At 39.1% G+C, this 72089-nt stretch overlaps 1 protein-coding gene across 3 annotated transcripts; it reads left to right on the top strand.

The window, feature by feature from the left end:
- The first annotated feature begins 12941 nt into the window (after positions 1-12941).
- Positions 12942-69446, top strand: LOC149768006 (uncharacterized). Of its 3 annotated transcripts, XM_089929521.1 has the most exons (6): positions 12957-13253; positions 14893-16865; positions 17459-17515; positions 17976-18246; positions 18365-18445; positions 64807-69446. In XM_089929521.1, exons 3-6 carry the CDS (start codon positions 17487-17489, stop codon positions 64825-64827), a joined length of 402 nt encoding a protein of 133 aa, XP_089785647.1. In that variant the 5' UTR covers positions 12957-13253; positions 14893-16865; positions 17459-17486; the 3' UTR covers positions 64828-69446. The 3 variants fall into 3 exon arrangements, 2 of the variants coding, with proteins under 2 accessions (XP_089785646.1, XP_089785647.1); XR_016399806.1 differs by lacking the exons at positions 14893-16865; positions 64807-69446 and having other exon boundaries at positions 12942-13253; positions 17897-18075; positions 18177-18246; positions 18365-18646; XM_089929520.1 differs by lacking the exons at positions 14893-16865; positions 64807-69446 and adding an exon at positions 18554-18646 and having other exon boundaries at positions 12949-13253.
- The last annotated feature ends 2643 nt before the right edge of the window (positions 69447-72089 follow it).

Below are 72089 nucleotides of genomic sequence, written 5' to 3'. Positions count from 1 at the left end.
ATTTATTGGCCCAAAGTTTAAAGTTCAAAGGATTCAAATTGGAGGAGTAAAATCAAAAGAAAAATTCAAAAGAACAGTCTTCGAGTCGACTCCAGTGGAATTCGAGTCGACTCCGGAGAAGTATGAGTCGACTCCGGAGAAGTATGAGTCGACTCCTAGGAGTCACAGGCAGAAAAGTCAGAGAGCAGTTTTCGGGTCTGAGATTCGAGTCGACTCCAGTGGAACGCGAGTCGACTCCGATGGTTGGTAGGTCGACTCCAAAGAAAGCAAGAGTCGACTCTCAGCGGAACACAAGGAAAAAGTCAGAGAGCATTTTTGGGACTCTGAGATTCGAGTCGACTCCCGCATTGCACGAGTCGACTCCGAGACTCCGCGACCATCAACAGACAGAAAACCAAGTTACTGCCTCTGAGATTCGAGTCGACTCCCAGACAGTTCGAGTCGACTCCAAGGCAGCGCGACCCCAAAAATGCAGAGGATCAGTTTTCGGGCTCTGAGAGCCGAGTCGACTCCAAGAGAATCCGAGTCGACTCGAGGAAGAAAATCAGAAAGTATGTCCTCTGGATTCATGGGATGAGCCGACTCCGAAGATGCCAAGTCAGCTCCAGATGTTGGCGAGTCGACTCCGGGTTAAGTCGAGTCGACTCCCAGTCAAGGCATGCACTTTAATTCAAATTTGGAACAGTAGCCGAGTCGTCTCCAGTAAAGCACGAGCCGACTCCTGCAACAGGCGAGTCGACTCCTGATCGCGCGAGTCGACTCCGATCCCAACGGTAACATTGTCAGGAAATGCAGACTGTGTCCAACGGCTCTTTTTCTTGTCTCTAACGGCTATATTCTTGTTTCCACGCCATCTAAAGCTATAAAATCAAGAGAAGAGCTAGGGGAGAAGGTATGGAAGTGGGAGAGAACTTTTAGGGAAGAGATTCCAAACAGATTACAAGGGAAATCTCCCAAAAGCACAAAAGGGCCATTCAAAGTGAAATAGAGGGAAGAAGAGCATCCAAGTGAATCCCAAAGCTTCCTCTCCATCCGTGTGCTGCCTCAGTGATCCTCCACTTCGTGCCAAATCAGAAGAGGGTCAAGTAAAGAAGAAGTCGAGCTCCTTCATCTTCCAAACTCGTTTGAGGACTTCACTTTACTCTATTTGCTTATAGTGTTATATTTGCTTGTTTAAGAAGCTTTGATTTATCTTAAACTTTGTTTTAATATCTTGTAACTTGATTCAATCAAGGGATTGAATCAAGGGGTTAAAGGTTTGTTGGTGAGCCAAAGGGAAAACCAACGGTGTAAGGTTTGTTGGTGAGCCAAAGGGAAAACCAACGGAGATAGGTTTGTTGGTGAGCCAAAGGGGAAAACCAACGGAGATAGGTTTGTTGGTGAGCCGAGGGTAAAACCAACGTGTAAGGGTTTGATTGTGAGCCCGGAAAAACAATCGGGGTTGGTTCTAGTCGGTGAGCCTGTGAAAACCGACCGAGTTCGTTGTGATCTCGCAAAACAACAAGTTGGGTTGTGAGCTTGTAAAACAACCGACTGTAATCTAAGGGATTATAGTGAAATTCCCAAGAGGTCTTGGGGAGTGGATGTAGGTGCTGGGGTGCACCGAACCACTATACATCTTTGTGTTTGTGATGCCTTATCTCTTGTATTTCATGCCTTCCATTCATGCTTGATTGTGTAATATCTCTAGCTTTGTTTTCTATAGAGTTATAAGTGATTTGCTTAGCTTCCACTCCATTCTTACCATACACATAGATTAAAATTGATCATACAACTATAAGTTAGTTTTAGATCAATTGCACCCTAAAGCCATAGTATAATTGCTCTAGCTTAATCTTCCACTGCTTTACTTGTAATTGCCTAGAGCTTAAGTAATTAACATCTTATTATTCCGCTGCATTCTATTCAAAGTAAAAATTAGGGAACATAATTTTTAGAAAACCCAATTCACCCCCCCTCTTGGGTTGTCACCTTGGGCAACAAGTGGTATCAGAGCAGGTGCTCAAGATTAATTGTTGATCTCACGATCAAGAGCCAAAGATCATGACAACTCAAATAGATAGTTTTCTAGGAGAGGGACAGTTAATTGATAGGCCTCCACTGTTTAATGGCATAGACTACACATATTGGAAAGCTCGCATGCGCATTTTTATTCAATCACAAAACTATTATTTATGGAAAATCATAATAAATGACCTTCACACACTCTCTCAAACTATTAATGAAAAGGACTTAGCACAATTGAATGCTAATGCTATGAACATATTATATTGTGCTATTCATGAAACGAAGTTTAATGAAATTTCTGCATGCTTATCTGCTAAGGAGATCTGGGATACTTTAGAAAATATTTATGATAAATCTCAGATTAGCTCACATGTGCTTCAATTGCGTACTAACAATGAGATTGCAGAATCCTCCACAGTAGCCGAGTCGACTCCCAGTTTGTCCGAGTCGACTCCTAGAGAAGAACAGTCTGAAAGGCAGAGACACAGTCTTGAAGACCCTGTGAACGAGTCGACTCCAAGTAGTTCCGAGTCGACTCCCAAGTTAGCCGAGTCGACTCCGACAAGGCCCGAGTCGACTCCGAGGCAGAACAATTCAAAAGACAGAGAATCATCTTTTAGGCCTCTGAGAACGAGACGTCTCCCGAAGATCTCGAGTCGACTCTCAAGTCAGTCGAGTCGACTCCAAGTAAACTCGAGTCGACTCGAGGAAGAAATAACAGCAAAAAAATTCAAAAGCTTCCTAAAAACAAAGAAGAAGAGGAAGCAAGAAGAAAGAAAGAAAGAGATAAAAAGGAAGAAAGTTTTGACCAAGGAAGAGTCAAGCAAGGAAATAAAAGCTAGGAGCAACAATGATGATATTAGCTCCAAGGAACTACATGAGGTAACTAACTTTTGCTTTATGGCACAAGAAGATAAGGTAAAATCTGAATCTAATTTTAGACCAAATGAATTTCATAAAGAATTTTCTTATGATGAACTTTTAAATGCTTTTCATGAGTTGTATGGTGAATGTAGAAAATTAGCTATGAAAAATAAAAATCTTAAAAAGCTAAATTTGGAAATTTCAAAAGAAAGAAATTCTATTGCTGAAATACAAGACAAACTAAATTCTGAAAATAAAAGCTTAAGATCATTTTCAGAAGAATTGATTCAGAAAAATCATAGCTTAATTAAAGAAAATCAAAATTTAAGTAAAGAAATTAATCAATTAAAATCTTTTATTAACAAATTCACCGTAAGTTCAGAACGATTAAAAATGATGTTTGAAAGCCAATATGTTGCTTATGATAAATCAAAATTTGGCTTGACTCCTTTACTTAATAATAAATCTCTAGAGAAAAAGGTTATCAATTCACCAAGCAAACCATTAAATAAGATAACTTATTTCAAACATCAAAAGAATGGACATAACAACCTTACCTATAGTTCTAGTACAATTAAATCAAATGGAAAAGTTATTACTATTAAACAGATTTGGGTTCCAAAAGGAACCATATGTCCTAACTCTCAAGGACCCAAGCAAGCTTGGGTACCCAAAATGAAATTATGAGGATGTAGATATAGGTGTGCCAAGATACCCATGGAACAAATAGAACTTTCATACAAATGGGTGTTCTAGACACACGTCAAAAATGAAACTTAAAACATACTTATGAAAAGTAATTTTAAATAATAATAATAATGAAATCAGTAATCCTTGCATCTCATCATTATTTTTGCTTTAGTATGAATTGCTAGTATTGATCAATTTTGTGATATAGAAACTACTTTTGGAAATATAATCAAATCACTTCATTTTATAGGATACTTTACTCACCCTTGGATAAAGTTGCTAAATGATTAATCATTATTAAGATTAATTCTATGAATTCTCTATATGCTTGATTGAGAGTTTTTATCCATGGCATTATTGTTTATTGATCATAGATATGATAATGTGTACTTGGTATGCTTTTGAATATATGCACTATGAATACCAAGATTAAAGAAACCATCCTTGGCACATAGAATCAACTCATGCTAGTATGTACTTAATCTCAAAAGACCTTGCCATAGGCTTACTTAGATTATCTACTTAAAGGTCAAAGTTTTGCTATGCATGCTAACTAAGGAAACAAACAAAAATCATTTCTAAATCTAAAGATGTTGTTTCCATCACTAAGTTTTCAAAAGCTTACATTGGATTTGTTCTTGGAAAATAAAACTGAAGTATTTTTCTGTATTTACTGAATCTTGTAAAAGCGTTTCAAATGAAAAAGGTTTCCAAACTGTGAAGATCATGGCACAGTGTTGAAAACCAAAATCCTGATTAAGGTTATACAGAAAATAATATTAAATTCAATTATTTCAGCTCCAAGGACATCATAAGTAAAATAGGGTTAATAGAATTCTTGAAGAAATGAAAAAGACAATTATGTATGATAGTCATCTACTCAAATAATTTTTTAAAAGACTATCATCACTGCTTGTCATACATATGATTTCTATTAGATCTATTTTTGATGAAAATTTTGATCTTCTGAAAAATGGAAAATGAACCATTGCATATCTTTCATATTTTTCAGTCGTACATGTTATGCTTGATATGCTCTTATGAAAATAATGCCAAATCTGATAAAGATACTTCTATCCTTGGATATCATTCATCAAGCAATGCATATAGAACATTCATGAAAAATTCTAGTTGTAGAGGTATCAATTCATTTTATTCTTTATGAGACTAATGATTTATTATCAAAATACTAAAAACAAATTATATATGTATATGGTTAATCTTTTATATATAACAATCTGAAAAACTTGTTAATAATTAGAACCAAAATTGGATTTTTCAGATATGCACTTAATGAAGAAAAATTGATAACTACTAAAAGACTAAATCAAGAAAAGATAGATCTTGATAAGATTTTTGCATGATTAGAAGTAAAGATCACCATTATTATTTGTTTGCTTCATGAGCTTTATAATCTGTCAAATGAATGTGTAGAATTCACTCCTATGTGGTTATTTCATTAAAAAAAAAGGAGATCTATGTAAAATAACCACCATATTTAAAGATTACACATTACATATATGATAAAGCAATATGTGATTTGGAACAAGCATCAAAAGCATGATAGAATAATTATTTTATCATATACCTAATAGACCAGATTGTGTGATCATTATGTGCCCTTGTGCAAGACTTCAATCTAACTCTAATGAATCATAATTTATTGATAACAAATGAATCATAATCTGAATTGTGATAGAAACAACTGTTTAAGATAAGTTGATTAAAACTTAGCTAGCGTGCCTTATTGAATAAAATCTAAACTAAATTGATTTTGAAAATAAGAAATTGATTTGACCTTGATAAATCTACCTATTGCCTCACATGCTTGTCCTTGAACCATCTGATTTAATGAAACTATCTCTTTAGTTCAAGTGATATGTGCTTGCTTATATTTAGGGAATCTCTTGAGTAAAGTGACTCAACATGCAACTATTGTCATATCTTATATTGAGTCATCTAGTTAAAAAAAATATATATATGTTGGATGAATGCTTTGTATCTTAAAGAAACTAATGACCTTCCTTCAAGAAAGAAAAATGAGAAATTTCAACTTGAAGGATATCTTCATGTAAGATACACTAAAGATTCACATGCAAACAAGAGAGAGGATCTTCTTCAGCCAAAAGTTCACACATAAGAAATCTAGTTTGGCTTGAAGAACATATAATGAATAGGTAATTTAGATACCTTTCTCACAAATTAGTTGAGCAAAGTCAGTAACTTAAACCTTATTATGGCATGATTAAATTCTTTAATTATTAATTTTTGATATCATGTCTATATGTGTAGTGACTGACTTATACTTTTAGAAATTATTTCATGGTTTGCCCAAACTAAAATATATCTTTGCCTATATCATAACCATGAAATACACAAGTATATGCTTAAAATTTTGATGTAAAATAACTTGTGAGAAGTTATGAATCCTTGAGCACAATGAAAATGTTGTTTGCATAATATACATCTATATGATACATAAGATTATCTCTTTATTCTACTCTTTCATGTAAATTACTTGAGAATGACAAAAAGAGAGAGAGATAAAGAAAAGAAAATGGACATTGTTCAAGAGATGAAAAATCTGAGTAAAGGCAAGTACTTCAATCTTAAGGAAAAGCAAAACAAGCATAATATATTCGGCACATTTGGAAGGGATAAAATCTATAATTAATTACACTCAAACAGGGAGAGTTTGGAGTGAATATTTTAACCTTTCTATATTGCTCATCATAGGGATGGTGCCAATGGGGAGGCTAGTGGTAGTACCCGGCACTATTTGACCCAACTATTCGGTGTAGGGCATATTAGGGACGGCACAAGAGGGAGGCTAGTGGTAGTACCTCGTGCCCCTTCCCAACTCCACCGGATAGGGAGCAAATAGAGTATAGAGCATAAGAAAGTAAAAATGAAAGACAAAGTTAATAAAAGTATATAAGAAGAATCAAGTCAATTTTTTAAACACTTGAAAACATACTTTAAGGATGAACTCAGTGCAAGATTATATATAAATAGGGGGAGTTTATTTGAAAAGAATTGATTTTGATCCTTGACATTCTTGTACTTAGTATTTTAATGCATGACTTAACACATGGTATATTTTGCATATGGTATGATGTCTTGATTTATTGATTCTCAATGTTTTGTAATGCTTCATCCTTGGACAATTTGTTTGAATGTTTGAATTGCTACATAACATCTTTTGTTTGGTTCTATTGAAAAGAAATTTCAGATTTGTCATTCATAATCATCTCTAAAATCTGAAAGTCGAATAAAATTGTAGAAAGGAGAAGAGAAGAGTATCTCTATTTAGGAAAAATAAATTGATTTTGATCTATCTTTCTAATTGCCTAACTTTGATACATAATGTTCTAATACTTGTTAAAATATCCTTATTTTGTAATAATTTAAGATGAGCCACAATGTGAAAGATACATATCTCAAACTATGACTTAAAAAGCCTCTATTGAAAATCTTTATGAAATTCAGAATATGATTTTGTATAAAAGTTTAAACTCCATATGATTACTAAATAAAATGTTAATGTAAGAAAAACAGAATTTATTTTGATCGCTCCGATACACTTCCGAAACATATCATTTCTTATCTTCAAAGTGTACTCATATTGGTCTAAATGGTGTGTCTTTCAATGATCTTGATTACAAGCAAATATTTTTAAATATATGACTTTATTTTAATATTTAAAATTTTATTGAGCTTCATGTGTACATAGCTGAAAAACTGTGATTAAGAAATTGAAGTTTATAAAATATATACCTCAATGATCATCTATATGTTTTTCCCTCCTACATTATAAAAGACTTCCATTAATATAGTGAATGATCTTAAAGCCTAGAAATATTTCACCTCACTCAAATGAGTCTAAAAGAAAGAAAATGTAAATGGTTTTGAAAGAAACTGAGCTTCAAATGAATCATTTTTGATTAATATTTCAGTACATTTTCTCAAAGTTGAAGAGGAAGCATACCTTGTTCTTAAAGGATTAGAAAGAGTAATTGCTACAAATTTTGAATAATACTAGATTACTCTACATTCTCGATGTCATAGAATTTCAGTGTTATTCACGTTTATCACTATAATCTGAAATTCAACAATTTAAAATGATTAAAGAAGAATGCATCTTTTGAGGGGGAGCTTTAGATATTCAGTATCCTATCCCAAAGACACTTTATTTTGATGCATGCTTTGAACTTTATGGATTGATTTTGATGAACCTCCTTATATTGCAAGACATGCTTTAATTACCTTGAGATGAGTTCTATAAAGGTTGTCTTATCTCAAACCTTGAGTCTTATGAAAATAAGCTGAAACTTATAGAAAATATATTTTTGAGATTGACAATTTTGTTGAACATTATCTTAGGATTCTAAACTCTTAAATGGAATGATCAATTGAGGGGGAGAAAGAAAATTTCAGAAGGAGAGGTCTTATGGAACTTAATTACATGAATCTATAGGAGAGGGAAAGAATACTAAATGAAAAGTGATCCTAATACTCTCCAATATGTATCATCTGAAATTTAAATCTGAAAATCTTTATGATACACCTTGAGGCGTGTTATTTGGTTAGTATATCTTATGCATCACTCATGAACCAAATTACAAATCTTAAGAGCCTCTAATTTAATAAAACAGGGGGAGAACAATGTATTAAATTTTCTTGAGTATCTCTTAGAAAATCTATTTTGAACCTCACTAATGAGTTTTAATTGGCTTGCTCTTTAGAACTTCTATTTTGTGCCAATTCATTATTTTATGTATCAAATTGTGCTTATTTTCTAAAGGAATAAAAGAAAGTCTTTAAAAGAGCTCAAAGATGTATCAAAAATTGCATAAACTCATATTTTAGTATTTGTGCCCCCAATGCTCTTATTATCATAAAAGAACTTTGAAGTCATTAAGAATTAATGATCCAACATGATGATATGTTTTTCCAAATATATAAGTTTTGATCTTTTACTCTGAAAATTAATTAAATTGCTCTCATGTTGATAAAATACTTAATAGATTGGGCAAAAGGTCTTAAATGAACAAGCTTTCATACTTAGTGAAGAGAGGTTAGATTTCCACTCATATTTTTCCTTGACTATCATTTGTGGTACTTCTTGAATTAACCTAAGGAAGATTCCACCTACACTTGATTAGAAAACTATCTGTGGTATCAAATTAAAAAACCTCTTGAATTCACACTCGATGTGTTCTGCTCTGATCTGTGTACTTAATGTTTCACTATCTTTTTGATGTTGTCAAAAAGGGGGAGAAATATCTAAGTATATGCTTTATTACTCAGAATGCTTTATTACTTTGAATTGAATACAAATCAGCTTAAAATTTAAATATGTTGATTGTGTTAAGCTGATTAAATCTAAAGCATTATCATGAAGTATGTTTTTAAATATATATGTTTTCTACTTCATGCAACTTAGCTATGTATTACTTCTAGAAATCAATATCTTTTATATTGCATATACTCCAAGTTTTGTCATCATCAAAAAGGGGGAGATTGATGACCCAAAGATTGATTCATAAATTGATTTTGATGATCACAAAACCTTGAAGTATAGATACTAATGCTTATGTTGCAAGGAGAAAGATATTTATTTTGCAAGGAACATAGCAAGTTGGGAGAACACAAGAAGGCCTCCAAAGCTCTCAAGTTGGAAGAAAGCTACAATTTATTGGCCCAAAGTTTAAAGTTCAAAGGATTCAAATTGGAGGAGTAAAATCAAAAGAAAAATTCAAAAGAACAGTCTTCGAGTCGACTCCAGTGGAATTCGAGTCGACTCCGGAGAAGTATGAGTCGACTCCGGAGAAGTATGAGTCGACTCCTAGGAGTCACAGGCAGAAAAGTCAGAGAGCAGTTTTCGGGTCTGAGATTCGAGTCGACTCCAGTGGAACGCGAGTCGACTCCGATGGTTGGTAGGTCGACTCCAAAGAAAGCAAGAGTCGACTCTCAGCGGAACACAAGGAAAAAGTCAGAGAGCATTTTTGGGACTCTGAGATTCGAGTCGACTCCCGCATTGCACGAGTCGACTCCGAGACTCCGCGACCATCAACAGACAGAAAACCAAGTTACTGCCTCTGAGATTCGAGTCGACTCCCAGACAGTTCGAGTCGACTCCAAGGCAGCGCGACCCCAAAAATGCAGAGGATCAGTTTTCGGGCTCTGAGAGCCGAGTCGACTCCAAGAGAATCCGAGTCGACTCGAGGAAGAAAATCAGAAAGTATGTCCTCTGGATTCATGGGATGAGCCGACTCCGAAGATGCCAAGTCAGCTCCAGATGTTGGCGAGTCGACTCCGGGTTAAGTCGAGTCGACTCCCAGTCAAGGCATGCACTTTAATTCAAATTTGGAACAGTAGCCGAGTCGTCTCCAGTAAAGCACGAGCCGACTCCTGCAACAGGCGAGTCGACTCCTGATCGCGCGAGTCGACTCCGATCCCAACGGTAACATTGTCAGGAAATGCAGACTGTGTCCAACGGCTCTTTTTCTTGTCTCTAACGGCTATATTCTTGTTTCCACGCCATCTAAAGCTATAAAATCAAGAGAAGAGCTAGGGGAGAAGGTATGGAAGTGGGAGAGAACTTTTAGGGAAGAGATTCCAAACAGATTACAAGGGAAATCTCCCAAAAGCACAAAAGGGCCATTCAAAGTGAAATAGAGGGAAGAAGAGCATCCAAGTGAATCCCAAAGCTTCCTCTCCATCCGTGTGCTGCCTCAGTGATCCTCCACTTCGTGCCAAATCAGAAGAGGGTCAAGTAAAGAAGAAGTCGAGCTCCTTCATCTTCCAAACTCGTTTGAGGACTTCACTTTACTCTATTTGCTTATAGTGTTATATTTGCTTGTTTAAGAAGCTTTGATTTATCTTAAACTTTGTTTTAATATCTTGTAACTTGATTCAATCAAGGGATTGAATCAAGGGGTTAAAGGTTTGTTGGTGAGCCAAAGGGAAAACCAACGGTGTAAGGTTTGTTGGTGAGCCAAAGGGAAAACCAACGGAGATAGGTTTGTTGGTGAGCCAAAGGGGAAAACCAACGGAGATAGGTTTGTTGGTGAGCCGAGGGTAAAACCAACGTGTAAGGGTTTGATTGTGAGCCCGGAAAAACAATCGGGGTTGGTTCTAGTCGGTGAGCCTGTGAAAACCGACCGAGTTCGTTGTGATCTCGCAAAACAACAAGTTGGGTTGTGAGCTTGTAAAACAACCGACTGTAATCTAAGGGATTATAGTGAAATTCCCAAGAGGTCTTGGGGAGTGGATGTAGGTGCTGGGGTGCACCGAACCACTATACATCTTTGTGTTTGTGATGCCTTATCTCTTGTATTTCATGCCTTCCATTCATGCTTGATTGTGTAATATCTCTAGCTTTGTTTTCTATAGAGTTATAAGTGATTTGCTTAGCTTCCACTCCATTCTTACCATACACATAGATTAAAATTGATCATACAACTATAAGTTAGTTTTAGATCAATTGCACCCTAAAGCCATAGTATAATTGCTCTAGCTTAATCTTCCACTGCTTTACTTGTAATTGCCTAGAGCTTAAGTAATTAACATCTTATTATTCCGCTGCATTCTATTCAAAGTAAAAATTAGGGAACATAATTTTTAGAAAACCCAATTCACCCCCCCTCTTGGGTTGTCACCTTGGGCAACAGCTCTCCTCCAGACGAATCATGTACTGGGCGAGCTAAAAGATAGGAAAAATGAGAGCGTCAGACGGGGATTAATAGAACTTATAAGTGGCGGAAGCGACCAAAAGAACACTCACCGACATAAGACAGACGCAGCTGGCAGCCCCGACGTCAGGGATCCTTATCTGCCGGACCTGCCTACGGTCCTTCTCCAGCAGCACCGTCTCGATGAGGTTTCGGGCGCCGGCGAAAGTGAAGGCCGACCCCGACTTCGCCCCGGAGCCGGACGGTGGTTCTACAGCCTTACCCTTACCCATCGCTTGGGGAAGAGTCGTGCTGACCGTGCTCGGGGCGGGGGCCGCTCCAGGAATCGACAGGGTCCCGCTTGGCCGGGGCCTCGGCGCGCCCCTCCTTCTCGTGTCATCCGAAGCCGACCGAGTCGAAGGCCGGGTTGGGGACCGATCGCGTCCAACCCGGCCGTCTCGGGTGCGCTCGGATGACACCTCCGGAATAACGGTAGTCTCATCACCGGAGGGCTGATACAGCGCCAACTGTCGGTCCGAGCCCGCGGCGTCCCCGGTTAAATAGGCGGAAAGGCGGATGACGCCTCGGTGACGCCAGAGGACGCCTGGCTGCCGAAGGATCGCTCGCGCCCCAAAGGCGAATCGACGCCATTAAAGAAGGATGTCCGCCGAAATCCGCAGACTGCCAGTTCGGCGACAACCGCTATACGCCATAAAGGAGGCGGGGAGCTCGAAGCGCGCGCGCCTTTCCGAGGGATGGCGGCAATCTCGAAGCATCACTCCCTTCACCCGTTCCCCTCCTGGTTCTAGGCTCGGAAGTGGGGGGCTACTGTTACGGGGGAATTTAGCCACCATGCCCCACGTGACCGGCACGCGCGCCCAGGAAGACTACGGCAGTCCCTTGATCCAGCAATCCGACCCCGAGTCGGATATCTTCGGCTCCGCAGCCCGACCCCGAGTCGGCTGCCCCTTGATCCAGCAATCCGACCCCGAGTCGGATATCTTCGGCTCCACAGCCCGACCCCGAGTCGGCTGCCCCCTGATCCAGCCATCCGACCCCGAGTCGGCAATCTCCCGACAACGACAGGCTGTTCCCCTGAGGCACGCCGCGGCCCCCTGCTCCACTACTCCCTGCAACGGTCGCATCCGGCGCTGCTCCACGATCCCCTGTAACAGCCGTACAAAGTGGAGCCCCACTACGCCCTGTCATGGCCGTACCCAGCGCTGCCCCACGACGCCCTGTAACGGCCATGCCAGTGGCAACTCCATCGTGCCACACGATGACCAACCCCCCAGAAAGACCCCCCAGCCTGGTATATATGCGGCTGGGGGGGAGAAGGGGGAGGGTAAGCAAAGGTTTTCCAGAGTATTCTCTTATCCGCTACTACTATCTCTCCTTCTCCTTCAATCTCCTCTGACTTGATCGTCGGAGGGCCCCCACTACCCCAGTGGTGGTGCGAGGCTTGCCTGCAGGTTTCCCGGTGGAAGGTGGAGCGCAATCAACCCAACTCCAAGGGAACCCCGTTCACACCGCTGTGCCAATCGTTCTCGGTTTGGACCACCAGCAACAGATGGATTCAGTGGTTGCGGTCTCCGCTCCTTCTTACCCATATCCGTCTCTTCCTCGTTGTGGTGCAGCGCCTTGGACAAGTCTTCATTTCTAGGAATTTTGGGAGAAAAAAAATCACGGCCAAGTGACAACCGCACAACTCGAATGAGCCAAAAGAGATAAAATTATGAAGTCAAGAGCCAACGGCAGCACATGCACCACTAAAAGAAGCTTCTTTCTGTGGATGCTCTTATTCCACTTTAGTTATCACATTGCCCGTGTGCTATAAGTAGGAGATGGGTGGAAGGATCATCGCATCTCGGAAGAACAAGGAAGTGGGGATTACCAAAAACTAGAAAAAAAATATGATGCCATTTAAGGCGTTTTTCATCCTTTTGGCTCTCCTCTGCAGTTTAATCATCCAACCAAGTATGGCTACCAGGGATCATGCCCATGATACACAAACAAGTGAGCGTCATCTTATGTCGGCTTTCCTCAAGCCTTATTTATCTGTGTTTCTTATGTCTTTCTTTTCCTCCATTTTTCTGCCCAACCAATTTATTTTGTTTCATTTTTAGAGGCTCACTAGTTTAACACTAACATGTGAAAACAAATTCATCGCAGCAGACATGGTATGGTTTTTCTAACCGGCATATGACAAGCTATGACCCCAAAAAATGATACTTCACATACCAGAAGGGACAAAAATATAACTTTGAGCGGTGTTGGCATAGTAATAAAGACTTACACAATAACTGTTGCATAGATGAAGTTGAAATTTTCTATTGATTTATTGTGGGAGATGTACGGTTATTGATTGCAGCATGTGGCCTTGCTCAGTGTAATCAGAACCCCCTCTTAATCTTAAAAGTTTCTTTTCTTCAATTGCAATAGCCTCACTGATTTCGACATGCGGCCTTGCTTAAAGAAATCAGAACACCTTTAATATCTCCCAATTTACTTCTTTTATTAAAAATATATTGCTTTCTTTTAATTAATATCGCATAAGTTGTAGCTAGAATATGGAGTAAAACATAAGTTACAGCCAAGCCATTCTTTTTTGTTCTCTTTTTTTTTCCAGATTTCCCACTTTATTACAAGAAATTTATCTCATATTTGAAGCAAAAAAGATAGGGACATCTGTAGGCACATAATGTTCTCTGGCTACATGATATGAAGGGACAAGTTTGCTCTTTGAAAATTAATGTGATAGGTAGGGGTGGTTTAATATTGAGTTACCACAAGTGGTATTATCATGCACGTATTAGAACTTCTTACGCACAAAATAGATGTCTTCTATCTGAAAGTGGAAGAGGCCTGACATGAATTAGACTGGTTGCCCACGTGCTGCCATCAAGGCCTAGGGGTCTAAGAGAGCTAAGCTTGATCAAGCTTGGACCTGATTAAGCTTAATTTGAAACTAATTTTAAGCTGGAAACTCAAAGATCAAGTTCGATTTTTCTTATCAATACTTCAAGCTTAATTTCGAACCAACTCGAAGACGAGTGCACTTGATCAGCTCAATAATCTTAAATTGAGTTGAAATCAATTCAAGCTTGATCAAGCCTGGTTCAAGTTTGAATTTTATAGCTTGATTTTAAGCTTGACTCAAGTGTGAATTAATATTTAATTGATTAAAAGAATTATATTAATCAAAGTCCTAATTCAAAAATCCATTATCTATCTACCTGTGTACCTCTCTATACAAACGTACTCACGTACACAGTAAAAGCTTGTTTTATTGATTTAGATTTAATTTATTTATCTGCAATTTGCGCTTTCCTCAATCTAAAGCTTGATCTGAGTTTGACACAATTGGTTTGACATCCCTATCTGCAACACATCATACTGCTAGGTTAAAATAGTTGAATGTGAATTTAACTTCCTCTTGTCCTTCATAACCTAGTATAATCTACTACAACTAGTTTAGAATGGAGGTAAGAAACTTCCTTCAAATATTTTTCTTTTTAAAAAATGAATGGCAAAGGTAGGTCTTGGTGAATGCCGTTGGAATGTTATAAATTTTGAGCTTTTATCTTAAAAAGAAAATTAAATACATCTTTCCCTCTAAGATAATACAAATAATAATTTACAATTGGTTGCGCAGAAGTAGGTGGCCAGAAGCCGGTAGATGCTAAGCCTATTACTCCTGGTGCGTTAAATCCGCGTAGGCCAGTTTATGGAGTGCCCAGCGGTAGGCCTTACCAACCTGGCTGCAGAAAGATCTACGGATGCCGTGCTAATCCTCCCACCCCATAACTGCCACTAAAATTATATCTATACTAGTATCCGGGGCCATTGACCAATCCCGGGTCGAACGTATATTATGTTCACTTTGTATCAATCCATGCATGCACTAAATAAGCAGCCCAACGCAGATGTCAGATCTGGGCTTGTTCAACTTACAACGGAGAGCTATATAATATATACCTCTATATTTTGAGTGCTCTTCTACTGTTATTGTCATTGTTCTAAGACTTGGGGCTCATGTCCATATTATGAAAATCATCATCATTATTGCTGAGTAAAAGAATATGGACTCCTACCCTTGAAAATTATGTTTTATGCTTATACTTTTCTGTTCTGCACTTTTTTATTTTTATTTTTTATTATTTTTTGACAAGCCGGATAGAAGTATGGCAGATCAAAAATAATTCATCAAAAGAAATCAGATAATGCAAATAAACAAGAGTAATAGCAACTGCAATAAATGGCGATAATCTTAGGAACTAAGACCCTATACAAGCAAGTCCATATATGGCTATATTAAAATTATTTTCGTTTGCTTTATAAACTATTTCCATGTTATTAAAGCAGTAGCAATTTGAAAGACAAATCTCGCATGAAATGCAATCCTGATTGAAGACATTGCAGCTGAATCTAAGAAGTTGGGACCACAGGCCTTACGAATTAGAACACTAATTAGTTGTTTCTTCACATGGCGAGCCAACATCATAGTCTGAGGCATACGAGATCCCACAACTGGATGAAGTGAAATCTTGGTTCTTGGTATTTTTTTCTTCCTCATAGTGCTTTCACGCATTCTTCATAACCTTAAATGGTTGGTCTTTGAAGAAGCGCCGCCCCCGTTCTCCGATCCTTCACAAGAAAGTGAAACGAGTGAAATTCCAAGAAGACATCATTGTCTTTAGTGAAGTTATGAATTGAATTCAGGTTTGTGTTAATTGACGGAACACAGAGAGTATTAGAGAGTTTGAAGGAGTGAGGAGAGGAGGGAATGGATGTAGAGCCGACATGGGTTACACGCAAACCTGAACCATCACCGATGACGACCTCGTCAGTGCTATCATATTCGGAGTGGATGGAGAGATTGGCAAGATCGGAAGTGACGTTGTGGGACGTCGCCGAATAAACGAGCTATTTCTTGTTCCAAGAGGAAGATGAAGGAGATGCACAGTTGGCAGAGACGCCAGGCCGCGGCTTCACACAACAAGTTTTAGCTGAATGACCTGGAATGTCGCAAAGTTGGCAAGTGAGGGTGGCCGTATCAGGACGACGATGAGGCCTGGACTTGCCAGAGTGTGGGCGAGAGGTCTTCTTGTTGGAATACTTGTGGTGGTTGGACGCCCGGCATTGGGTGGAGTTCGCAGTGGCAACAAGAGTAGCCGTGGACGTCTCGAGACGACGGATACACTACAACAATAAAGGGTTCTGGCGACTCTATATTGCCGACGCTACAAAAAAGCGTCGGCAAATTTTTTTCTTGCAACGGTAAATGCCGACGCTTGGGAAAAGCGTGGGTAAAAAACGTTCCGCCGACGCTTTTAAGCGTCGGCGTAGGAAAAAAATACGACGACGCTTATAAGCGTCGTCGGACTTCACTTCTCCCCCCCACAAAACCCCATCGACCCCCTCCCTCCATAGCCCACAGCCCTAAATCCCTAACTCACGGCGACCGACCCTCTCCGTCCTCAGCCCTTTTCACCGATCTCAGCCAATCTCCTCCGACGAACGATCCCAAATCGTGTTCCTCCGCCGCATCTCCTTCCCCTCCTCCCCCTCTCCGTTGGCCAGGTTTGGGATCTTCTTCTCTTGCTTCGATCATAGGATTGGGATCAGGTATGTCGTCAATCTTGGTTTCATTTTTTTAGAGCTTGCAGGAATTTGTTCATGTTCTCTTGGGTATGAACCCTTGAATTTTATCTATATACGAGGGTTTTCCGGCCGATTTCAGTTTTTTTTTCAAGAAGATGATTAATCTTCCGCACTAGCGAACGATATCCTCTCTTCTTGGATCATCAGCGGTAGATGCTTATCTGAGAAAATTTTGTTTCGTTTAGTTTGGTTTGGCGATTGTTCTCTCCTTCTGGATCATTTTGGATTTCGAAAAGGAATGAGGTTTTGTGGATCTGATTCGGGCAATCTCCGCGTTTTCGGACTTTTAATGGAGCAATAGCCTTCTTTCTTTTCTTTTTTTGTTCGGTTAACGCCTTTTTTGCTTTTCTTTGTTTCTTCAGAATTTTAATGTTGTGATTTCTTCTTGATGAGGTTCTCTTGATCTTTTCTTGGTTCTCTTGGAATTTTTATGTGGTAGTACTTCTGTTTGAGACCCTTTTCTTGATCGCGCAGTTATTGCTTCTTTCCTGATGTACCCATATTTTTTTGGAATTCTACAAGGTGATTCCTTTTTTTCGGTTTTCTTGATTGTTCAGGTGGAGGATATAACGATGGCTGCTAAAAATGGCTCAACGACTATTGAGAAAGAGCAGGTATTCCGGCATTCTTGACAGACTCATAATCTTTTTTATTAGGCATTTTCAAGAAAACAAAGAAATGATTGAAAGAGCAAAAAATAAAAAATTCCCATTTGTAGTTGGATGTGCACCATCGTTTGCTCGACTTCATTTCTTGTCACCTGTATTCTGCCTCTAAAGTGTTTGCCGAGGTCTCTACAAGAGGCTGCATGCATGATAATGCATAGGCATCAATTATCCTGTCTTATCAATTTGTGGGTGGATGTGTAGATCCTGCTCAACCGTTTTTATTAGGCATTTTCAAGAAAACAAAGAAATGATTGAAAGAGCAAAAAATAAAAAATTCCCATTTGTAGTTGGATGTGCACCATCGTTTGCTCTGACCTTGTTTCTTAGTATGGATGGCATGTAGGGTGGTTATCCCTCTGGATCTGCTCATTTGGTTCGGTGGTTGATGAGATAAGTAAATTTGCAGGATTGAAGAGAACAACTGCAGGATCCGCTTCTCCCCCGGCTCTCGCCTACTCCTCCTCCGAGGAGATCCCGTCCGAGTCCCCTGTGTCATCTTGAAGGATGTAAATCTGTTTTCAAACATAATCTTGGAACTACTTTGCTTGAATTTGTCGTTTCTTTTTTTTTTCTTGAGTCACCATATTTTCTTGAATGCTTTTCTTAGTGGAATATTGGAAAGCTCTGCTACGAATTCGACAGAGCCATACTCGCTCGCCCGGGATAAACAAGTCAAAGTGAGTTATTCATATTGGATTTGCCTCGCTTTTTTTTTCAGGCAAAAAAAAGCAAGAAAGATTTGGCCTTTTCCTGGCTTTTCTTCTCATTAATGATATCTTGCAATTGTACTTGTAGGATTTTGCCTCTCTATCTGGAATCGAGGTGTTCTCCCCTGTGAGCCATACTCTCTTCAATCCTGCAGTTGTTATAGGAAAGGTAGTCCCTAGCTCTTGTACTATCAATTATTATTAGCAGACTCATCAAAAAAAAGGAGTATTACTTGAGGTAAGACTGAAGTTGTGGTATTGGTTGCATTTGTTTTAGAAGGTAATATGGCAATCGATAGGGGGTGGTATTGACAACCAACAATGAAAGTATTGGGTGGTAGTGGTCAGTATTACCTTATTGACAACTTCATTCTTCCTAGTCTCATTGCATGCCCACTCTAACATCCTCATCTCCCCATACTTCAAAAAACAGCTATGGGAATGCGAAATGTACACCATTTAACTAAATGGTGTGTGAGATTTGATTTTAATCACAGAAACAATTTTTAGATGCTCCAGCTCTTTTATATCTTTGCTTTTCCCATTGTTGGATCTGAACTATTGGTCCAGCCACTCTGTGTCAAGCTTCATGGTACTGCAGGGAAGCTCTTAAATAAATTAGAAAGGTTGGGCTAGTGCAGCAATTTGTGAATCATTAGAGTTACCTAATCCTAAATTGAGGTACCAAACTCTGTGAACAATTCTTTGTATACAGTTTAACAATTTTGATGGCTTTTCTTATGTCACCTTTCATCTCTGTAGTGAGGAAGATATACTTATGAACATCTAGATGCTCAATACTTTTGATTTTGAAAACAAAGTTTAAAAATTTTTTAAATTTTTTTTAAAAAAAAATAATATTCTAACGACGCTTTAAAGCATCGTTAAAATCACGAAATTTTTTTTTAAAAAAATAATATTATAACGACGCTTTAAAGCGTCGTTAAAATCACAAAATTTTTTTTAAAAAAATTATATTCTAACGACGCTTTAAAGCGTCGTTAAAATCACGAAATTTTGTTAAGAAAATAATATTATAACGACGCTTTAAAGCGTCGTTAAAATCACATTTAACGACGCTTTAAAGCGTCGCTACAAAGCGTCGCTAATTTCCGACGCTTTTGAAAGCGTCGGAAAATATTTTCCCCACTGTAGCATAGGCGACGCTTTACCGACGCTTAGGAAAGCGTCGGGATGGTTTTTACCGACGCTTAAAAGCGTCGCTAAAGACCAAAAAAAGCGTCGCTAATGCCCAATTTTCTTGTAGTGATATAGCTCTCATGGCCGAGCAATAGATCATGCAGTTCTTCAAAGGTGAGAGGATTCTCACGAGCACGAATGGGTGCAGCAATATCTCGATACTCTGGTCCGAGTCCATTAAGGACATGGAGAGTGATGTCGTCCGCCGAGAGAGGCGAATCAATGACGGCTAACTCATCAGCAATGATCTTCACAGCGTGCAAGAAGTCAGTGACAGATCGGGAACCACGTTGGATATGGGTGAGATCCTCCTTGAGCTGCATAACTCGGGTACAAGAACAATTGGCATAGAGCCGGGATAGTTTCGACCAAGCAGCATGAGACGTCTCCAACGTAGCAATCAGTGGGATGACAGCTTCGAAAACGGAAGCCAAGATTGCATGGAGCAGGAGCTTGTCCTGCCGAAACTAGAGAAGATACACTAGAGAAGGAGACGCAGAGGCGGAGGAGGAGAAGTTTTCCTTCGGCGGATATGGGTTTGTGCCGTCAACATAACCCAAGAGATCATAGCCGATGAGGAGGGAGACAAACTGGGCACGCCAGGAGGTGAAGTTAGATGACGTAAGCTTCAACGGAAGCTGGGTTGCTGCATTGATCGAGATCAGTTGTATAGTAATGGTGGTGGGGTTATTACCGACAGCGATCGTAGCATTGGATGAGACGCTGGAGGCCATGGAAGAGGGGAAAAGGATCGCTTTCTTCTCGTTGGAGGAAGGAGCGCTCTGATACCATAAAGAAATAGAAGTCTCAATATTTCACGATAGGAGGATAAGGTACATATAGAAGAGAGAGAGAGAGAAGAGAGTGGTTAACAGAATAACCAACTGGGATGATCATATCCTAAGAGATATACACAAATCCTTTAGTCGGTGCTGAAGTATCGGAGGAATGGGTTAAGCGAAGGATTATTCGATGTTCCTGTTAAAAGCTGCTTGATGGGGGATGTTTTCTGATTCCTGTTTACCTAAAAATACGCTAAACAGATCGTTGTTAGAACCGACAAACAATGTTTAATTTAATTATACTCTTACCTTTTCTACTCGAAGAATAGTGGTCATAAGAGGTCGATCCACAGGGAGGCGATTGGAGTTGCTTAAAAATTAAAACGTTCACTTGGATTAAAAACCGATTTTTGAATGATAATAAAAAAAAACATTACCTCAAGAAGGTTGAATGATTCTCTGGTCTACCAGAGAATATTTTCTATTTGAAATTAATGAAAAGACAGGTACTTAGATTCAAAAAGCATTTATATATTTAACTAATTAAAGAAGAGCTTTGGCATAGAAGATTGATGGAAGCTAAGAAGATTGAAGCCTGAAACATAAATTGCATAAAAGAAAAATTAAATATATTGCATAAAAAAAATTTAAAAGATTGCATAAAAAAAGAAATTAACTTGAACCTAGAACAAGGATTGCATGAAAGAAAAATTTAATAGATTTCATAAAAAGAAATGATTACAAGAAGTAAAAAAAATTGAAGATGAAGCCAATGCTTCTTTTCTTCTGCAAATAAAAAGGGAACAAGAAATAAAGGAAAATCAAATAGAAAACTCCCCTTTCTTCTCTCCCCTATTTTTTTATTCTTCTTTTCAAACAAAATAGAGCCATGCTCTGTTTCTTTTTCTTCCTCCTTCTCGGGTCACCCCCTCTCCCTTTTTGAACCAGCCGACCCCCCCCCCCCCCTCCTCCTTCTTCTCCTCTCCTTAAATAGGTCGCCCACCTCTTTGGCCCGCCAATGGATCCCTTGATGGAGGAGTAACAGAAGCTTGATCGCAGGGAGAAATGAGCTAGCCACGAGATGCTGGGATCACGGAGAGGTGGGATTCCAGGAGGTGGATCCGATGAGGGGGCGCTGCGGGATCGCTGGGAGGAGGCGATCGTCCGGGTCGCGTGATCGATGGGAGGGAGTTGATCACGGATGTGGTGCTTGGGGGATCCGATTGCTGATTTGGGAAGGAAGCTGGGATGCAGAATGGCACGGGATGAGATGCTGGAACTCGGAAGAGGAGGACGCGGCATCTTGGATCAGCCTTGCAATCGGACGGAAGAAACTGGGGCTCGTGGAATCGCTGGGAGAAGAAATGGATGCTAGGATCATGGCTTGAAATCGGACGTGGGAGGCTGAAACGGAAGGGAGGAGATGCGGAAGAGGCGGACGGGCGTGGGATCCTTTCTTCTCCCCTGTTTCCGCACGGGATGAAGCTGGAGATCTTTGAAACGGGTGGCCGGAAGCTTTGGACGCTGGGATCTGTGGCTGGAATCACGCTTCATGGATTTCCTCTTTGGACCATGGGAGGATGGGAGCGCCGGCTGTGAATCTTGGCTGCTGGGAGGCAGGCGTGGATCGGGGAGGAAAGATGCAGACATGGATGCTTCATGGGGACCGTTGCTCCTCCTTCGTTTTCGCACAGGCTGAGACGGGAAGAAGGCTAATCTGGAAGAGGGCTGTGCGATGCAGGGAGATTGCAGAGTCTTAGGATGCGGGGCTGATTTGGAAGGTGATCCGATGGACGGCGCGGATGCTGGGACATCGCAACGTGTTGAAGACGTGATTCTGATGATAAACCGTGGGATGGGTAGTATAATGTGAAAAATCACTCGGGGGCAAATGTGCTCGACTAGGTCATGGTAGGATTGGGCCTGCGCAATCTGTACCAAATGCGCATTTAAACTTTAATTTGTAATAATCTGTACCAAACGAAAATATAATATTAAACCGGTGAATTTATCATTATCAGTTAGCAATAACACTAATTTAGGTGATATGTAGATCGCACTTTTGTGCTCTCATCACACCCCCCAACTAGCTTATTGCTAGTCTCTAGCAATTAACGAGCAAACAATAAAATAAGGGTACAAAAAATGTAGTCTAACCTATGACTTTTTTTTTAATTGAAGCTAAATACACAAAACTAAGATATGTACCCATTTTCGTAAGGAATCACGATTGCACTTAGCATGTGCAACAAGCCTTTAAATTCCTAGGTTACCCTAGTGGACGAGTGTTGTCTCGTGAGGGTTTGCAGTGAAGTTACCCACAAACTTCATCAGTTAGGAATTTTCAATGTTTAACTTGAATTTTGAACAAGTATTATTGTTTGAACCTAGAATTGCAAGGACAATAGAGACTTATTGCTATCATCTTTAAACAGATTCTAACTCAAGTTTCATTATACCCCATCTATTTGCTAACAAGTCAAGAATGTAGTGAGGTGCAAGATAGTATCATATAAATGAGTGGCTTTCACTTACTTCCAACATGATCACTCCAATTTTCAAGACTTTCTATAGTTAAATGGTAATAAACATCCCAAATTTATTTATTATTATTATTTTTTTATTTTATTTTTTTAATCAGATTGAATGCTAAGAAGAATGACTTGTACAATATCTAGCCTTAATAAGCTTTCTAGCTAACCCATATAGCGAGTGTTAGGCCAATGACTCCCCATCCAGATGGCTCAGGGCACTAGGTGTAAAGACACCCTAACAGGCTTAATAACTCAAGTCAACCAGGCTCCAAGGCCGAATTAGTCACTCAGAGTTTAATCTAAGTCATTTTCACCTTTTCATGCGAACACTCGCTGCTTGCCAGGCAAGAGGCCCGGTTACTCAGTGAGAAGACTTAAAATAAACTCCTTTCTTTTTTCTTTTTTTTTTTAGTGTGTTCATCACATATCTAACTTTAAATTATCCAGAAGATTAAAAGTATTCATATTAGTTGCAAGTTTACATACCCCACTATTCATGTGCTTACGTGTAGGTGCTAAATCATCTTCTATCATGTTAGCAGAAGATAGGTGGAACGAAAACTCAAGCTAGAACTGCTATCATATTTCTTAACTCAAAGCTATTGTCAAAGCAATTCCTAGTTTATACAGCCAAAAAGATTAGATTTTGAGTTAAAAATTTGAAATCCCCTTTTTTTTATCTTTTTAGGCAGAAAAATCAAAAATATTTTCACCCCCATACCTAAATCTAACATTGTCCTCAATGTTAAAGAAAATTTAAAGTAGTAATAGGACAGAGGAGAAGTTACCTGATATGGATAGGTAAATTGACAATTGAGGCAAAAACCTACAAACCTGTATGTTAGTAATTTATTGAAATATATTTTTTTTATAATATTTACATATTGGGTTGCCTCCCAAGAGCGCTAAGTTTTATGTCTTCAGCCAGACAAAATGTAGATTCATTTTTTTTCAACCATTATCTAAGAATGATTTTGGAAGAGTCCGAGGAAGAACAGTCGGCTGATGACGATCTATGCTCATAAGGGGAACAGAATTAGGGAGCGCATGCTTGACCCCTTCCTTGGAATGGGCAAGGTAAGCCTCTAAAGGGTCCGTACTATAAGTTTGTAAGAAAGTCTTCTGAACCAGACTTTCAATCATGTCAACTTCATTGATTTCTTCATCGTCTGGTGGTTGTTTACTTATGTTGAAGACATTAAGCTCGACTTTCATTTTGCCAAAAGATAACTTCAGCATGCTATTTCGACAATTTATCACAGCATTTGCTATGGCTAAGAAAGGTCTACCTAAAATTATAGGTGTGTGATTATCTGGATGTATTACAGGTTTGGTTTCAAGGATAACGAAGTCTACAGAATAGTAAAACTCGTTTACCTTCACTATTACATCCTCTACAATCCCCTTGGGGTACTTCACCGTCTTATCTGCTAAGAAAAGGATAATATTTTTGGGCTTTAATTTCTCCAAACCTAACTTTTGGTACACATAGTAGGGAAGTAGGTTCACACTGGCTCCTAAATCTAATAGGGCTCTCTGAATGATCGTCTCTCCTATTTTTATTTCAATGGTGGGGCAACTAGGGTCTTTGAATTTCGGGGCAATCTGTTGTTGAATGAGAGATGAGGCTTGTGCAGCCATAACAGCTTGCCTAGGAATGCTGGTTTTTCTTTTGACCGTGGTGAGGTCTTTCAAGAATTTTGTATAGGAGGAAATTTGTCGTATGGCATCGAGAAAAAGTATATTTATTTGAACAGTTTTAAAGACTTCCATTATTTCATCAAAGTTAGATTGTTTCTTGGAGTCCTAAAGTCTACTGGGAAAGGGAACCTTAGGTTTGTATGTTTCTATGGGTTCTTCCTTTTTGTCCTGTTCTTGACCCCTCTTTTGAATAGAGTTCTTATTGGATTCATTCTTATTTTCTTTTACGTGTTCAGGAAGTTGGACTTTATTGTCCACTTGCTTGCCAGACCTTAAAGTGGTAATTGCCTGGACTTCATAGGTCGGATTTTTATTAGAATCGATTTGATACTGACCTCTCTGACCTTGATTTTGTTGTCTACTAGGGTTAGGCACTGGTTGACTAGGTAGTTCACCTTTCTTCCTATCCCTTAGAGAGTTTGCTATTTGGCTTAGACTAACCTCAAGTTTTGCAATTGCTTGCGTATGGAATTGGTTAGTCTGGGCTTAGGCTGTATTAGTCTGTTGTTGTTGCTTGATAAAATCTTGTTGTTGTTTCATCATATTAGCCATCATGGTTTCTAATGGTGAAGGTTGCTGTCGGATAGGGACATTATAAGGAGGTACAGATGGAACCAAAGGTTGGTTCTGTGATGGACCTATTTTGGAAAAGTTGTTCTGAAAACCTGATAGACCACCTTGATGCTGAATAGGTTCATTTTGCTTGTATGAGAAATTTGGATGGAACCTATTGTTGGGAACCCGCCCATGCTGCAGAAAATTTAAAAAATTCAGATGGCAGCGGAAGTGGCATGCGTGGGATCAACGTTCATCTCATGAACGTTATTCAAAATCGTTCGTAGATAAATTAGGATTAAAAACTTTTAAAACAATTAGGAAGATCAGATCTTCACCTTGTGCGAATAGATGATCACCGCAAACTGAAGTTCGTAGTTTAGGATGAAGGTTTGCTTGAAGCCGCACACGCGTCCGGCCTCTACGAATATCCACATGAAGTAGAGAACCGATCAAAGCTTCCTAGTCTCCCCGAGGTGCTAGCTCCCTTGCAAAGACTACTTTAGATGGCTGATTTCCTTCCTTTGAATCAACCCTTGATTGTGCTTGGGAGGAGGAAGAAGAAGGAGGAATCTTGAAGAAGAATCAAAGGCAAGACCCAGCCTTTTTCTTTTCCCTGCGTTGGAAGAAGGAAGGGAGGAGGAGGAGGCTGCCAAGACCTTCTTTTCTTCTCCTTGCTTGCGGCTGAACCAAGGAAAGGGAAGAGGGAGGCGTACGGCTGAAAGGGGGAGGGCTTCAATGCCCTAGAGTGCTGCCCATGGTCCCCTTAAAAAGCATGAGGAGCTCCTACAAATTAGGAGCTCCTTGATTACTTTCCAAGAGGGGTGCCGGCCCCTCTTGTTTGCCGTACCAAGGGAGAATAAGGGGAGGGGCGTACACCCCTCCCTCTTGGCTAGCCCTAGTCCTCCTCTAAGGAGGATTAGGATATGCCCCTCCCTCTTGGTTAGCCCTAGTCCTCCTCTAAGGAGGATTTGGAGGCCTTCATGTGGCTAAGTCCTAATCTAATTAGGCTTAGTCCAAGGGTGAACCAATTTTGGGTTTAATCCATGCAAGTCCTAATCCAATTAGAACTCAAATGAATTATGACTCAATTGAACTCTTCAATCCTAATCCAATTAGGAGTCATTGTAATTCATTAGATTAATAATTAATTAGGACTTAAGAAATCCTAATCCAATTAGGACTTATTTAATTTTAGTCCTAATCTAATTAGGACTCTAATTTGAATCCGAAGTCCTAATCTAATTAGGACTTCTAGGAATCCTACACTAAGTAGGAATCCAAGTTGAATTCAAAAATCCTAATTCAATTCCCAGTCCCAATCCAATTAGGACTCCAAGAATCCTACACCAAGTAGGATTCATGTTTAAGTTCAATTAATCAATTTTCATTGTTCCTTCTTCAACTGATTATCAATCGAATTAATTACTCGTGATTCATAATCATATTTCAACCATCGGATCGGTCAATACCTCTAGTGTGTGTAACCCCATAGGTTCTATTCTGTCTGGTAGTGAGATATATTGCGATCTCTATCACAATATCATTGAAAACTTCTTTCAATGGGTTGGAACAGTTCCAACTCAACTCATCGAGATTTATCGATCATCAAGATATTCCCTGTGAGTCTTACCATCCACCAGTGACACCTAGCAGCATGTAGTGGCTACCCAACAGAATGGAATGATGAATCTCTAGGTGCAGTTATCGTATGATACAGTCCTTCTATCATGGATCCCTACAGGACGGAGGTCATGGACAACTCGTCAAACCCCATCATCTGTCATATGTCAAGATTTATTTGACTTAAGTTTGAGAGTGGAAAACTCTTTCTCCACTGTGTATACTGCCCCGGCCGAGGTCTTACGAACTCAGTCTTATAAATCACATAGGATCTCTCCTTATCTATCAAGATCGATAGATTCCATATAGGTGCATACCCTACTCCTACAGTGAACCTACTGCAGCCAATCTACACTGCATGGACCCGTATGTCTAGAGACAATGTATACGTGTAGTCAAACTACAATAACCTCACTGTGAGTAGCCGAAGCACCGCAGGTCAAAGGACCAGTCACACTACTGCAACATCAAGCAAGTCACTGACGAGTGGATAGACATCCAAGTGACTTCTTGTCTTGGTCATGCTCAGTACCCTTGTTCTTTAACAAGCACCTGCACTATTACTTCAGTGTCCCTACACTATGGACTTGAGTCTCGTCCATCCTCAAGGAAAGTAATGTGTGCACTGATCTCATCGGATCGATCACCGTCCTCGTGATGATCCATCGATTAGGAGCATTTAGAAATTAATCACCAATGATGCATGGCTCAAATTCTCAACTCTTGAGAATATGCATCATCATCTTATTAATTCTTTGGACGATTCATAGACACATTAACAATATGAATGAAAAAGATGCCTTTTATTTATTCAATAATAAAGTCAAGTACAAAATTATGTCCCAGAATTAATAATGTGTCAGCCAGATTGGCTTGTAGGGCATACATCTAACAATCTCCCACTTGCACTAAAGCCAATCAGTCATATATCTAAGTCCCATCTTCTCAGGGTGGGCTTCAGTCTTTTACTAACTCAGCTGCTTAGTGAACGGGTCCGCTACATTGTCGGCGGAGTCTACTCTCTGCACCTCGACATATTTCTTCTCAACATAGTCGCGTATGAGGTGAAAGCGCCGCTCTATATGCTTGGACTTCTGATGAGACCTTGGCTCCTTAGCAAAAGCTATGGCGCCATTATTATCGCAGTAGAGTGTTATGGCATCTGATGACATTACATCCAATTCCGCAATGAATTTCTTGAACCAGAAGCCTTCCTTAGCAGCTTCAGAGGCGGCGATGTATTCAGCTTCCATAGTAGAATCAGCAATGATTGGTTGTTTAGAACTTTTCCAATTTACCGTACCACCATTGCACAAGAACATATATTCAGATGTAGACTTTCTATTATCAATATCAGTCATGAAGTCTGAATCTGTGTACCCTTCTACCTTTAACTCTGATGCTCCTCCAAAGACCAAGAATAAATCTTTAGTTCTTCTTAAGTACTTAAGAATATTCTTCACAGCTGTCCAGTGCTCTTCACCTGGATTCGACTGATATCTGCTAGTGACACTTACAGCAAGGGCTATATCAGGTCGTGTACACCGCATGGCATACATGAGGCTCCCTATTGCCGAAGCATAAGGGATCTTGCTCATGCACTGAATCTCTTCAGATGTGTTGGGGCACATCTTCTTAGAGAGATGAATTCCATGCCTAAGGGGTAAGAGATCCCTTTTGGAGTTTTCCATGTTGAACCTTTTCATCACTTTCTCTATGTACATCTTCTGTGATAGGCCAAGCATCCTTTTGGATCTATCTCTATAGAAATTTATCCCCAAAATATAGGATGCTTCCCCAAGATCTTTCATGGAGAACTCTTTTGACAACCAGACCTTAACTGAGGTTAGCATGGGAATATCATTTTCTATTAGGAGGATGTCGTCCACGTACAGTACGAGAAATACGACAGCACTCCCACTAACCTTCTTGTAAACATATGATTCCTCTTCGTTCTTGATGAAATCAAATATTTTGATTGCATCATTGAAATGAGTGTTCCAACTCCGAGATGCTTGCTTTAGTCCATAAATGGATCTTTGCAGCTTGCAGACCTTGTGATCTCCATCACTGGAAGTGAAACCCATAGGCTGCTCCATATAGATATCTTCATCAAGATATCCATTTAGGAAAGCAGTTTTCACATCCATCTGCCAAATTTCATAATCATAAAATGCTACAATGGCAAATAATGTTCGGATGAATTTCAGCATGGCTACAGGTGAAAAGATCTCCTGATAGTCAATGCCTTCGCGCTGACTATACCCTTTCGCTACTAGCCTTGCCTTATAGGTCTCTACCTTTCCATCCGAACCTATCTTTCTTTTGTAGATCCATTTGCATCCAATAGGTACAATACCTTCTGGTGGATCCACTAAGGTCTAGACTTGGTTAGAATGCATGGAGTCTAACTCTGACTTCATAGCTTCCAACCATTTTTCGGAATCGATATCTGATATCGCCTCGTCGTAGGTTTTGGAATCCTGTATGTGTTCCCTATCTCCCATGAGGAACATTTCCTTAGTATCCTCTATCGGGAGGATGGGAGACCCTACTAGATCTGCGAGGTGGAGAAGGGACAACGTGTACTGACTTTGTATGAATGGGTTCTATAGGATCCATGACTCGTTGCTTTTCAAAGACTTTCTCTTCAAGCTCAATTTTCCTTCCACTGCCTCTATCAAGGATAAACTATTTTTTCAAGAAGATGGCATGTCGGCTCACAAACACATTGTGATCCTCTGAGACATCAAAATTATATCATAATGACTCTTTAGGATATCCTATAAAACGAGCACTTATGGTCCTAGCCTCTTGCTTGTCCGCCTGTAGTCGCTTGACATGGGCCGGACATCCCCAAATCTTGAGATAACCAAGACTTGGTTTCTTACCATGCCATATCTCATACGGTGTGGTAGGAACGGATTTAGAGGAAACTCTATTCAGTAGATAAATTGCGGTACGTAAGGCATTTCCCCAAAGAAACATAGGTAAATCAGTGAAGCTCATCATGGACCGGACCATATCTATCCAATAGAGTCTGATTTCTCCTCTCTGACATCCCGTTGAGTTGAGATGTACCCGGAGGAGTCCATTGTGAGACTATGCCATTCTCCTTGAGATAGTTCCGGAATTTTCCACTAAGGTATTCTCCTCCTCGATCTGATTGAAGAGCCTTAAGGGGTTTTTCAGTTTGTTTTTCTACTTCATTTCTGAACTCTTTGAACTTTTCAAAAGATTCAGATTTATGTCTCATAAGATACACATACCCATACCGTGAATAATCATCGGTAAAGGTAATGAAGTACGAATAACGACCCCTGGCTAGCACATCGAATGGGCCACACACATCTGTATGTACCAGGGTAAGTATTTCAGTGGTCCTCTCCCCATGTCCTACAAAGGGCAATCTAGCCATTTTTTCTTGAAGATAGGACTCGCAAACTGGATATGACTCGAAAGTCAATGAGCCGAGAAGCCCATCTTTATCCATTTTGTTCATTCTGTCCTCTCCAATATGGCCAAGCCTGAGGTGCCACAAATACTTTTGGTTTATCTCATCCCTAGATCTCTTGGATCCTTTGGCACTCACTTCTTGCTCAGACACATTTACAGATACATCCATATGCAAATGATAGAGACTATCAATCATAAAACCACATGCGACTATTTTATTTCTGAAATAAATAGAACAGCAGTCTTTGTCAAATGTAAAAACATGACCTTCCTGTGCTAGACATGAAACCGAAATTAAATTTCTGCTAGCAGCAGGTACATAATAACAGTCTCTAAGTAATAAACTAAAATCAGACGGTAGTCGCAGAGGATAGGTGCCCACAGCCACAGCAGCAACTTTTGCCCCGTTGCCAATCCGAAGGGTTACCGCACCTTCCGCCAGCCTTTTACTTTCCTTTAGACCCTGCATAGTAGTGCATAAGTGAGCACTAGAACCAGAATCTATAACCCAACTAGAAGTAGAGGAAACCGTAAGGTTAGTTTCAATCACGAGCAAGTCTAACATACCTTTTGAAGGTGTGTCTGCCTTTTTGTTCTTCAGGCTCTTGAGGTATAAAGGACAGTTCCTCTTCCAGTGGCCATCGGCATTGCAGTGGAAATATTTTTCTTTGTCATTAGTCTTTTTCTTTTGAACTTCCTTCTTTGGCTTCTTGTCTTTCTTCTGCTTCTTCGCAGGCTTCTTTTTCTTCCAAGTAGACTTTTTCTTGGAGCCAGAAGTCAACTCAGCAGCAAGGACATTGCCCCTTGAACCTTTCAAAGCTCTCTCAGCAGTTACCAACATGTTTAATAGTTCAGTCTTAGTGCATTCAATCTTATTCATGTGGTAGTTTACTATAAACTGTCCAAATGAATCAGGAAGGGATTGTAGGATCAGATCTACTTGCAATTCCTTGTGCATGTTCATACCGAGCTTCTCAAGCTCCTCTAGGTCCTTGATCATAGTCAGACCGTGATCATGGACAGAATGCCCCTCGCACATCTTTGTCTTGAAGAGCCTCTTGGACACTTCAAAACGAACTGTGCGACTCTGCTCACCATACAACTTTTGCAGGTGTGCCAGTATTGTTGGGAATTGTATCCTAAATGTCAATCGTCAGCATGTTGATGATTAAATGAATTGACAAATCAATAAAGTATTTTTTGGCATTATTCATCATTTTACATCTTCAAATGAATTCTTATATGATGAAGTCCTTAGGACTTATTAATGATAAAGGAGAATTTATCTTCGAGTCCTTAAACTAGTTCGCGACCAAATGATATGTTGTTACAAGGACGACAGCATTATCGAGATTAGGTCGTTGTGTGACATATACGTGTTAGATGTATGCCCTAGAAGCCAATCTGGCTGACACATTATTAATTCTAGGGACATAATTTTGTACTTGACTATTTATTATTGAATAAATAAAAGGCATCTTTTCATTCATATTGTTTATGTGTCTATGAATCATCCAAGAAATTAATAAGATGATGATACATATTCTCAAGAGTTGAGAATTTGAGCCATGTATCATTGGTGATTAATTTCTAAATGCTCCTGATCAATGGATCATCACGAGGACGGTGATCGATCCGATCAGTGCACAGATCACTTTCCTTCTGGATGGACGAGACTTGAGTCCACAGTGTAGGGACACTGAAGTGATAGTGCAGGTGCTTGTTAGAGAATAAGGGTACTGAGCGTGACCAAGACAAGAAGTCACTTGGATGTCTATCCACTCGTCAGTGACTTGCTTGATGTTGCAGTAGTGTGACTGGTCCTTTGACCTGCGGTGCTTCGGCTACTCACAGTGAGGTTATTGTAGTTTGACTGCACACATACATGGTCTCTAGCCATATGGGTCCATGCAGTGTAGATTGGCTGCAGTAGGTTCACTGTAGGAGTAGGGTATGCACCTATAAGGAATCTATCGACCTTGATAGAAGAGGAGTGATCCTATGTGATTTGTTAGACTGAGTTCTAAGACCTTGGCCAGGGCAGTAATATAAAGTGGAGAAAGAGTTTTCCACTATCGAACTCGAGTCGAACAAATCTTGACATATGACAGACGATGGGGTTTGACGAGTTGTCCATGACCTCCGTCCTGTAGGGATCCACGATAGTAGGATTGTATCACACGTTAACTGCACCTAGAGGTTCATCATTCCATTCTGCTGGGTAGCCACTACATGCTGCTAGGTGTCACTGGTGGATGATGGGACTCATAGGGATTATCTTGATGATCGATAAACCCTAATGAGTTGAGTTAGAATCGTTCCAACCCATTGAAAGGAGTTTTCAATGATATTGAGATAGAGATCACAATATATCTCACTACCAGTCAGAATAGAACCTATGGGGTCACACACAATAGAAGTATTGACCGATCCGATGGTTGAAATCGTGATTAGGAATCACAAGAAATCAATTCGATTGATATTCGGTTGAAGAAGGAACAAAGGGAATTAATCAATTGGACTTAAACACAAATCCTACTTCGGGTAGGATTCCTAGAGTCCTAATTGGATTAGGACTGGGAATCCTAGTTGGAGTAGGACTGGGATTCCTACTTGGAATAGGATTCCTACAATCCTAATGAGATTAGGAATTTTGAATTAAAATAGGATTCCTACTTGGAGTAGGATTCCTAGAAATCCTAATTAGATTAGGACTTCGGATTCAAATAGAGTCCTAATTGGATTAGGACTAAAATTAAATACATCCTAATTGGATTAGGATTCCTTAAGTCTAAATTAATTATTAATCTAATGAATCAATATGACTCCTAATTGGATTAGGATTGAAGAGTTCAATTGAGTCATGGTTCATTCAAGTCCTAATTGGATTAGGACTAGCATAGATTGAACCCAATTTGGCGAATCCTAATTAGATTAGGATTAAACCATGAGAGAGGCACCTAATCCTCTTTGGAAGAGGATTAGGTTAACCAAGTAAGAGGGGCATCAGCCCCTCTCCACATGGCTAGGGCGACATGAAGAGAGGGGGCCGGCGCCCCCTCTTAGGTAAGTTGTCATGGAGCTCCTAAATGTTAGGAGCTCCACTCCCTTTAAAAGGAGGCTAGGGCCGGCACCCTAGATGAATCCATCCCTCTCCTTGCAGCCGTGGCCTCCTCCTCTTCCTCCTTGGTCTTCAACCAAAAGCAAGGGAGCAAGAAAGATCTCTTGGCGGTCCTCTTCTTCCTCCTTCGTTTGGGATTCGAAGTAAGGGAAAGCAAAGGTTGCATCTAGCCTTCTTGTTCTTCTTCAAGATCCCTTCTTCTTCCTCCTCCACTCAAGCACAATCAAGGGTTGATTGAAAGAGAGGAGATCAGCCATCAAAGCTATCTCTGCAAGGGAGCTAGCACCCCGGTGAGATAGAAAGCTTGGATCGGTTCCTGCTTCGTGTGGATACCCGTAGAGGCCGGACGTTTGAACGGCTTCAAGCGAACCCTCTTCCAAAACCACGAATTCAGATTTGCGGTGATCATCTACCCGCGCAAGGTGAAGATTTGATCTTCCTAATAGTTTTAAAAGTTTTAATTCTTACCTAATTACGAAAGGTCTCGAAACAACGTTCATGTGATGAACGTCGATCCCGCACATGCCTCTTCCGCTGCCATCTGATTTAATTTTTGAAATATCAGCGGCATGGGCGGGTTCCCAACAGTGGTATCAGAGCCTAGGCTTCGTAGATTAAGGTAAGAATTAAATATCTAAAGGCTTATTAGATCTGAAAATTGAATGATCATGCATGCTGAAAAATTCTGCATGCAGATTTTTCAGGGGTGCTGATTTTTTACATGCTGATTTTTATGTGATAAAAAGATGATTCTAAATGCATTGTTAATGGGATTACAAAGTTTAGAATCATGATTAGCATGATCAGCGACCTATGTCATGATATAATCAGTTAGTTTTCAGATCTGAAAATTATAATTGTTGCATACGGTGATGGTCATAGGATTCAACCCCTTTTGGTATCAAATGTAATGACCTGCGATGTGATCTGCGATGTCATGTAATTTTTCAGATGCTTGCATGCATCTTATTTGATGTTTTGAGAGGCTTGCGTGCCTCCTAAAAGGAGATGTAATTTATTTTTATTTTTATTTTACATCTGGTTGTATTTCTGTGATGTGATGTACATCAACGATCAAGTTGAAGCAAAGGCATGAGATGAAAGGTGATCTAAGCGGTTGATGGCGATGGGATCAAGAGTTGATCAAGGATCGAATCAAGGAGGCTTAGAACCAATTCAAGAGTTGAAGACCACTTGATCGATTGATGTGCATGTGCTTGTAATACGACCTAATTAGAATCCATGATCATCACCTATTTAAAGTTTAACTTTATTTGATGCTGCGATTATAACTGTCTGTGATGTACCGTTTGCATGAGATGTGAATGCAAGTCGGGTAGATAGGTTTACATGTGATGTAGCAAACCCAATTGAGACCTAAATCAAAACCTCCTCAATCAAGTCGAGAGTGAACCGACATGAGCAAGTCATATTAGATTAATTGATCTAATTGGTGTCTAGGAAAGCATGAAAGGTGGTTACTTAATTAGGACCTTACTCTCTGAGTAAGGGGAGCCTCCCACCTGCTTACCTGGCCAATTGTTCGATTACCTCTTATGAAGGGCTCAAGTTGCAAACACTAAGACCTGATTAACCAATATTAAGTCAATAGGTCTTCCACTGTAGTAGAGCTGCTAAGGCCTTTCTGATGTTGATTTGTCTCGGCTGGACACAGTGGTCAAGTTGCATCGGGGGGCTGGACCTCTCTATAGACATGAGATGTTGTAGGGTAAAGGTGGGGTTGGGCACCAATAACTGTTAGATGAGGACCCAATGGCGACTTTATTCCTACGGTTGTACGGTGGGTCTGACTTAACTATGAAATGGGACCAATAACTGTTAGGTGAGGTCTTCATGGCTTAGAGACCAAGTAACACTGCAACATGCTTGAGAAGCATTGTACAAGAGTTGTACACTCATCCATCTATGTGTCACCAATAACTGTTAGGTGAGGTGGCATGTAAATCGGTGGGACCGCAGTACCCACTAGAAATCCTAGTCGTGTGGGATTTTCGTTTTCCTACCAGGGGAGTGTGAGGGATTCGAGAAAATAGTGGGAGTTACATTTGTTCTAAAAGACCTTAGAACAGATTAGGATCAAGTACAAAAGTCTAACTAGAATCTTTACTCTCTGCAGATACAATGTCAGCTTCAAACCCTTTGACCCGTATTCTTGAGACCAACCGACTGACCGGAACCAATTACAAAGACTGGCTTAGAAATCTCAAAATTGTTTTGGACTGTAAGAAAATAGGCTATATACTCGATTCAGATATCCCCACACTACCAGCACGTCCTACTGATGTTCAGCGTGAGATGCATAAAAAGTGGTTGGATGATGACATTAGAGTAAAATGCTATATGATGGCATCCATGTCTAATGAACTCCAATGCCAGCATGAAAATATAAAGACTGCTAGGGAGATACTGGCACACCTGCAAGAGTTGTATGGTGAGCAGAGTCGCACAGCTCGTTTTGAAGTGTCCAAGAGGCTTTTCAAAGCGAAGATGCGCGAAGGGCAGTCTGTCCATGATCACGGTCTGACCATGATCAAGGACCTAGAGGAGCTTGAGAAGCTCGGTATGGACATGCACAAGGAATTGCAAGTGGATTTGATCCTACAGTCACTTCCTGATTCATTTGGTCAGTTTATAGTAAACTACCACATGAATAAGATTGAATGCACTAAGACTGAACTAATCAACATGTTGGTAACTGCTGAGGGAGCCTTGAAAGGTTCAAGGGGCAATGTCCTTGCTGCTGAGTTGACTTCTGGTTCCAAGAGAAAGTCTACTTGGAAGAAAAAGAAGCCTGCAAAGAAGCAGAAGAAAGACAAGAAGCAAAAGAAGGAAGTTCAAAAGAAAAAGGCTAACGACAAAGGAAAATGTTTCCACTGCAATGTCGAAGGCCACTGGAAGAGAAACTGTCCTTCATACCTCGAGAGCCTAAAGAACAAGAAAGGTGACACACCTTCAGAAGGTATAGACTTGCTCATAATTGAAACTAATCTAACGGTTTCTTCTACTTCTAGTTGGGTTATAGATTCTGGTTCTAGTGCTCATTTGTGCACTACCATGCAGGGTCTAAAGGAAAGTAGAAGGCTGGCGGAAGGTGCGGTAACCCTTCGGGTTGGCAACGGGGCAAAAGTTGCTGCTGTGGCTGTGGGCACCTACCATCTGCGACTACCGTCTGGATTTAGTTTAATACTTAGAGACTGCTATTATGTACCTGTTGCTAGCAGAAATTTGATTTCTGTTTCATGTCTAGCACAGGAAGGTCATGTTTTTACATTTGACAAAGACTGCTGTTCTATTTATTTGAGAAATAAAATAGTCGCACGTGGTTTCATGATTGACAGTCTCTATCATTTACATATGGATGTATCTGTGAATGTTACCGAGCAAGATGTGAGTGCCAAAGGATCCAAAAGATCCAGAGATGAGATAAACCAAAGATATTTGTGGCACCTCAGACTTGGCCATATTGGAGAGGATAGGATGAACAAAATGGATAAAGATGGGCTTCTCGGCTCATTGACTTCCGAGTCATATCCAGTTTGCGAGTCCTGTCTTCAAGAAAAAATGGCTAGACTGCCCTTTGTAGGACATGGGGAGAGGACCACTGAAATACTTACCCTAATACATACAGATGTATGTGGCCCATTCGATGTGCTAGCCAGGGGACGTTATTCTTACTTCATTACCTTTACCGATGATTATTCACGGTATGGGTATGTGTATCTTATGAGACACAAGTCTGAATCCTTTGAAAAGTTCAAAGAGTTCAAGAATGAAATAGAAAAACAAACTGGAAAACCTCTTAAGGCTCTTCGAGCAGATCGAGGAGGAGAATACCTTAGTGGGGAATTCCGGGACTATCTCAAAGAAAACGGCATAGTCTCACAATGGACACCTCCGGGTACACCTCAACTCAACGGGGTGTCAGAGAGGAGGAATCGGACCCTATTGGATATGGTCAGGTCCATGATGAGCTTCACTGATTTACCTATGTTCCTTTGGGGAGATGCCTTACTCACAGCGACTTATTTATTGAATAGAGTTCCCTCTAAATCCGTTCCTACCACACCGTATGAGATATGGCATGGTAAGAAACCAAGTCTGGGTCATCTCAAGATTTGGGGATGTCCGGCCCACGTCAAGAGACTACAGGCAGACAAGTTAGAGGCTAGGACCATAAGTGCTCGTTTTATAGGATATCCTAAAGAGTCATTAGGATACAATTTTTACATCTCAGAGGATCACAATGTGTTTGTGAGCCGTCATGCCATCTTCTTGGAAAATCAGTTTATCCTTGATAGAGGCAGTGGGAGGAAAATTGAGCTTGAAGAGAAAGTCTCTGAAAAGCAACGAGTCATGGATCCTATTGAACCCATTCATACAGAGCCAGTACACGATGTCCCTTGACCACCTCGTAGATCTAGTAGGGTCTCCCATCCTCCCGATAGATACTTAGGTATACTAGAAGAGGATACCGAGGAAATGTTCCTAGTGGGAGATAGGGATCACATACAGGATCCCAAAACCTACAACGAGGCGATATCTGATATCGATTCCGAGAAATGGCTGGAAGCAATGAAGTCAGAGTTAGACTCCATGCGTTCCAACCAAGTCTGGACCTTAGTAGACCCACCAGAAGGTATTGTACCTATTGGATGCAAATGGATCTACAAAAGGAAGATAGGTTCGGATGGAGAGGTAGAGACCTATAAGGCAAGGCTTGTGGCGAAAGGGTATAGTCAGCGCGAAGGCATTGACTATCAGGAGACCTTTTCACCTGTAGCCATGCTAAAATCCATCCGAACATTGTTTGCCATTGCAGCATTTCATGATTATGAAATCTGGCAGATGGATGTGAAAACTGCTTTCCTAAATGGACATCTTGATGAAGATATCTATATGGAACAGCCTTTGGGTTTCACTTCCAGTGATGGAGATCACAAGGTCTGCAAGCTGCAAAGGTCCATCTATGGACTAAAGCAAGCCTCTCGGAGTTGGAACACTCGTTTCGATGACGCAATCAAAACATTTGATTTCATCAAAAACGAAGAGGAACCATGTGTTTACAAAAAGGTTAGTGGGAGTGCTGTCGTTTTTCTCGTACTGTACGTAGATGACATTCTCCTGATTGGGAATGATATTCCCATGCTAACCTCGGTCAAGGTCTGGTTGTCAAAAGAATTCTCCATGAAAGACCTTGGGGAAGCATCCTATATTTTGGGAATAAAGGTCTATAGAGATAGATCTAAAAGGATGCTTGGCCTTTCACAGAAGATGTACATAGAGGAGGTGCTGAAGAGGTTCAGCATGGAAAACTCCAAGAGGGGTCTCTTACCCCTAAGGCATGGAATTCATCTCTCCAAAAAGATGTGCCCCAACACATCTGAAGAGATTCAACGCATGAGCAAGATTCCTTATGCATCGGCAATAGGAAGCCTCATGTATGCCATGCTATGTACACGACCTGATATAGCTCTTGCTGTGAGTGTCACAAGCAGATATCAGTCGAATCCAGGTGAAGAACACTGGACAGCTGTGAAGAATATTCTTAAGTACTTGAGAAGAACTAAAGATTTATTCTTGGTTTTTGGAGGATCATTAGAGTTAAAGGTAGAAGGGTACACAGATTCAGACTTCATGACTGATGTCGATGACAGGAAGTCAACATCTGGATACGTGTTCTTGTGCAATGGTGGTGCGGTGAATTGGAAGAGTTCTAAACAACCGATCATTGCTGATTCTACTATGGAAGCTGAATACATCGCCGCCTCTGAAGCTGCTAAGGAAGGCTTCTGGTTCAAGAAATTCATTGCAGAGTTGGATGTGATGACATCAGATGCCATAACACTCTACTGCGATAATAATGGCGCCATAGCCCTTGCTAAGGAGCCAAGGTCTCATCAGAAGTCTAAGCATAGAGAGCGGCGCTTTCACCTCATACGCGACTATGTGGAGAAGAAATATGTAGAGGTGCAGAGAGTAGACTCCGCGGATAACGTGGCAGACCCGTTCACTAAGCAGCTAAGTCAGCAAAAGACTGAAGCCCACCTTGAGAAGATGGGCCTAAGATATATGACCAATTGGCTTTAGTGCAAGTGGGAGATTGTTAGATGTATGCCCTAGAAGCCAATCTGGCTGACACATTATTAATTCTAGGGACATAATTTTGTACTTGACTATTTATTATTGAATAAATAAAAGGCATCTTTTCATTCATATTGTTTATGTGTCTATGAATCGTCCAAGAAATTAATAAGATGATGATACATATTCTCAAGAGTTGAGAATTTGAGCCATGTATCATTGGTGATTAATTTCTAAATGCTCCTGATCAATGGATCATCACGAGGACGGTGATCGATCCGATCAGTGCACAGATCACTTTCCTTCTGGATGGACGAGACTTGAGTCCACAGTGTAGGGACACTGAAGTGATAGTGCAGGTGCTTGTTAGAGAATAAGGGTACTGAGCGTGACCAAGACAAGAAGTCACTTGGATGTCTATCCACTCGTCAGTGACTTGCTTGATGTTGCAGTAGTGTGACTGGTCCTTTGACCTGCGGTGCTTCGGCTACTCACAGTGAGGTTATTGTAGTTTGACTGCATACATACATGGTCTCTAGCCATATGGGTCCATGCAGTGTAGATTGGCTGCAGTAGGTTCACTGTAGGAGTAGGGTATGCACCTATAAGGAATCTATCGACCTTGATAGAAGAGGAGTGATCCTATGTGATTTATTAGACTGAGTTCTAAGACCTTGGCCAGGGCAGTAATATAAAGTGGAGAAAGAGTTTTCCACTATCGAACTCGAGTCGAACAAATCTTGACATATGACAGACGATGGGGTTTGACGAGTTGTCCATGACCTCCGTCCTGTAGGGATCCACGATAGTAGGATTGTATCACACGTTAACTGCACCTAGAGGTTCATCATTCCATTCTGCTGGGTAGCCACTACATGCTGCTAGGTGTCACTGGTGGATGGTGGGACTCATAGGGATTATCTTGATGATCGATAAACCCTAATGAGTTGAGTTAGAATCGTTCCAACCCATTGAAAGGAGTTTTCAATGATATTGAGATAGAGATCACAATATATCTCACTACCAGTCAGAATAGAACCTATGGGGTCACACACAATAGAAGTATTGACCGATCCGATGGTTGAAATCGTGATTAGGAATCACAAGAAATCAATTCGATTGATATTCGGTTGAAGAAGGAACAAAGGGAATTAATCAATTGGACTTAAACACAAATCCTACTTCGGGTAGGATTCCTAGAGTCCTAATTGGATTAGGACTGGGAATCCTAGTTGGAGTAGGACTGGGATTCCTACTTGGAATAGGATTCCTACAATCCTAATGAGATTAGGAATTTTGAATTAAAATAGGATTCCTACTTGGAGTAGGATTCCTAGAAATCCTAATTAGATTAGGACTTCGGATTCAAATAGAGTCCTAATTGGATTAGGACTAAAATTAAATACATCCTAATTGGATTAGGATTCCTTAAGTCTAAATTAATTATTAATCTAATGAATCAATATGACTCCTAATTGGATTAGGATTGAAGAGTTCAATTGAGTCATGGTTCATTCAAGTCCTAATTGGATTAGGACTAGCATAGATTGAACCCAATTTGGCGAATCCTAATTAGATTAGGATTAAACCATGAGAGAGGCACCTAATCCTCTTTGGAAGAGGATTAGGTTAACCAAGTAAGAGGGGCATCAGCCCCTCTCCACATGGCTAGGGCGACATGAAGAGAGGGGGCCGGCGCCCCCTCTTAGGTAAGTTGTCATGGAGCTCCTAAATGTTAGGAGCTCCACTCCCTTTAAAAGGAGGCTAGGGCCGGCACCCTAGATGAATCCATCCCTCTCCTTGCAGCCGTGGCCTCCTCCTCTTCCTCCTTGGTCTTCAACCGAAAGCAAGGGAGCAAGAAAGATCTCTTGGCGGTCCTCTTCTTCCTCCTTCGTTTGGGATTCGAAGCAAGGGAAAGCAAAGGTTGCATCTAGCCTTCTTGTTCTTCTTCAAGATCCCTTCTTCTTCCTCCTCCACTCAAGCACAATCAAGGGTTGATTGAAAGAGAGGAGATCAGCCATCAAAGCTATCTCTGCAAGGGAGCTAGCACCCCGGTGAGATAGAAAGCTTGGATCGGTTCCTGCTTCGTGTGGATACCCGTAGAGGCCGGACGTTTGAACGGCTTCAAGCGAACCCTCTTCCAAAACCACGAATTCAGATTTGCGGTGATCATCTACCCGCGCAAGGTGAAGATTTGATCTTCCTAATAGTTTTAAAAGTTTTAATTCTTACCTAATTACGAAAGGTCTCGAAACAACGTTCATGTGATGAACGTCGATCCCGCACATGCCTCTTCCGCTGCCATCTGATTTAATTTTTGAAATATCAGCGGCATGGGCGGGTTCCCAACAATACGTTGGTTGTCCTCTTAACCAAGGAGTGTGGAGACACTGGTATGCCACACACGTGAAGTGTAGGAGTACATTTCACTGAACATGACCAATTCAGGAACGCTCTACTATCAAGAGATGTTCCGAGTGGATATGGGTATATGTTTGGCCCTTTAACCTGAGACCGCAACCTGTGACTAGCAAGCAACTCATTGTACTTTGGTACCGGACTACCTGGATTTCTAATTCAGTGATGGAAGGTCACTGGGTGCAGTCAAGTACTTGCATAGTCAGTTGTGAGTCGAGATGGAATTGACCCCTCATGAAAACAGGAGATAATGTCTTGTGATTAATTTAGCAAAACCTTGGCCAGGATATCTAAAGTTAATCACATAATGGATGTACTAATTATGGGGTTGACAGTGAGCTCTAAGTCATCCTGGCATTAGGAGTCAAAGGGATTAATTATACAGTAACCATAGTTCAGGATTCCAGAATATTTGCTTCGCATATATTCGGCCTATCTGGACGTCGGGTACCATTGCTAGATGGTCACATCGATTAGTGTAGGAAGTCGTTCCTATACTACCGGCTTAGGTTCGAACCTATGAGGTCACACGCATAGAAGATTCCTGATTGATCAAGAAGGCTGATGAATGATTAATAATCATTCAGGGATAATTTGGTCAATTCGATTGGCAAATCATCTTATAAAATAATTAAAGTAATTATCGGAGGATTAATTAGTAATTAGATTGCTAATGAACTCAATTGGATTGAGTAATTAGACTAAGGATGAGCCAAATTGATTAGATTCAATTCTGGGCTCAATCAGGGTTTTTGACCTGATTGGATTAAGTCTGAATCAAGAGGACTTAGGTTGACCAAATTAAATTAGATTAAATTTATGTTTAATTAGAGATTGACCTATTGGATTAGGTTCAACCTATGGTAATTGGATCATTCTAATTGTTAGGATTTAATTAAATTAAATGGGTTTGATCTGAAACTGTTCGGATCTTGAAATCCACTTATCACATATCCATGCATGGCGCCATAAATTGATTTTTAATATGATTAAAAATTAATTTAATTTATTTAATGGTACCACGGGACACTTGGCAACATCAGAGACCTCTTTCATCATTAGATGGGTCGAAATAGAGAGATAAATTCATGAAAAGAATTGGATAAGATCAAATTCTCTCTCTTCATGACATATGTCATCCTTATCTTTATCTCACTTCTAATTAAGGTTGAATTTCGAATTTAATCATCACAAAATCACCACGTGACCCTCTAATCTGTTTGGGGGCAAGGGAATTTCGAAATTGAAAGAGGAAAGTGACAACATGATGAATGGTTTAGATTAGATCAAGCTTCATCATGTAATGGCACATGAACTTGAATTTTGAATTCAAAATTCAAAACCCCACAAAATCCTCCAAAAATATGGGATGGTTGGCATGAAGTTAGGTAGGAGAGCAACATTAAAAGGACCTCCATCAGCTGGTGGTCGAATTCAAGGAAAAAAGAGAGAAAAAGAAGAAAAAAAAAGGGAAAAGAAAAGAGAGGAACCGTAGTTCATGCATGGAAAAATTTTGCATTCAATCTAGCTGACTTCTTCCTCCTCTAAGTCCATCGCGCCATTAGTGTTAGGGGTCCCTGATAAGAGTCTTTAGATCAGATCTAAGTCCTCTTCAATCCCTCCAAACCTCTTCTCCAAGTTCTTCCAAGAAGGCGGTTCAAAAGTTGATAGCGTTGGGAAGATCAAATTTCAGCCTCAAGAAATTCTGCGCAAGCTAGCACTTCCGCAGGATTGGATCTCTTCAGGAACTTCGTGTGTACTTCTCGTAGAGGCCATTCGTGTGCGTGGCTGTGAAGTCAAGGATCAGATCCACAACTTTCATCCATCATAAAAGGTATTAATCTAGCATTAATCATTTATTATGGTATCAAGATATAGGTCCGATTTTTCGAGGTTTTATCCTTTTTTGGGGCTCCTCACGGAGACATCTCCAGAATCCATTCAATGGATATTCGGAGATTAATTGGAATAGAGTTTTTAAGTTTCAGATCTGATAGTTAATCATGCATGAAAGTTTTAGCATAATTGTTTAAACAATTCCGGCATAATCCTATGTGTTCTTAAGGTGCTGATTTCTAGATTTGATCTTGTAAGCATGCATGAATTAAATTATTTGATTCGATTTTTCCGCTGCATTTTTGAAACTTAAAAAGAACTACGTATGGCTTGATCCCTCTTATGAAGGGGTACGTAGGCAATCCGATCAGGTTCAGCCATGGTTTTCAAAAAAAAAAAAAATCAGCATGCTTAACACCTAAGAACCTAGGATTCACTTTCAGTGGTATCAGAGCCAGGTTCATGTTTAAACTTTTATGTTTTAATTTTTGCAATTAAATATGAAATCATGAGCATGTTTAGATTAGATCTAAAGTATTTTTTTATGATTGATTTAATTGCTGATTATGCATGATTAACTAGATCTGAAATTTTGAATGCATATGATGCATGTTTGTGTTAAGATTTGTAACATAAATAAAACTGAAATCATAATATTGTTTAGATTAGATCTAAATAAAATTTATGATTCATATGATCTTTGATTTTAATGAACAAATCAGATCTGAAAATAAAAGTGAAAAAAGAAATACATAAGATGTATGTTGTTTGTATTAATTCATGTTGTTATGTATATGTGATGCATGAACATTAAATATAATGACTTAAACATAAATTAAATCTAATTACATGTGATTAATTACAAAAACTCAGATTTGAAAATATGTTTTAAGAACTGAAAGATTGTAATTAATATGTAATTAAAAAGAAATATGCAATGATCAAAACTTTCATAAGTCTAAACTTAATTGAGAATTAAGTGTTATGAAATAGAATTGTAACTCAATTAATTGACATTGCATAATTATTTGGGCATATGGGTTAGCTTGAATCAAGTTTCTAGGATTGGGTTAGACCTAAGGTTAGAATCATACATGGACAAATAGAATTAATTGATCAAATCTAATTAAGTAGTAATTAGATTAGGTCTAGAAAATTCGAGGTCAATTTACAATAGTTGTAAATGGATCAAGTCCATGTCTTTGATAAGACCAAGATGGAACTTGATTTAGGCTCAGAGGTGTAGCCCGAGTCATTTGAGTAATCAAATCGAAATTGATTAACCAGTCGGTGTCTAAGGTAAGTTTGGCAGTTTTGACCGGTAGTTTTTAATCGGGAGCTACTCGCACTGATTCGTCTTTGTCGAGTTAATGGCATATCCCTTCCACCGATCTTACTTACCTGGCCGACATGGTCAATCACATTTTGATTGGATCACTTAATGATTCGAGTTAGCCCATGCCTATAAGGAAAATCAGTTTGACTGATTTAGGTGCCTCCTTAACCGGTTTGAATCTAATCTGATTTGGTGAAGTCAGTGGGAGAAATTAGACTAACCGGATCTTCTTATCTATCCTAATTAAGAAATTCTCTAAAATTATTAGGTCCTTAAAATGAAATGGTTATGGGGATAACTAGGTCATAGCCTCCCATTAAGTTGGATGATAATGGGTCCAATGTTTTGATAATTATTGGAGGCGCGACACGCCTGGTACTTATCAAGCATTAGAATTGTCATTCAATATATGATGAGTTAAGTGTACCTTCAATAGGCGGTCAGGTGAGCCGAGCCACACTCGGGCTTGGTCGTCTATTAGTTGATTAGACTTAATCCTATCATTTAATGGTTAGACCTGACTTGGGTATTCGATGGAGGCGCCACACGCCTGCCGAAGAACCTAGGGCAAAATTATCACTAGAAGTTGTTTGGTGAAGCAACTGGTTTAGAACCTACCAATAGGTGCATATGGGTTAGCCGAGCCACACTCGGGCCTATATGCGATCTATTGGGTTCTAGTGCCCACTAAAGAATTAGGAGTAATTTTTCGAATTGGAGGTAGAGGCTACCAATTTGTATAAAATAGTGGGAGTATCTTTAGACTAAAGTCCAAGTCTACTGTGTTTAGTCAATTCATATACTAATAGCCAAATTTTCTTTTATGTAGAAATGGCCACAAGTTTGTCACTTCGCTCATTATTGGATAATGACAAGTTGACTGGTCCCAACTTCAATAATTGGTATAGAAAGCTGAAAACTCAGCATAGTCAGACCAAAAGGATTAAGGATGACCAAAGTCAGGCAGAATGCTTCTATTGTAAGAAGCAGGGGCATTGGAAGAGAAATTATCCTCAGTACCTTACCTCACTTGACCCAAACAGGCTAAGCAAGAGAAAAGGGCAATCAGTTGCTGATCAAGGTATTTATATGATAACACCTTGTAATTTCTCTATATGTGATAATTCGACCTGGGTATTAGATACTGGAAGTCCGTTTAATATATGCAATTCATTGCAAGGACTTCAGGTCAATGAGAGATTTGAAAATAGTGAGAGATTCCTGAATGTTGGAGATGGAAGATATGTTCCAGTTCTAGCTTTAGAAAATCTCAAACTTGTTTTCAATTTTCATGTAGTTGTCTTGAGTGATTGTCACTATTGTCCTACATTCTTATTGAATGTAATTTCCGTAGGCTTTTTGGCCATGAACAGTTATGAAATTTCAATAAAGAAATGTTCTTGTGATATCATTATGAATGGTGTTATTGTAATGAATGGACAATTGAGCAATGGCATCTACTTGTTATCACAACCTGTTAATGTAATGTACACGTCAAGTAAGCGTCCTAGAATAGATAATGTCACGGATGTCTACCTTTGGCATCATAGGCTAGGTCATATTAACAAGAACAGGATGAACAGGTTAAGTAAAGAGGGAATCCTCAATGTTAATGATTGTGAATCATTGACAACCTGTGAGTCATGTCTTCTTGGTAAGATTACGAAATCATCTTTTACCGAAAAAGGTGAACGAGCCAGTGATTTATTGATCCTTGTACATTCTGATGTATGCGGGCCAATGAGCACAGATGCTAGAGGTGGGTATTCATATTTTATTACGTTTACAGACGACCTTTCTAGGTATGGTTATGTCTATTTAATGAGACATAAATATGAAGCATTTGAAATGTTCAAATTGTATCGTAATGAAGTAGAAAAATAAACTGGAAAGAGTATTAAAACTCTTCGATCAGATCGAGGAGGCGAATACCTTTCCAATGAGTTTTTGACATATTTAGGAGAGAATGGGATTCTCTCCCAATGGACTCCTCCTGGTACACCACAGTATAACGGTGTATCAGAAAGAAGAAATCGAACTCTGTTAGACATGATTCGATCCATGATGGGGTTTGCGAGTCTGCCCATATCCTTTTGGGGATATGCACTTGAGTCAGCCTGCTACATTCTAAATAAGGTTCCAAGTAAGTCTGTAAATAAAACACCACATGAGATGTGGATTGGACGTAAGCCAATGCTCTCTCACCTTAGGATTTTGGGGTGTCCGGCATATGTCAAACGTTTGAAAACAGACAAACTTGAACCCAAGTCTGACAGATGTTTCTTTGTTGGTTATCCTAAAGAAACTAAAGGATATTACTTCTACTTTGCTGAAGAACAAAAGTTGTTCGTAAGCAATAGAGCTGTTTTCTTAGAGAAAGAATTCCTTGGTGAAGGAACAAATAGCTCTAATGTTGAGCTTAGAGAAGTTCAACATGTAGAAGATCCGACACCATCTACTGAACCAGTTGAGTCGGATTTGATTAGATCAGATCCAGAACCCATATTAGATGCACCATTAAGGCGATCGGGTAGAGTACCACGTCAGCCGGACAGATACTACGGTTTCTTGGTCCGGGATGGGGATCCTATCGAACTTGATGAAAACGATGAGGATTCGATCACACATATGGATGCAATGCAGAGGTATGACTCTGATAAATGGCTTGGAGCCATGCAATCCGAAATGGAATCCATGAAGGTTAATGATGTTTGGACATTAGTTGACCCACCCGAAGGAATTAAACCCATAGGATGTAAGTGGATATTCAAAAGGAAACGGGGCGCAAATGAAAAGGTAGAGATCTATAAAGCCCGTCTGGTTGCCAAGGGTTATCGTCAACGTTATGGTATTGACTATGACGAGACATTTTCTTCTGTGGCAATGCTCAAGTCCATTCGGATTGTGCTTGCGATAGCAGCACATTTAGACTATGAGATCTGGCAGATGGATGTTAAAACCGCTTTTCTAAATGGAGATTTAGAAGAGGAGGTGTATATGATGCAACATGAAGGTTTTATATCTGCAGATGAGTCTAAGGTGTGCAAGCTTTAAAAATCCATTTATGGATTAAAGCAAGCTTCACGGAGTTGGAACATACGATTTGATAAGGTGATCAAATCATATGGCTTCATTAAGAATGAAGAGAAACCTTGCATTTATAAATGGGCAAATGGTTTAGTTATCATATTTCTTGTTTTGTATGTGGATGACATTCTTTTAATCGGGAATGACATTCCTGCATTACAAGGAATAAAGGTTTGGCTATCATCTCAATTTGACATGAAGGATTTGGGAGAAGCATCTTACATCCTAGGGATGAAGATCTATAGAGATAGATCTAGAAGATTGCTTGGATTATCCCAATCCACATACATTGATACTATACTGAAGAGGTTCAGTATGATTAATTCTAAGTAAGGCTATCTTTCGATGGGCCATGGAATTAATCTCTCTAAAAGGGATTGTCCGACAACCCCTCAAGAAAGAGAGAGTATGGATAGAATTCCATATGCTTCGACAGTGGGATCTATAATGTATGCCATGACATGTACTAGACCAGACGTGGCATACTCACTAGGAGTAGTGAGCAGATACCAGTCTGATCCAGGTAGCAACCACTAGAAGGTTGTAAAAATCATTCTGACTTAAAACTTGAGGGATATACCGATTCAAGTTTTCAGTCAGATCAAGATGATAGCAAGAGCGTGTCGGGATATATCTTTACTCTTAAGGATGGGGCGATCTGCTGGAAGAGCTCCAAGCAGCATACAGTGGCAGATTCTACATGTGAAGCAGAATATATCGCAGCATCTAATGCCGCCAAGGAAGCTGTATGGTTGCGAAAGTTCATCACCGAGCTTGGAGTGACACCCTCCATTGATGGCCCAGTGTCTATATATTGTGACAATACTGGAGCCATAGCTCAAGCAAGAGAACCCAAAGCACATCAGCGGACCAAGCATATTCTACGTCGCTACCATTTGGTTCGAGAGATCGTCGAACGAGGTGATATTGATCTTCGAAAGATTGACACAAAAGAAAATCTGGCTGACCCATTTACCAAAGTCCTCGGCATCAAAGAGTTCAACGAACGGAAGTCGAAGATGGGTATTAGATACTATGCCGATTGGCTTTAGGCTAAGTGGGAGTTGTTGGGAATTGTATCCTAAATGTCAATCGTCAGCATGTTGATGATTAAATGAATTGACAAATCAATAAAGTATTTTTTGGCATTATTCATCATTTTACATCTTCAAATGAACTCTTATATGATGAAGTCCTTAGGACTTATTAATGATAAAGGAGGATTTATCTTCGAGTCCTTAAACTAGTTCGCGACCAAATGATATATTGTTACAAGGACGACAGCATTATCGAGATTAGGTCGTTGTGTGACATATACGTTGGTTGTCCTCTTAACCAAGGAGTGTGGAGACACTGGTATGCCACACACGTGAAGTGTAGGAGTACATTTCACTGAACGTGACCAATCAAGGAACGCTATACTGTCAAGAGATGTTCCGAGTGGATATGGGTATAAGTTTGGCCCTCTGACCTGAGACCGCAACCTGTGACTAGCAAGCAACTCATTATACTTTGGTACCGGACTACCTGAATTTCTAATTCAGTGACGGAAGGTCACTGGGTGCAGTCAAGTACTTGCATAGTCAGTTGTGAGTCGAGATGGAATTGACCCCTCCTGGAAATAGGAGATAATGTCTTGTGATTAATTTAGCAAAACCTTGTGTTGCCCAGTAGATACAACCCAAGAGGGGGGGTGAATTGGGTCTTTTAAAACTTTTAAGCTACTTCTAACACTTTTCAATTAATTATGCTAAGTTGTATAGTTGCACAGTGGAATTTAAACTTAGCAATAGGTTGATTTATCGAATGAGACTTGATTAAGTAAATTGAATATACTTGCAACTAAAGGATGCGCGGATAAGAGTTAAGCAGGCAATTTATCTAGGTAAGTAAGTGAACAAGATAGACAATGACAAAAAGCATCACAAACACAACAAACATATAGTGGTTCGGTGCACCCCAGCACCTACATCCACTCCCCAAGACCTCTTGGAAATTTCACTATAATCCTACAGATTACAGCTGGTTGTTTTACAAGCTCACAACCCAACTTGTTGTTTTGCGAGATAACAACGAACTCGGTCGGTTTTCACAGGCTCACCGACTAGAACCAACCGATTGTTTTTCTGGGTTCACAATCAAACCCAGTTGGTTTTCCCACAGGCTCACCAACCACAATCTTACAACGATTGTTTTTCGGGTTCACAATCAACCCAGTTGGTTTTCCCAAAGGCTCACCAACCACAACCTAACACCGTTGGTTTTTCTCTTTGGCTCACCAACAAACCTTAACCCCTTGATTCAATCCCTTGATTGAATCAAGTTACAAGATATTAAAATAAAGGTTTAAAATAAATCAAAGCTTCTTAAACAAGCAAATATAACAATATAAACAAATAGAGTAAAGAGAAGCCCTTAAACGAGTTTTGAAGATGAAGGAGCTCGGCTTCTTCTTTACTTGACCCTCTTCTGATTTGGCACGAAGTAGAGGATCACCGAGGCAGCACACGGATGGAGAGGAAGCTTTGGAATTCACTTGGATGCTCTTCTTCTCTCTGTTTCACTTTGGATGGCCCTTTTGTGCTTATGGGAGATTTCCCTTGTAATCTCTTTGAAATCTCTTTCCTAAATGTTCTCTCCCACTTCCATACCGTCTCCCCTAGCTCTCCTCTTGATTTTATAGCTTTACATGTCGTGGAACCAGAAATCTAGCCGTTAGAGACAAAAATAGAGCCGTTGTCCACAGTCTGCAACTCCTGACAAAGTTTCCGTTGGGATCGGAGTCGACTCGCGCGATCTGGAGTCGACTCGACTGTAGCAGGAGTCGACTCATGCTTTTCTGGAGTCGGCTCGGCAACTGTTCCAGATTTGAATTAAAGTGGTCTTCTCGACTGGGAGTCGACTCGACTTAACCCGGAGTCGACTCGCCAAAATCTGGAGCTGACCTTGCACTTTTGGAGTCGGCTCATCCCAAGGAATCCATGGATGCATTTTTCAACTTTGCTTACTCGAGTCAACTCGAAAATTCTGGGAGTCGACTCGGTGCTCAGAGTCTGAACTCCCGAGCTTCTGTCTTTTGGCTCGTGCTATCTCGGAGTCGACTCGAACTGTCTCAGAGTCGACTCGGCCCTCAGTATCCAAAAAACAGTCTTCTGTCTTTTGGGGTCGCGCTGCCTTGGAGTCGACTCGAACTGTCTTGGAGTCGACTCGCCTCTCAGAGACGAAAATGCCGTCTTCTGTCTTTGGGGTTGCGCTGCCTCGGAGTCGACTCGGATTTTGCGGGAGTCGACTCGGCTCTCAGTGTCTGAAATTGGCTCTCTGACTTTTTGCTTGTTTTCCTCTGGGAGTCGACTCTAGCTTCCTTTGGAGTCGACCTGCCAACCATCGGAGTCGACTCGAGTTCCTCAGGAGTCGACTCGGCTCTCAGGGTCCAAAATAGCTTCTCTGTGTTTCTGCCTTGTTACTCCCTGGAGTCGACTCGTACTATCCAGGAGTCGACTCGAGGACTATTCTTTTGGATTTTCCTTTGAATTTGCTCTTCCAACTTGAGTCCTTTGAACTTGAAACTTGGGTCAATAAATTGTAGCTTTCTTCCAACTTGTCTTGAGAGCTTTGGAGGCCTTCTTGTGTTCTTCCAACTTGCTATATTCCTTGCAAAATAACTATCTTTCTCCTTGCAACACAAACGTTAGTATTTATACTTCAAGGTTTTGTGATCATCAAAATCAATCTTTAAATCAATCTTTGGGTCATCAGTCTCCCCCTTTTTGATGATGACAAAACTTGGAGTATATGCAATATAAAATATATTGTGTTCTAAAAGTAGTGCATAGCTAAGTTGCATGAAGTAGAAAACATATATATTTAAAACATACTTCATGATAATGCTTTAGATTTAATCAGCTTAACATAATCAACATATCTAAATTTAAGCTGGTTTGTATTCAATTCAGAACATATAGAATATAAAGCATTATGAGAATATAGTTAGGTATTTCTCCCCCTTTTTGACAACATCAAAAAGATAGTGAAACATTAAGCACAAAGATAAGACTACTCAAATATTTCTTTTTCTTATTGTACTCTGATTTGCATGTCAAATTATTGCAAGGATATGAATCATATAACTCAAGGCAATAATATTAGAATAAGATTAATGAGCATAGATCAGAGCCAATTAAGATAATTTCAGAGCAGAACACATCGAATGTGATTCCAAGGATAGTTTTCAACTCAAGTGTAGATGGAATCTTTCTTAAGTTAATTCAAGAAGTACCACGAATGATATTCAAAGAAAGCACGAATGGAAATCTAACCTCTCTTCAATAATAAGTATGAAAGCTCGTTCATTTAAGATCTTTTGCCCAATATATTAAGTATTTTATCAACATGAGAGCAATTTAATTAATTTTCAGAGTATAAGTGCAAAACTCATATACTTGAAAAACATATCATCATGTTGGATCATTAATTCTTAATGACTTCAAAGTTCTTTTATGATAATAAGAACATTGGGGCACAAATACCAAAATATGCAATTTTTGATACATCTTAGAGCTCATTTAAAGACTTTCTTTTATTTCTTTAGAAAATAAGCACAATTTGATACATAAAAATATGAATTGGCATAAAATTTGAAGTTCTAAAGAGCAAGCCAATTAGGACTCATTAGTGAATTTCAAAATAGATTTTCTAAAAGATACTCAAGCAAATTCAACATATCATACTCCCCCTTTTTTATTAAATTAGAGGCTCTTAAGATCAACTGTTTGAATTGCAATTTGGTTCATGATTTATGCATAAGATATATTAACCAAATAACAAGCCTCAAGGTGTATCATAAAGATTTGTATATTTAAATTTCAGATGATACATTTTGGAGAGCATTAGGATCACTTTTCATTTAGTATGCTTTCTCTCTCCTTTAGTTATAGATTTATGCGATTAAGTTCCATAAGATCTCTCCTTCTGAGATTTTCTTTCTCCCCCTCAATTGATCATTCCATTTAAGAGTTTAGAATTTGAAGATAATGTTCAGTAAAATTGTCAATCTCAAAAAAAAATATATTTTCTATAAGTTTCAGCTTATTTTCATAAGACTCAATGTTTGAGATAAGACAACCTTTATAGAACTCATCTCAAGGTATAAACTCATTATATAATTAAAGCAAGTCTTGCAATATAAGGAGGTTCATTAAAATCAATCCATAAAAAGATACTGAATATCTAAAGCTCCCCCTCAAAAGATGCATTCTTTTTTAATCATTCTTTTCTATTGTTGAATTTCAGATTTTAGTGATAAACGTGAATAAAACTGAAATTCTATGATATCGAGAATGTAGAGTAATCTAGTATTATTCAAAATTTGTAGCAATTACTCTTTCTAATCCTTCAAGATAAAGTTATGCTTTCTCTTAATCTTAGAGAAAATGTATAGAAATATTAATCAGAAAATGATTCATTTGAAGCTCAGTTTCTTTCAAAAGCATTTACATTTTCTTTCTTTTAGAATCATTTGAGTGAGCTGAAATATTTCTAGCTTTAAGATCATTCACTATATATATATATTCTGATGGAAGTCTTTAAGAATGTAGGAGAGAAAAACATATAGATGATCATTGGGGTATATATATTTATAGAACTCAATTTCTTAACCATAGTTTTTCAGCAATGTATACATGAAACATAATAAATCTTTTTAATATCAAAATAAAATCATATATTTAGAAATTTTTGTTTGCAATCAAGATCATCGAAAGACAAATCACTTGGACCAATATTAGTACACTTTGAAGATAAGAAATGATATGTTTCGGATGCGTATCGGAGCAATCAACCAAGGCATCAAAATTAATTCTGTTTTTCTTAAATTAAGATTTTATTTAGAAATTATATTGAGTTTAAGCGTTTATACAAAATCATATTCTGAATTTCATAAAGATTTTCAATAGAGGCTTTCAAAGTCATAATTTGAGATATGTATCTTCCACATTGTAGCTCATCTTAAATCATTACGATTGAAAACACATATTTCAAACATATAAGAGCATATTCAGAATATTTGTATTTATTATTGAGTTTTGATACAAAATGGAGGATATTTTAACAAGTATTAGGATATTATGTATCAAAGTTAGGCAAGTAGAAAGATAGATCAAGATCAATTCATTTGCCTAAATAGAAATATCTTTCTCTTCTCCTTTTTACAAATTTATTCAACTTTCAGTTTTTAAAGATGATTGTGAACGACAAATCTGAAATTTCTTTTCAATAATATCCAAAAACAATTTTATGCAGTATTCCAAACATTCAATCAAATTATCCAAGCATGGAGCATTACAAAACATTGAGACTCCATAATTCAAGACATCATGCCACATGCAAAATATATTATGTGTTAAGTCATGCGTTAAAATAATAAGAACAAGCATGTCAAGGATCAAAATCAATTCTTTTCAAATAAACTCCCCCTATTTAAATATAATCTTGCATTGATTTCATCCTTAAATTGTGTTTTCAAGTGATTTAAAAAAAAAACTTGATTCTTCTTATATACTTTCATTTTTACTTTCTTATGCTCTATACTCTATTTGCTCCCTATCCAGTGGAGTTGGAAAGGGGCACGAGGTACTACCACTAGCCTCCCTCTTGTGCCGTCCCTAATATGCCCTACACCGAATAGTTGGGTCAAATAGTGCCGGGTACTACCACTAGCCTCCCCATTGGCACCATCCCTATGATGAGCAATATAGAAAGGTTAAAATGTTCACTTGAAACTCTCTCTATTTAAGTGTAATTAATTACGAATTTTATCCCTTCCAAAAGAATGCTCACACAAGTATCACAAATGTGCCGAATATATTATGCTTGTTTTTGCTTTTGCTTAAGATTGGAGTACTTGCCTTCTCTTGAATAATATCCATTTTCTTTTCTTTATCTCTCTCTCTTTTTGTTATTCTCAAGTAATTTACATGAAAGAGCAGAATAAAGAAATAATCTTATGTATCATATAGATGTATATCATGCAAACAACATTTTCATTAAGCTCATGGATTCATAATTTCTCACAAGTTATTTTAAATCAAAATTTTAAGCATAAACTTGTGTATTTCATGGTTATGACATAGGCAAAGATATATTTTAGTTTGGACAAACCATGAAACAATTTCTAAAAGTATAAGTCAATCAATATATATATATAGACATGATATCAAAAATTAATAATTAAATATCTTAATCATGCCATAATAAGATTTAAGTTATTGACTTTGCTCAATTAATTTATGAGAGAGGTATCTAGAATTACCAATTCATTCTACATTCTTCAGTTAAATACCTACTAGATTTCTTATGTATGAACTTTTGGCTGATGAAGGTCCTCTCTCTTGTTTGCATGTGAATGTTTATTGTATCTTACATGGAGATATCCTTCAAGTAGAAATCTCTCATTTTCTTGCTCAAGGATCCTGCATTATTAACAAACTCCTTTTCTTTCTTGAAAGAAAGTCATTAGTTTCTTCAAGATACAAAATATTCATAGAGCATATTTCTTAACTGGGTGACTCAATCATAAGATATGACAACAATTGAATGTTGAGTCACTTTACTCAAGAGATTGCCTAAATATAAGCAAACACATGTCACTTGAACTTAAGAGATAGTTTCATTAACCAAGAAGGTTCAAGGACAAGCATGTGAGACAATAGAAAGATTTATCAAGATCAAATCAATTTCTTATTTTCAACATCAATTTAGCTTAGATTCTATTTGCTTAAGATAATTATCAATAAGGCATGCTAGCTAAGTTTTGATCAAATTGCGTTAAACAATTGTTTCTATCAAAATTCAGATTATGATTCATTTGTTATCAATAAATTATGATTCATTAGAGTTAGATTGAAGTCTTGCACAAAGGCACATAATGATCACATAATCTGGTCTATTAGGTATATGATAAAATAATTATTCTATCATGCTTTTGATGCTTGTTCCAAATCACAAATTGCTTTATCATATTTGTAATGAATGTTTTCAAATAAGGTGGTTATTTTACATAGATATTTTTTTTTAATGAAATAACCACATAGGAGTGTATTCTACACATTCATTTGACAGAATATAAAGCTCATAAGCAAGCAAATGATAATGGTGATCTTTACTTCTAATCATGCAAGAATTTCATCAAGATCTATTTCATCTTTTCTTGATTTAGTCGTTTAGTAGTTATCAATTTTTCTTCATTAAGTGCATTTCTGAAGAACTCAATTTGGTTCTGATCATTAACAAGTTTTCAGATTGTTATAGGTAAAAGATTAACCATATACATATATAATTTGATTTTAGTATTTTGATAATAAATCATTAGTCTCATAAAGAATAAACTGAATTGATATTTCTTCAACTAGAATCTTTTCATTGAATATTCTATACGCATTGCTTGATGAATGATATCCAAGGATAGAAATATCTTTATCAGATTTGGCATTATTTTCAAAAGACCATATCAAGCATATCATAAGCTACTGAAAAATATGAAAGATATGCAATAGACCATTTTCTATTTTTCAGAGGATCAAATGGAGTTTTCATCAATAATAGACCTAATAGAAACCATATATATGACAAGCAATGATGATAGCTTTTAACAAATCATTTAAGTAGATGACTATCATACAACATTGCCTTCTTCATTTCTTCAAGGATTCTATTGATCCTATTTTACTTATAGTGTTCTTGGTGCAGAAACAATTGCATTCAATATTATTCTCTGTGCACAACTTAATACAAAATTGGTTTTCAACACTATGCCATGATACTTCTTTACTTTCATAGTTTGCAAACCTTTTTCATTTGATCCCTTTTTGTGAGTTTATGCCAATGCAGAAAATATTTCAATTTAAGTGCCAAGAACAAAACCAATGTAAGCTTTTGAAAACTTAGTGTTGGAAACAACAACTTTAGATTTAGAAATTGATTTTTGTTTGTTTCCTTAGTTAACATGCATAGTAAACTTTGACCTTTCAGAAGATACTCTAAGTAAGCCAATGGCAAGGTCTTTTGAGATTAAGTACATACCAGCATGAGTTGATTTTATATCCCAAAGATGGTTTCTTTAATCTTGGTATTCATAGTGCATATATTCAAAGGCATACCAAGTGCACATTTTCATATCTATGATCGATAAACAATAATGCCATGGATAAAAACTCTCAATCAAGCATATAGAGAATTCATAGAGTTATTCTTAGCAACTTATCCAATAGTGAGTAAATCATACTATAAAATGAAGTGATTTGATAATATTTTCAAAAGTATTTTCTATATCACAAAATTGATCAATACTTGCAATTCATATTTTAATCAAATACTAAAGCAAAAGTAATGATGAGATGCAAGGGTTACTGATTCATTATTATTATTTTTAATTACTTTGCATAAGTGTATTTTAAGTTTCACTCTTTAATGTGTGTCTAGAGCACCCATTTGTATGAAAGTTCTATTTATTTTATGGGTATCTTGGCACACCTTCATCTACATCCTCATATTTTCATTTTGGGTACCCAAGCTTGCTTGGGTCCTTGAGAGTTAGGACATATGGTTTCTTTTGGAACCCAGATTTGTTTAATTGTAATAACTTTACCACTTGATTTAATTATGTTAGAACGATAGGTAAAGTTGTTATGCCCATTCTTTTCATATTTGAAATAAGTTATCTTATTTAATGGTTTGCTTGGTGAATTGATAACCTTTTTCTCTAGAGATTTATTATTAAGTAAAGGAGTCAAGCCAAATTTTGATTTATCATAAGCAACACATTGGCTTTCAAACATTATTTTTAATCTTTCTGAACTTACATTGAATTTGTTAATAAGAGATTTTGATTGGTTAATTTCTTCACTTAAGTTTTGATTTTCTTTAATTAAACTCTGATTTTTTTGAATCAATTGTTCTAAATTTAACCTTAAGCTTTTATTTTCAGAATTTAGTTTATCTTGTATTTCATCACTAGAGTTTCTTTCTTTTGAAATTTTCAGATTTAGTTTCTTAAGATTTTTATTCTTTATAGCTAATTTTTTACATTCACCATACAAATCATGAAAAGCATTTAATAATTCATCATAAGGGAATTCTTCTTGAAAATCATTTGGTATAAAGGTAGATTCAGATTTTACCTTATCTTCTTGTTCCATGAAGCACAAGTTAGTTACCTCTTGTAGTTCTTTGGAGCTAATATCATCATTGTTGCTCCTAGCTTTCAATTTCTTGCTTGACTCTTCCTTGGTTAAGACTTTCGTGCTTTTTATCTCTTTCTTCCTTTCTTCTTGCTTCCTCTTCTTCTTTGTCTTTAGGAAGCTTTTGAATCTTTCGGTGTTTGGAAATGGATCCTTGTTTTCATCACCGAACTCTTTGTTTTTTGAACTGTTCTGCCTCGGAGTCGACTCGGGCCTTATTGGAGTCAACTCGGCTAACTTGGGAGTCGACTCTGAAATACTTGGAGTCGACTCGACTGAGGTGGGAGATTCAACACCTTTTTCTGCAGTCTCATTGTTAGTATGTAATTGAAGCACATGTGAGCTAATCTGAGATTTATCATAAATATTTTCTAAAGTATTCCGGATCTCCTTAGCAGATAAGCATGCAGAAATCTTATGAAATATAGATTCATGGATAACACAATATAGAATGTTCATAGCATTAGCATTCAATTGTGCTAAGTCTTTTTCATTGACAGCTTGAGAGAGTGTATGAGAGTCATTTATAATGATACTCCATATTTTATAGTTTTGTGATTGAACAAAAATGCGCATGCGTGCTTTCCAATATGTGTAGTCTAAGCCATTAAGTAGTGGAGGTCTATCAATTAATTGTCCCTCTTCTAGAAAACTATCTATTTGAGTTGTCATGATCTTTGGCTCTTGATCGTGAGATCAATAATTAATCTTAGAGCACCTGCTCTGATACCACTTGTTGCCCAGTAGATACAACCCAAGAGGGGGGGTGAATTGGGTCTTTTAAAACTTTTAAGCTACTTCTAACACTTTTCAATTAATTATGCTAAGTTGTATAGTTGCACAGTGGAATTTCAACTTAGCAATAGGTTGATTTATCGAATGAGACTTGATTAAGTAAAATGAATATGCTTGCAACTAAAGGATGCGCGGATAAGAGTTAAGCAGGCAATTTATCTAGGTAAGTAAGTGAACAAGATAGACAATGACAAAAAGCATCACAAACACAACAAACATATAGTGGTTCGGTGCACCCCAGCACCTACATCCACTCTCCAAGACCTCTTGGGAATTTCACTATAATCCTACAGATTACAGCCGGTTGTTTTACAAGCTCACAACCCAACTTGTTGTTTTGCGAGATAACAACGAACTCGGTCGGTTTTCACAGGCTCACCGACTAGAACCAACCGATTGTTTTTCCGGGTTCACAATCAAACCCAGTTGGTTTTTCCACAGGCTCACCAACCACAATCTTACAACGATTGTTTTTCGGGTTCACAATCAACCCAGTTGGTTTTCCCAAAGGCTCACCAACCACAACCTAACACCGTTGGTTTTTCCCTTTGGCTCACCAACAAACCTTAACCCCTTGATTCAATCCCTTGATTGAATCAAGTTACAAGATATTAAAATAAAGGTTTAAAACAAATCAAAGCTTCTTAAACAAGCAAATATAACAATATAAACAAATAGAGTAAAGAGAAGCCCTTAAACGAGTTTTGAAGATGAAGGAGCTCGGCTTCTTCTTTACTTGACCCTCTTCTAATTTGGCACGAAGTAGAGGATCACCGAGGCAGCACACGGATGGAGAGGAAGCTTTGGAATTCACTTAGATGCTCTTCTTCTCTCTGTTTCGCTTTGGATGTTCCTTTTGTGCTTATGGGAGATTTCCCTTGTAATCTCTTTGAAATCTCTTTCCTAAATGTTCTCTCCCACTTCCATACCGTCTCCCCTAGCTCTCCTCTTGATTTTATAGCTTTACATGTCGTGGAACCAGAAATCTAGCCGTTAGAGACAAAAATAGAGCCGTTGTCCACAGTCTGCAACTCCTGACAAAGTTTCCGTTGGGATCGGAGTCGACTCGCGCGATCTGGAGTCGACTCGACTGTAGCAGGAGTCGACTCATGCTTTTCTGGAGTCGGCTCGACAACTGTTCCAGATTTGAATTAAAGTGGTCTTCTCGACTGGGAGTCGACTCGACTTAACCCGGAGTCGACTCGCCAAAATCTGGAGCTGACCTTGCACTTTTGGAGTCGGCTCATCCCAAGGAATCCATGGATGCATTTTTCAACTTTGCTTACTCGAGTCGACTCGAAAATTCTGGGAGTCGACTCGGTGCTCAGAGTCCGAACTCCCGAGCTTCTGTCTTTTGGCTCGTGCTATCTCGGAGTCGACTCGAACTGTCTCGGAGTCGACTCGGCCCTCAGTATCCAAAAAACAGTCTTCTGTCTTTTGGGGTCGCGCTGCCTTGGAGTCGACTTGAACTGTCTTGGAGTCGACTCGCCTCTCAGAGACGAAAATGCCGTCTTCTGTCTTTGGGGTTGCGCTGCCTCGGAGTCGACTCGGATTTTGCGGGAGTCGACTCGGCTCTCAGTGTCTGAAATTGGCTCTCTGACTTTTTGCTTGTTTTCCTCTGGGAGTCGACTCTAGCTTCCTTTGGAGTCGACCTGCCAACCATCGGAGTCGACTCGAGTTCCTCAGGAGTCGACTCGGCTCTCAGGGTCCAAAATAGCTTCTCTGTGTTTCTGCCTTGTTACTCCCTGGAGTCGACTCGTACTATCCAGGAGTCGACTCGAGGACTATTCTTTTGGATTTTCCTTTGAATTTGCTCTTCCAACTTGAGTCCTTTGAACTTGAAACTTGGGTCAATAAATTGTAGCTTTCTTCCAACTTTTCTTGAGAGCTTTGGAGGCCTTCTTGTGTTCTTCCAACTTGCTATATTCCTTGCAAAATAACTATCTTTCTCCTTGCAACACAAACGTTAGTATTTATACTTCAAGATTTTGTGATCATCAAAATCAATCTTTAAATCAATCTTTGGGTCATCACCTTGGCTAGGGTAATCTCAGTGAGGAGTCACGGGATATCTAAAGTTAATCACATAATGGATGTACTAATTATAGGGTTGACAGTGAGCTCTAAGTCATCCTGGCATTAGGAGTCAAAGGGATTGAATTATACAGTAACCATAGTTCAGGATTCCAGAATATTTGCTTCGCATATATTCGGCCTATCTGGACATCGGGTACCATTGCTAGATGGTCACATCGATTAGTGTAGGAAGTCGTTCCTATACTACCGGCTTAGGTTCGAACCTATGAGGTCACACGCATAGAAGATTCCTGATTGATCAAGAAGGCTGATGAATGATTAAGAATCATTCAGGGATAATTTGGTCAATTCGATTGGCAAATTATCTTATAAAATAATTAAAGTAATTATCGGAGGATTAATTAGTAATTAGATTGCTAATGAACTCAATTGGATTGAGTAATTAGACTAAGGATGAGCCAAATTGAATTAGATTCAATTCTGGGCTCAATCAGGATTTTTGACTTGATTGGATTAGGTTTGAATCAAGAGGACTTAGGTTGACCAAATTAAATTAGATTAAATTTATGTTTAATTAGGGATTGACCTAATTGGATTAGGTTCAACCTATGGTAATTGGATCATTCTAATTGTTAGGATTTAATTAAATTAAATGGGTTTGATCTGAAACTGTTCGGATCTTGAAATCCACTTATCACATATCCATGCATGGCGCCATAAATTAATTTTTAATATGATTAAAAATTAATTTAATTTATTTAATGATGCCATGGGACACTTGGCAACATCAGAGACCTCTTTCATCATTAGATGGGTCGAAATGGAGAGATAAATTAATGAAAAGAATTGGATAAGATCAAATTCTCTCTCTTCATGACATATGTCATCCTTATCTTTATCTCACTTCTAATTAAGGTTGAATTTCGAATTTAATCATCACAAAATCACCACGTGACCCTCTAATCTGTTTGGGGGCATGGGAATTTCAAAATTGAAAGAGGGAAGTGGCAACATGATGAATGGTTTAGATTAGATCAAGCTTCATCATGTAATGGCACATGAACTTGAATTTTGAATTCAAAATTCAAAACCCCACAAAATCCTCCACAAATATGGGATGGTTGGCATGAAGTTAGGTAGGAGAGCAACATTAAAAGGACCTCCATCAGCTGGTGGTCGAATTCAAGGAAAAAAGAGAGAAAAAGAAGAAGAAAAAAGGAAAAAGAAAAGAGAGGAACCCCAGTTCATGCATGAAAAAATTTTGCATTCAATCTAGCTGACTTCTTCCTCCTCTAAATCCATCGCGCCATTAGTGTTAGGGGTCCCTGATAAGAATCTTTAGATCAGATCTAAGTCCTCTTCAATCCCTCCAAACCTCTTCTCCAAGTTCTTCCAAGAAGGCGGTTCAAAAGTTGATAGCGTTGGGAAGATCAAATTTCAGCCTCAAGAAATTCTGCGCAAGCTAGCACTTCCGCAGGATTGGATCTCTTCAGAAACTTCGCTTGTACTTCTTGTAGAGGCCATTCGTGTGCGTAGCTGTGAAGTTAAGGATCAGATCCATAACTTTCATCCATTATAAAAGGTATTAATCTTGCATTAATCATTTATTATGGTATCAAGATCTAGGTTCGATTTCTCGAGGTTTTACCCTCTTTTGGGGCTCCTCACGGAGATATCTCCAGAATCCATTCAATGGATATTCGGAGATTAATTGGAATAGAGTTTTTAAGTTTCAGATCTGATAGTTAATCATGCATGAAAGTTTTAGCATAATTGTTTAAACGATTCCGGCATAATCCTATGTGTTCTTAAGGTGCTGATTTCTAGATTTGATCTTGTAAGCATGCATGAATTAAATTATTTGATTCGATTTTTTTGCTGCATTTTTGAAACTTAAAAAGAACTACGTATGGCTTGATCCCCCTTATGAAGGGGTACGTAGGCAACCCGATCAGGTTCAGCCATGGTTTTCCAAAAAAAAAAAAAAAATCAGCATGCTTAACACCGAAGAACCTAGGATTCACTTTCAAGTATGTCCCTAGCAGTCTTCATATTCTCATGCTAGCATTGAAGTTCATTGGACATGGATGCCATGATGTAGCACTTGACCCTAATGTCATCGTCTGTCCACTTTTCATGCGTCGCATGCTGATCAGTGGTCGGACGTACTGGTAATATAAAGGGATATCATTGTCGAGCACATAGCATATTTTTTCGCAACTCAGAACGATTTTGAGGTTTCTAAGCTAGTCTTTGTAATTTGTACCGGTCAGTCGGTTGGTCTCAAGAATATGGGTCAAAGGGTTTGAGGCTGACATAGTGATCTGTAGAGAGTAAAGATTCTAGTTAGATTTTTGTACTTGATCCTAATTTGTTTTAGGGTCTTTTAGAACAAATGTACCTCCCATTATTTTCTCGAATTCCTCACACTCCCGTGGTAGGAAAACGAAAATCCTACGCGACTAGGGTTTCTAGTGGGTACTGTTGTTCCACCGATTTACATGCCACCTCACCTAACAGTTATTAGTGACACATAAATGGATGAGTGTACAACTCTTGTACAATGCTTCTCAAGCATGTTGCAGTGCTACTTGGTCTCTAAGTCATGAAGACCTCACCTAACAGTTATTGGTCCCATTTCTTAGTTAAGTCAGACCCACCGTATAACCATAGAAATAAAGTCATCATTGGGTCCTCACCTAACAGTTATTGATGCCCAACCCCACCTTTACCCCTACAATATCTCATGTCTATAGAGAGGTCCAGCCCCCCGATGCAACTTGCCCACTGTGTCCAGTCGAGACAAGTCAACACTAGAAAGACCTTAGCAGCTCTACTACGGTGGAAGACCTATGGACTTAATATTGGTTAATCATGACTTAGTATTTGCAACTTTGAGCTCTTCATAAGAGGTAATCGAACAATTGGCCAGGTAAGCAGGTGGGAGGCTTCCCTTACTCAGAGAGTAAGGTCCTAATTAAGTAACCACCTTTCATGCTTTCCTAGACACCAATTAGATCAATTAATCTAATATGACTCGCTCATGTTGGTTCACTCTCAACTGATTCAGGAGGTTTTGGTTTAGGTCTCATTGGGATTGCTCTACTAGTTTGCATCATATGGAAATCTATCTACCCCGCTCACATTCGCATCACATGCAAACGGTACATCGCAGGCAATTATAATCGCAGCAATAATTAAAAGCTGAATTTTAAATAGGTGATGATCATTGATTCTAATTAGGTCATATTACAAGCACATCCACGTCAATCGATCAGCTGGTCTTTAACTCTTGAATTGGTTCTGAGCCTCCTTGATTCGATTCTTGATCAACTCTTGATCCAATCTCCATCAACCGCTCAGATCGCCGTTCATCTCATGTACTATCTTCGACTGATCGTTGACGTAAATTGGCCTCCTACAAATAAGGAGCTCCTTGATTACTTTCCAAGAGGGGCGTCGGCCCCTCTTGTTTGCCGCACCAAGGGATTAGGAGGATTAGTCCAAGGGTGAACCAATTTTGGGTTTAATCCATGCAAGTCCTAATCCAATTAGAACTCAAATGAATTATGACTCAATTGAACTCTTCAATCCTAATCCAATTAGGAGTTGATGAGAGCACAAAAGTGTGATCTATACATCACTTAAATTAGTATTATTGCTAAGAAATAATGATAAAATTGCCGCATTAATATTATATTTTTGTGAGGTGCAGGTGATCGGAAATCAAAGCTAAAATGCACATTGAGTTCAAAAAGATGTATCACTATAGGTGACCAGCCAACCGCATGGGTCGACCCCAGTTGCACACTAGGAGGAGGTCAAGTTCAGCCGTCTACTTCATCGCAGCTTCAGTCTTCTATGAGCCCAAGCATCTGAGCCGCGTGCATCCCATCCACCCGCGTGGAAGAATCGCAAAGCATCTTCCGCGTCTGCTTCTCCAGAGCAGCCCAACGTGTGACCCCTCATCTAGTGTCCGTGCAACCTCCCAGCACCCAAATTTCATCCTTCGATCCAACCATCCATCATCCATGGAGCTTCTTCCGCGAGCCATCCACGGTTCAGATCTCCCAAGCTACCACCAAGCGTCCTCGTTCCAGCTCTCCCGTGATCTCAGCGTCCGCATCCACATCTTCATCCAGCCTTTTCCAGCATCTTGCGGGGCATCATCCGCGCCCCATCCTTCGATCCGCGTCCGAAGATCCCGGCATCTCCCAAGCTTCCACGTTCACAGCACGTCCCAGCTCCATCCGACTTCATCGCAGCGTCCACGTCCGAGTTCCTCACGAGCGCACGCCTCGTCCGCACCTCATCCCAGCAAAGATCCATCTTCCCATCCCGTGATTTCAGCATCAGCGATCATCTCCCGTCCGCGTCCATCCTTTTCTTCCGGATTAAGCAAGCAATCAGCCTTCCATCTTCCTCGCAGTCCACACATCCTTCCGTGAAGCCTTCCCGCATCCAACTTCTCCCAGATCTCCCAGCCAACCGTGGTGATTCACCCGTATCCACAGCATTCCCAGCCATCTGCGAGGATCTTCAGCCGAGCCTGCCACGCCACGTCAGCCCCAAGGATCCGTGATCAGCTCCCATCCCGCGTTTGGCCTTCTCGCATTCGGGATACTCGGAATCTCCCCTTATCCTGTGGGATCAGGGACCAATCGCAGCATATAAGAGGGTTCTCTCGGTTGGCAAAGGGGAGGGTAGTTCATTCAAAAAAAAAAGAGAGCCTCATTCTTTCCCATTGAAAAAAAACAGAGGAGGGCCTCTGCCATCCGAAAAGAAAAAGGAAACAGGGGAGGCCCTGTTTCCGAAAAGAAAAGAAAAAAAAAAGGGAAAGAAAGAAAATGAAAGAGGGATTAAAGTTTTCAATGAGTGGCTAAAGTCCTAGGGAGGGAGATGGATGAACCTTTGATGTATTGCTCTTTGAAGTAACTCTAAACTTTTGCCTTGAATGAGTTATATTTACTGATATGTTTTTGATCCATGCATAGTTATTTTGTAGATAGTTCTTAAATGGATTATGATTATTGATATATGGATTGCTTTAGTATTTGATTCGTTGTAGACGTAGAAAGCACGACGAATGCTTAGAAATTGAGTTCATATGTTCATGAAACATATACCATGATTAGATCTATCCTACATTAAATCTTAAATCAAGAACCATAGAGTTTATTCCTTGGATGCAATATCATCAAGGGGGATTCCAGATCCCTACCATTTTTATTTCATTGAATTGTGTTTATTATTCTCTGCATTTTAATTTCTGAAAATCAAAACATAATTTTAATCCACAAATTTATTAAATTAATTAATCTAAAATTATATTAAATAATCTCATATACATTTCATTCCCTAAGGATTCGACCTCGGACTCCCGAGAATTTACTACTTGTGCGATTCTCCTACACTTGGGAGAACAATTTTATTTTTGCATCAAGTTTTTGGCGCCGTTGCCGGGGAACGGCTGATTTATTAGTATATTTTTAGAGTTAATTTTTAGTTGATTTGTTAGTATTTTTCTTTTGAAAAAAAAAATTTGAATCTTTATTGCTGTTTTTTTTATTCCCTACACAGTCTGCATCAAACTCTGATATCTGAGTAATTCACCATCTGATTGGATTCAAATTTGGTCATCGGGTGCAGGACCTGTGGTTCTTTCATCTGAACGGTCTGATTGACATTCTGATACTTTTACGACCATTATATTAATCTAAAACCTTGCTACTGTCTGTTTTGAATTTTCTGTGTTTAAATTTTTTTTTTTTTAGAATCAGAATTTTATTATTATCATATCTCATTAACCCTTGTTGCTAGTTGAAAATTGATAAGAACTTTAAGAAAAGATCAAGGGTGATCATTAAAAGAATAAATAAATAAATAAACTCTGAAACTTTGTATGCTAGGGTGGAATAGGGACGACACCGGTCGATTAAGTCGTACAACTTTAAATCATCCCTTAGGACACATCCTTGAAATTCCTTCGCAGTATCTCACACCTTGTGAGATGGCAAATTTTCCTGATGATGTAGGAAGTCACCATGGTGATGAAGGTAGACCCCCAGTTATGACACTTCGACAATATTTACATCCCACTAGGACTAGTCAACCTTCATGCATGATTATTTCTGAAAATGTTGGACACTTTGAAATCAAACCAGGGGCAGTTGAAATTGAAAATCCACAGGATGGCACCATTTTTAAAGTAAATGGACAAAGATTAGAACCTTTTCTTGAGAATTTTGCAGATGAAAAGGACTCCTTTCCCTTGGAGGAGCCTTCTTATGACTGAGCATGACGGCCAAGGTACGTGTATATTAGTTAGAATTAAATTTTTTCTTTTATTTCTAGTTTTCTTCTTATTTTGTAGGTCTTCTTTTCTGGATATCAACAGCTCAAGGTATTCTTCTTCTCTCTATTATTTTCTCTATTGTCTCTCATATATAGTTTTCTTGCATTTTCTTTTACATTGAGGACAATGCAATGTTTAAGTTGGGGGGAGGAAAATATTTTGATCTAAAAAAAAAATAAAAATAAAAATAAAAAAAATAAAAATAAAAAATAAAAAAATAAATAAAACTTGTTTTTGCATTTGATTTATTCTATTGCTTTCTTTTCTGAGCAAATGCACATGTATTTTCATATTGAGTTTGTGCAACTATTAAGGCAAGGAACACATGCATACTATGACTGATCAGAGACCTATTATTAGATCCCCACACGTGTACTTAATGACAATAGGAAGGCCTCAGGAGTTCATATTTGTTAACTGCATTTTTGTTAGCCTTATCCATGAAAGAAGTATGAGTATCCTTGTTCGTATCATAAGGTTCAGGATTTGGTTTTCACATAAAGATAGAGGTTGAATATCCCGACTAGATTACTTAGGTGCCTTATGATCCGACTTTGGTTGACCTATAGTCACGATGCAGTCACATATATAATAAAAATATTTATATGGTTCAGTCTACCATTTCTTTTCTTGCATAATTATTATTAAAAAAAAAAAACTTATGATGACAAGTCTGGCCTCGTGGCGTAGTCTAGTTCGAGTAATTAAGTCCGAGGGGTGTTTCACCTAATGTCTTGAGCCAACTGGATCGGGGGTCATTGATTGAAAGCTCGCTACATGGACCTTACTAGAGCCTAATGGGGTTGGATAGCTGTAGTTGTCATTTGTATTGAAAAAAAAAAATGAAATAAAAATAAGCATGAATGAGTTGGTTAGGCTGAACCTAGTGACATGTGGTAATGGCTGGTTTGACTCCATTATATTGGACCTCCGTGTACCCAGGTTGTTTAGTTGAGATTGATAACTCTTTCTTTACATGCGAACCATTCTTGACAGATTTAGACAACATGTGATATTCTGAAAATTTGATGGATCAAGTTCTAATAAATTGTAGAAACACTTGTGAACTTGAGTAATGCACCTAAAACTCAGGCGGTGCCCTGTTGTGGTGGAGGTATTAGTACTCTGAGAAAGTCATGCGATTTGATGCACACTACACTTTTATATTTCCTTGCTTTGACAGTTGCCATACTTGAAAATATATATCGATTAATTACATGTGTATTGCTTAGAATTTATTTCACATTTTTTTATTATGATCTCATGTCATGTTATATCATGTATGATGTTTGTGGGTAACATCTCTGAAAACCTTCACGAGACAACACTCGTCCACTAGGGTAACCTAGGGGTTTAACGGCTTGTTGCACGTGCTAAGTGCAATCGTGATTCCTACGAAAGTGAGTACATATCTTAGTTTTATATCTTTAGCTTGAATAAAAAGTCATAGGTTAAACCATACCTTTTGCACTCTCATTCTATTATCTGCTCATTAATTGCTAGAGACTAGCAATAAGCTAGTTGGGGGGTGTGATGAGAGCACAAAAGTGTGATCTATACATCACTTAAATTAGTATTATTGCTAACAAATAATGATAAAATTGCCGCATTAATATTATATTTTTGTGAGGTGCAGGTGATCGGAAATCAAAGCTAAAATGCACATTGGGTTCAAAAAGATGGATCACTATAGGTGACCAGCTAACCGCATGGGTCGATCCCAGTTGCACACTAGGAGGAGGTCAAGTTCAGCCGTCTACTTCATCGCAGCTTCAGTCTTCTATGAGCCCAAGCATCTGAGCCGCGTGCAGCCCATCCACCCGCATGGAAGAATCGCGAAGCATCTTCCGCGTCTGCTTCTCCAGAGCAGCCCAACGTGTGACCCCTCATCCAGTGTCCGTGCAACCTCCCAGCACCCAAATTTCATCCTTCGATCCAGCCATCCATCATCCATGGAGCTTCTTCCGCGAGCCATCCACAGTTCAGATCTCCCAAGCTACCACCGAGCGTCCTCGTTCCAGCTCTCCCGTGATCTCAGCGTCCGCATCCACATCTTCATCCAGCCTTTTCCAGCATCTTGCGAGGCATCATCCGCGCCCCATCCTTCGATCCGCGTCTGAAGATCCCGGCATCTCCCAAGCTTCCACGTTCACAGCACGTCCCAGCTCCATCCGACTTCATCGCAGCGTCCACGTCCGAGTTCCTCACGAGTGCACGCCTCGTCCGCACCTCATCCCAGCAAAGATCTATCTTCCCATCCCGTGATTTCAGCATCAGCGATCATCTCCCGTCCGCGTCCATCCTTTTCTTCCGGATTAAGCAAGCAATCAGCCTTCCGTCTTCCTCGCAGTCCACACATCCTTCCGTGAAGCCTTCCCGCATCCAACTTCTCCCAGATCTCCCAGCCAACCGTGGTGATTCACCCGTATCCACAGCATTCCCAGCCGTCTGCGAGGATCTTCAGCCGAGCCTGCCACGCCACGTCAGCCCCAAGGATCCGTGATCAGCTCCCATCCCGCGTTTGGCCTTCTCGCATTCGGGATACTCGGAATCTCCCCTTATCCTGTGGGATCAGGGACCAATCGCAGCATATAAGAGGGTTCTCTCGGTTGGCAAAGGGGAGGGCAGTTCATTCAAAAAAAAAAGAGAGCCTCATTCTTTCCCATTGAAAAAAAACAGAGGAGGGCCTCTGCCATCCGAAAAGAAAAAAAAAAGGGAAAGAAAGAAAATGAAAGAGGGATTAAAGTTTTCAATGAGTGGCTAAAGTCCTAGGGAGGGAGATGGATGAACCTTTGATGTATTGCTCTTTAAAGTAAACTCTAAACTTTTGCCTTGAATGAATTATATTTACTGATATGTTTTTGATCCATGCATAGTTATTTCGTAGATAGTTCTTAAATGGATCATGATTATTGATATATGGATTGCTTTAGTATTTGATTCGTCGTAGACGTAGAAAGCACGACGAATGCTTAGAAATTGAGTTCATATGTTCATGAAACATATACCATGATTAGATCTATCCTACATTAAATCTTAAATCAAGAACCATAGAGTTTATTCCTTGGATGCAATATCATCAAGAGGGATTCCAGATCCCTACCATTTTTATTTCATTGAATTGTGTTTATTATTCTCTGCATTTTAATTTCTGAAAATCAAAACATAATTTTAATCCACAAATTTATTAAATTAATTAATCTAAAATTATATTAAATAATCTCATATACATTTCGTTCCCTGAGGATTCGACCTCGGACTTCCGAGAATTTACTACTTGTGCGATTCTCCTACACTTGGGAGAACAATTTTATTTTTGCATCAGGAGTCATTGTAATTCATTAGATTAATAATTAATTAGGACTTAAAAAATCCTAATCCAATTAGGACTTATTTAATTTTAGTCCTAATCTAATTAGGACTCTAATTTGAATCCGAAGTCCTAATCTAATTAGGACTTCTAGGAATCCTACTCCAAGTAGGAATCCAAGTTGCGTTCAAAAATCCTAATTCAATTAGGATTGTAGGAATCCTACGCCAAGTAGGACTCCCAGTCCTAATCCAATTAGGACTCCAGGAATCCTACTCCAAGTAGGATTCGTATTTAAGTCCAATTAATCAATTCCCATTGTTCCTTCTTCAACTGATTATCAATCGAATTGATTACTCGTGATTCATAATCACATTTCAACCATCGGATCAGTCAATACCTCTAGTGTGTGTGATCCCATAGGTTCTATTCTGTCTGGTAGTGAGATATATTGCGATCTCTATCACAATATCATTGAAAACTTCTTTCAATGGGTTGGAACAGTTCCAACTCAACTCATCAGGATTTATCGATCATCAAGATATTTTCTGTGAGTCTTACCATCCACCAGTGACACCTAGCAGCATGTAGTGACTACCCAGCAGAATGGAATGATGAACTTCTAGGTGCAGTTATCGTATGATACAGTCCTTCTATCATGGATCCCTACAGGATCGAGGTCATGGACAACTCGTCAAACCCCATTGTCTGTCATATGTCAAGATTTATTTGACTTAAGTTCGAAAGTGGAAAACTCTTTCTCCACTGTGTATACTGCCCCGGCCGAGGTCTTACGAACTCAGTCTTATAAATCACATAGGATCTCTCCTTATCTATCAAGGTCGATAGATTTCATATAGGTGCATACCCTACTCCTACAGTGAATCTACTGCAGCCAATCTACACTGCATGGACCCATATGTCTAGAGACCATGTATACGTGCAGTCAAACTACAATAACCTCACTGTGAGTAGCCGAAGCACCGCAGGTCGAAGGACTAGTCACACTACTGCAACATCAAGCAAGTCACTGATGAGTGGATAGACATCCAAGTGACTTCTTGTCTTGGTCACGCTCAGTACTCTTGTTCTTTAACAAGCACCTGCACTATTACTTCAGTGTTCCTACACCATGGACTCGAGTCTCGTCCATCCTCAAGGAAAGTAATGTGTGCACTGATCTCATCGGATCGATCACCATCCTCTGATGATCCATCGATCAGGAGCATTTAGAAATTAATCACCAATGATGCATGGCTCAAATTCTCAACTCTTGAGAATATGCATCATCATTTTATTAATTCTTTGGACGATTCATAGACACATTAACAAT

The sequence above is a fragment of the Phoenix dactylifera genome, chromosome 3, assembly GCF_051530095.1.
Source record: "Phoenix dactylifera cultivar Ajwa chromosome 3, Ajwa_hap1_PhDact_Kaust_v1.1, whole genome shotgun sequence".
NCBI classification, from domain to species: Eukaryota; Viridiplantae; Streptophyta; class Magnoliopsida; order Arecales; family Arecaceae; genus Phoenix; species Phoenix dactylifera.
Note: the sequence above shows the minus strand (reverse complement) of the source record. Positions and strands in the feature narration are given on the sequence as shown.

Coding starts and splice junctions, on each gene's coding strand:
- LOC149768006 (XM_089929520.1), top strand. CDS start 17,487: ATGGCTCAACGACTATTGAGAAAGAGCAG. Junction 17,516..17,975: donor CGACTATTGAGAAAGAGCAG/GTATTCCGGCAT, acceptor GTAAATTTGCAG/GATTGAAGAGAACAACTGCA. Junction 18,446..18,553: donor CTGCAGTTGTTATAGGAAAG/GTAGTCCCTAGC, acceptor CATTTGTTTTAG/AAGGTAATATGGCAATCGAT.